At 37.9% G+C, this 72089-nt stretch overlaps 1 protein-coding gene across 1 annotated transcript; it reads right to left on the minus strand.

Moving 5' to 3' along the window:
• Positions 1-24252: 24252 nt before the first annotated feature.
• On the minus strand, positions 24253-51025 carry LOC150075541 (uncharacterized). Its single transcript, XM_090388327.1, has 2 exons — positions 50930-51025; positions 24253-26146 (listed from the first exon to the last, which is right to left on the minus strand). The coding sequence occupies exon 2, from the start codon at positions 25550-25552 to the stop codon at positions 24632-24634; it is 921 nt and encodes a 306-aa protein (XP_090244453.1). The 5' UTR covers positions 25553-26146; positions 50930-51025; the 3' UTR covers positions 24253-24631.
• Between the last annotated feature and the right edge of the window lie 21064 nt (positions 51026-72089).

Here is a 72089-nt window from a genome sequence, read left to right on the forward strand (position 1 = left end):
ATCTGCTCAACCTTTCCAGATCCTGTTGCAGCAGCATAGTGTCAGTAGTGTCCTTGACAACCCTGCCAACCTTTGTATCATCTGCAAACTTGGACATTAAGCTTGATATACCATCATCAATATCATTTATAAATACAGAAAACAATAATGGACCCAACACTGAGCCCTGAGGGACTCCACTAATAACATTAGTCCACGATGAGCAGTGTCCATTGATTACCACTCTCTGTCTTCTCCCCCTCAACCACCCCTTTATCCATAGCAGCAATTTGCCTCCAATGTCACACTGCTCCAATTTGTGTAGCAGTCTTCCATGTGCAACAGTATCAAAAGCCTTTCGAAGATCCAAGTATATAATATCAAAGTTATTCCCTGCATCCAGTTCTTTTGTGACTGCATCATAGTATCCAATCAAGTTGGTCAGCCAAGACTTCCCCTTAACAAAACCATGCTGTGTCTGAGCTATAACTGAAGTCTTGTCTAAATGATCCTGCAGCGCTTTTTTAACCAGTGCCTCCATTAATTTTCCTGGAACAGAAGTTAAGCTCACAGGTCTATAATTACTTGTGTCAGCCTTTGATCCTCCTTTGTGAATTGGGGTCACATTTGCACATTTCCAGTCTATGGGTACCTCCCCTGAGTCCAAGGAAGCTCTCATAATTATGGCTAAGGGTTTGCTTACTTCCTTTGCTGCCTCCTTTAATATAACTGGATAGATCCCATCCACCCCGGGTGCCTTTCTTGTGTTTATCTTCAACAGTTTCTCCTCCACTTTACTCCCAGTTATTTCAAGATTCTGTAGCTTCCTGCTAGAGTTGAATACACCTCTGGCATTCCCCTTGCTGAATAACTCCTCATGTGTGAATGTCGATGCAAAATATTCATTTAGTTTGTTAGCTACCTGGGCAGGATCATCAACAGTTGACCCATCAATATCAAGTGGACCAATCTGATTCATCCCCTTCCTTCTAGAGTTTACATAAGTAAAGAACTCTTTGCTGTTTATCTTTGCATCCCTTGCCAAGGATTTCTCGTAATCTGCCTTCGCCTGCCTAACCTCCTTTGTAACTTGGTTGCATATCAACTTGTATCTATCATAGGCTTCTGTGTCATGTGTTAATTTGTAAGTATCCTGTGCATTTTTCTTCTCTGCCATATGCCTCATTAGTTCATCTGACATCCATTTTGGCCTAAACCTTGAACAATATTTCTTAGTTGGTATGTAAAGCCTAGTAGCTTCCAAGATAAGTTCTTTGAATGCTTCCTATTTTGAATTTGCTGTTGGTAACATCATCAGTTGGTCCCACTGTATAGAATTTAAATACTGTCTCAGTCCATCGTAGTCGCCTTTACGGAAGCAATAACCCTTCCCTTTACCCCTAATGGTAGTTACCTCTTTCAGTAACTCCCACTTCAGCACACTGTGATCACTGCCACCTAGTGGTTCATTTATCTGCAGATTCTTAATGCATGAAGAATCACTGCTGATAATCAAATCAAGAGTATTACTCCCTCTAGTTGCCTCCCGAACATGCTGATGCAGAAAACAATCATCCAATAAATCCACAAAAGCCCTGCTAGTGTGTGAGTAACCAGCCCCCAAATTCCAGTCAATATCTGGGAAATTAAAATCTCCCATTATAAGACTCTCTGATTTACTGGCCCACTCTATTTCCCTGTACAGTTCCTTATTATACTCATCAGAGTCATTAGGCCTATAGCACACTCCTACTCTCAATTTTGATCCCCCAATGCTTATGTCACACCAAACTGACTCAACACTGCACTGTCCAGCGATGTCGACTGGCTTCACTTCCTTGGTTTTTATGTGCTTCTTAACTAATAGCATAACCCCTCCCCCCTTCCTATCCTGTCTATCCTTTCTGTAGAAGTTGTACTCCCCAAATTGCAGTTCTGCATCCCTGATATCTGTGTGACACCACGTCTCTGATATCCCAACAATATCTGCCTTTGATGTTTTGAGCAATACCTCAAATTCATCAAATTTATTTACTAAACTCCTAGCATTGGTGTACACGCAAGTATACCTGCACCTGTTTCTATTCTTAGCTACCCTAACACAGCCCATGTGTTTACTTGTACCGCAATGGCTCCCAGCAGTCTCTGAAATACCATGCATCTTGTTTTTCAGGCTTCTGCTCATTCTAATAGAAGCAGTGCAAGAATCTCTTTCACCTCTGCCAGTGGCTACTGTCAATCTATTTGTCTTTGTCTCCCCCCAAGCTAGCAGTTTTCCGACCCACCTAACACTGCCTCGATAGCATCAGCAAATATTCTTGCACCCTTTCTATTTAAGTGTATCCCATCCCTGTAGAAGCAATCTCTCCTGTTAACAAGTACAGTCCAGGCTGAAAAACATTCTACCCCTTGAGCCTTGCACAATCTTTCCAGGGCCGAATTGATCGACAGGGCTCTCATCATATACTCCCTCCTATCGTGTCTGGGCAGAATTGCAGACACTTTCAAATTCAACCCTAATTCTCGGCTTTTGTTCAACAGTGACCTGTACTTGTTAAGTAATTCTGCCTCATAAGCCTCAGGCTTCCTTGCACCATATGGCTATTAATTATAATAATAAATTATTTATTTTTTTTTACTATAATGCTCATTTACAATATGTTCGTGATAACGAACATTAGGTAAATCTGACGTAAGACAAATGTCAGTAGGATTGTTTTGAATGCTCTGGAATTTTTTTTTTTTTTTTTTTTTTTTTTTTGGCTGGTGCAGCATAAGCCTCAGGTTTCCTTGCACCATACGGTTAATATTAATAATAATAATAATGAAGGAGACGTCCAGCGAAGACACTTCTATTGAGTTTACTTAATCACTGGCGACTGCATTCAAACTGAACAGATTAGTTTAATTAAAACATTAAGCACTACACGAAGTCCAGCGGATATTGGCGTTTTAGTCTACTGGGAACTTCGCTGTTATCCAAAAGATTCATCGCCAGGTAATTTGGATGCACTTCTTGTCGTTGTTGGTATTTCTCACTGTAATTGCGCATTTCTTCTTTTACCCTTGGCATGTATCATTTTATTGGCGACATACTTGGACGAGTTGGTAATGGTTCTCAGCATCTTTGATTGAAAACGTTGTAGTATTTCTATGTTTGAGGTGCTGGCAATACCCCCAAAGCAGGATGCCATAGGTCCACAGGCGTTTCAGAATGACTTTGTATATAAGTAGCTTGTTAGCCAATTTGAACTTGGAATCCCTTCCAAGTAGTCAATACAACTTGCTGGCCTTTAGCCCAAGTTGGTTTCTCTTTGTCCAAATGTGCTTTCTCCAATTTAAGCGTCTGTCTAGATGGATGCCAAGGTACCTAGCAGTGTCTGCTTGCGGTATGACGTGGGCGTTTAATTTAACTGGTGGGCATGTTTCCTGTCTCATTGTAAATGTAACATGAGTAGATTTCGTCTCATTGGCTTTCATGCAGCATTTCTCTGCCAAGTTTGTATCTGTTTAAGCTGTTATTGTAACCTTTGTGTTGCAATTATTGAATTTTCAGCGGTTACAAGTTCTGCTGTGTGATCAGAAAATGTTACTACTAGGGTGTTATCGTTAACTAGGAGATCAGCGGTGTACAGGGTATACAATCCTGGCCCCAAGATACTCCGTACGAAATCTATATACACGATAATATTACGAGCTAATGAACATGCATGATTGACTTTAATTAAATTTTCTTACTTTAAATGCTCCAATTATGTTGTTGTTTGTAGAATTTTAGGAGAATCATAGGGCATCATGTATTTAGAGAATCAAGGTGGATTTTAGGAGAATCGTACTGCACCGTGCATATTATCAGTAAATTACCTGTGTTCTGAGGTGGATTTTCTATTTTCTGGACGAAAAACCCGCGTTTTCGGGAGCAAAAACCATGCTACCTTCGCCCGAAACGGATTAACTCAGCCGTATTGTGAAAAAGGACAAAAATTCCTCCCGTCATCGATAGGACTGGAATTCGGTTCTTTTGCACCCGGTTTGCAGAACGGCGATCTGCAATTACTAATATAATTATTTATGTTTATGGTGCCTATAGTACGTTCACACAGGAAAAGAAAATTCACTGAGAAAAAAACAGTACGCTGTCGTGTTATGGGTAATACACAGGGCCGGTTTTGGGCTGTTAGCCACCCGCGTGCTGAGATATTTGGCCGCTCCTATCAATGGGGATCGCGAGTAGATTCATAACCTAACCCAACTCATGGAAGCCTACTAGTATGTTTTTATGACAGTTCCATACAGTTAACAGAGGTAAAAAAATTTCATAAAAATTTTTGATATATTTATTTTCATTTTATTCAAATCAAAAATCTACAAGATACATAAAACAGAAGTAACAAAATGTACCCTTAAAGTCAGAACTGCACTCTTCTTGTTTTCTTATTTGCCAATTCATCAATAACATCTGATAATTCTAAACTTTCACAATTCCTTTTCTATAGCTAACAGTCCTAGATTTCATTCTGAATGGGCCTTTAAAGAATACAATATTATTTATTAACAATGCCACGTTCGCAATTTCATCGCTGACCACTAAATTAAAATAATATTAAATCACATTTTAATTTTATTCTTTAAAGAGCACTACCGGTCGCCCGCGTGCATGCAAGCGCTGAACACCTACCAGAACCGGCCCTAGTAATACAACTTTGGAATGTAAAACATTAATTTTTATAAAAAAAAATGTTAGCATTAGTTCAGGCTTAGTATACAAGAAAGCAAGCTTTCCACCATCAGGCAAAAAAAAAAAAAAAAAGAAAAGAAAAAACCCCTTCCCATTTCCACCAATACGGTCACTCCAAATCTTTGTCTTGTTCAGCCGTAAATTTATTTAAGCTATCAACTTCCACAAGAAAAGATGGAAGTCTGTTCCAGCAATCAACTACCCGCTGGCTAAAGACAAACTTCCGCACATATATTCTACAACTGTCTTTCCTCAGTTTCAATCTACACCCCCTCAGGTTCTTAGTCTGAGCAGGCGGAAGTATCCCGTTAGCATTGCGCCTGCTCAAACCATCCAAGGCCTTATACACCTCAATGAGATCCCCTCGCAGGTACCGAGTCTCCAGATGCTGCAACTTGCAGAACTTAAGCATTTTTTCGAAAGCGCACCCCTTTGTTCCTCTCACCAATCTCGTTGCCCTTCTCTGTATTCGTTATAGCAACTCTACATCCTTCCTAAATTGAGGCCTCCAAGACCTGTATGCAGCACTCAAGGTTTGATCTGACCATTACCTCATACAAAGGGACATCAGCTCCTTGTCTTTCCAAAATTCCTCTTTGAGATATACAGTGTGCTACCACTTTATTAGGTACACCCCTGATGTGCACACAAATGGTTTGTCACCCAACGTTGCAAGTCACATTACCACAGTTTTGGATATAAATTCAGCAGTACAACCTTTCTAGTATCAGTTAAGCGTACAAACCGTAGCAAGATTGGGGAAAAAGGAGTGATCTAACGGACTTCGAACGTACCATGGTAGTAGGTGTAAGACGTGTTAGAAAAAGCATCTCTGAAACGGCAGTTCTCCTGAACTTTTCACGCACCACAGTTTCAAGGATGTATCGAGAATGGCGCAACGAACACAAAACATCCTCTCAATGGCACTCATATGGAAGAAAATCGCTTGTTGATGAGAGAGGTCAGAGGAGGATGGCTAGAATTGTGCAAGCGAACAAATGGGCCACAAGGTCGCACATCAGGTCACAATACATCATTGGTGTGCAGAACAAAATATCGCAATGTACCACTAGTCGCACTTTGTCGCGAATGGGCTACAACAGCCGACGGGCACATCGTGTACCTTCGTTATCAATGAAGAACAAGACAGCACCCATCCTGTGGGCACAGCAACACCAGCACTGGACTATCGAGAATTGGAAAACAGTTGCTTGGTCTGACGAGTCGAAGTTCCTGGTGCATCATGTTGATGGAAGGTTCAGAATTTGGTGAAAACAACATGGACTCGTCATGTCTGACGACTACCGTATAAGGTGATGGGGCAGTGGGGTGTAGGGAAGGTTTTCTTGGCACACGTTATGTCCAGTGATACCCATAGATTCACGTCTGAATGCCACATCGTTTCTGACCAAGTACATCCGTTCATATTGACAGTTTATCCTCAGTCAGATGGTTACTTCCAGCAGGATTATGCGCCGGTGAACAAAGCCCGAATCACTATGAAATGGTTCCAGGAATATGACAATGACTTTTCTTTGCTGCAGTAGCCCACTCAGTCCCTGGATCTCAATCCTATTGAACATCTTTGGGATGAGCTGGAAAGAGGGCTGTTTGCTGCATACGTATTGAATATAGTTGTCTTAGAGAGCGAGAAAGTATAGAGTTAACAGGCAGAGGAGTCACTAGGCCATGGCCAATGTGGACTTAGGTAGTTAAAGGAAAAAAAAAAAAAAAAAACCATCGAAAATAATTATTGCATTTATAATTTATTTTAAAAATTGGGTTACTGTTATTAGCCACATCTGTGCTATTCACGCAGTGCCAATGTCACCGTCCAGTCGGTCAATAACTCGACCCAAATCAGGTAATTGACGAATTTGAATCCCGGGCCATGAACACACACAGTGCTATAGACGTGTGTGTTTACGGGCAGCTGTGCAAATGGTGGGTTACCGAAATCTGTGTTTGTGTAGATAAACACGGATTTGGGTAATGTCATTGGCTCCCACACGATGACGACCCTCGTGTTAAAATACCTTTGACACTACTGTTTATACTTCACAACCATCCAAAGGTACCACAGACCTACATGTCCCATAGCTCACGTCAATCGTAACGGCTTTATTGTAGCTACAGCTATTCTCATCTACAATTTGCATTCTAATATCACATCCCCAACGAAGGAAAGCAACTACATCTAAGTTCTGATTTCATAAATGAATAATATAGTATTTAAGTGGAGCTAGATTAGTCTACAAGCCAACAGAGTGGACCATGACCATAGTCTTAGCTTCAAAAGGTGATTCTAGAGGTTATGATTGTAAAACGTTATTTAAACAAGAGTTTGAATCTCGTTAATATGGAGCTATGACAATTTCAAGTATTGTGTGTATGTGAAGTGGCATATCATGATCACAGCTTTTTACAGTCATGCAAGATAGCGCACTAGTGAGCTAGCAAACAGTGCAGTCGGCTCGTTCTTTTTTAAGAGAAATAGCCCTTAACATGTCGTTTACATTTATTAATGAAGAATACACAGATATTCATATTCGAATGTTGACATTGAAATTATGGAAATAGCTGCTGAATTCCCGATTACCAGCATTGAGAAGCATTCCCGCATTTCGGTAACAACATCATGCAGTACAGAACAAAAGTTCGTTGGCCAATGTCTCGGACAGGGCGATACACTAAATTGACCACCACATTCATGAATATATATATTTCGTGTCAGGATTACCAGAAACAAACTCATCCGCCCATGTCTATTATGGCCGCGAATTGTGCGTGCGCTCTGGCAGGGTATGCAGGAGAAAAATCCCGAGTTTGCAGAAGAAAAACTTTGCTCTCTCTCTCTCTCCTAGTGTAAAACCGACTAGTCAGTCACAATTAAAAAAAAAAAAGTCAATATGAGTTCTAAGCGGCATTGAAGGGTGCGAATTTGAGCCTTTTAAACTCGTTGTGGGAACGCCGGTGATAATAACCACTAAGCCAACCAATTTCTATGTAATAACAGAAAGTGCGTGCAAGGTGCACAGAGACATCGAATTTGTGATTAGCATTAGTACAGGCATACGATGCAAGAAAGCAAGCTTCTTAGCATTAGTTCAGGCAGGTGCCTCCGTAGCCATGTGGGAAGGAGCAGCAGTGCGTAGCACACGCTTCTTGATTAGACCGGGGTTCGAGCCCGTCACCACCAAATACGGAGGGTGCGGAAAGGTCAGGGAATGACCACCGCATATCCCGGAGCAATATAACCTTAGTTGCTAATGCTCCTAAAAAAAAAAAAAAAAAAAAATTAGTTCAGGCATATGATGTAAGAAAGCATTAGTAGAGGCATACGATGCAAGAAAGTAAGCTTATGCATCATCAGCCAAAAAAAACCCTCCCATTCCACCCCTCCATCGTCTCAAATGCCTGTACATTTGGAACGATGCAGTTATAAACTTCCACAACTAAAGATGGAAGTTTATTCGAACAGTCAACTACCCGCTGGCTAAAGGCGAACTTCTGCACATCTGTTCTACAACTGTCTTTCGTCAATTTGAATCTATGTCCCGTCAAACCTCTGAGCAAAAGGAAGAATCCCATCAGCATTCAGCTTGATCAACCCATTCAAGGCCTTATACACTTCAATCAGATTACGTTGCAGATGCCTACTCTCCAGGCGCTACAATTTGCAGAACTTAAGCCTTTCTTGGTAAGAGCACCCCTTTGTTCCCCGCACCAATCTTGTTGCCCCTTTTTTGTACTGGAGGCTTCCAGTGAAAAAAAAAAGGATTCAACGTTGGTTTCAACATTGAACATTTAGAATTCAACGTTGGTAACATCTTCGGTTGATTACATTGTCGAGAATTTATAAACTGTCTCAGACCCCTGTAGTCACCTTTATGAAAGCAAAAGCCCTTCCCTTTACCCTTGGTGGTAGTTACATCTTTAAGTAATTTCCATATCAGTACATTGTGGTCACTCTCACCCAGTGGTTCCTTTATCTGCAAATTCTTAATGCATGCATAATCACGATCAAGAGTATTACTCCCTCTGGTTGCCTCTCGAACATGCTGCTGTAGAAAATAGTCATCCAATAAATCCAGAGAAGTCTTGATAGTGTGCGAGTGACCAGTCCACAATTTCCAGTCAATATCTGGAAAGTTAAAATCCCACATTATCAGACATTCTGATTTGTTGGCCAACTATTTCTCTGCATAATTGCTCATATAACACACACCCATTCTGATTTTTTTCTTTCCCAGTGTTATTGTCACACCAGACTCAACATTGCATTGTCCACCAATTTCAATTGGATGTACTTCCTTAGATTTCATGTTTCTTAACTAACAGCATAACCCCCCTCCCTTCCTGTCCTGTCTATCTTTCTGTATACATTGTACTCCCCAAATTCCAATTCTCTGGTGAGTATGGGCTTGGCACACCCAGGGTCCTGTGCTGGATATCTTCATTCTTCTCTTTCTTGGTGATTCCTTTCCCTTCTCTCAGGATAACTCGGGATATTTTTTTTTTTTTTTTTTGCAGGCGCAGCATAGGCCTCAGGCTTCCTTGCACCATATAGCTAATAATAATATCTGTGACACCATGTCCCTGAAACCCAACAATATTTGTCTTTAATTTCTTGAATAGCATTTCAAGTTCATCAAATTTATTAACTATACTTCTAGCATTGGTGTACATGCAAGTATACATGCACCTGTTCCTACTCTTAGTTACCCTAACACAGCCCATGGATTTATTTGCTCCACTCTGACTCCTGGAAATATCCATGCCTTGCTTTTCATGCTGCTGCTCATTCCAGTAGAAGTAATGCAAGAATCACTTTTGTCTCGGCCTGCAGCCACTCTTCAACTTTTAATCTGTTTATCCCCCAAGCTAGCAGTTTTCCGACCCACCTAACACTGCCTCGATACTATCAGCAAATATTCTTGCACCCTTTCAAATTAAGTGTACCCTATCCTTCCAGAAGCAGCCACTTTATTAGGTACACCTCTGCTGTGCACACAAATGGTTTGTTCCACAACGTTGCAAGTCACACAACCACAGCTGTGGATATAAGTGCAGCAGAACAACCTTTCTACTATCAGTTAAGTACAAACCGTAGCAAGAATGGGGAAAAGGAGTGATCTAACGGACTTCGAACGTGTCATGGTAATAGGCACAAGACGGGCTGGACAAAGCATCTCTGAAACAGCAGTTCTCCTGAACTTCTCACATATCAGTTTAAGGGTGTATCGAGAATGGTTCAACGAATAGAAAACATCCTCTCAGCGGCACTCCTGTGAAAGACAATCGCTTGTTGATGAGAAAGGTCAGAAGAGTATGGCTAGAATTGTGCAAACAGACGGGCCACAATGTGTCACTCATCATGTCAGAATACAACCTTGGTGCCCAAGACAAAATATCCTAAGGGACCACTAGTCGCACTTTGCTGCGAATGGGATACAACAGCTGATGGCCACATCGTGTACCTTTGTTATCAATGAAGAACAAGCCCACACGCCTCTTACACAGCAACACCAGCACTGGACTTTTGATTGGAAAACAGTTGCCTGGTGTGACGAGTCGAAGTTCCTGGTGCATGTTGATGGACCGCTCAGAATTTGGCGAAAACTACATGAATCCCTGGACCGTCGTGGCTGACAACTGCTGTGCAAGGTGGTGGGGACAGTGTTATGGTGTGGGGATTTTCTTGGCACATGTTGGGCCCATTGAACCCAGAATCACGTCAGAATGGCACATCGTTGCTGACCAAGTGCATCCGTTCACGTTGACAGTTTATCCTGTCAGGTGGTTACTTCCAGCAGGATAATGCGCCGGTGCACAACGCCCAAATCACTACGCAATGGTTCCAGGAACATGACAATGACTTTTCTTTGCTGCAGTGGACCGCTCAGTCCACGGATCTCAATCGTATTGAACATCTTTGGGATGAGCTGGAAAGGGCTGTTTGCTGCAGGCCTACACCTCCGTCAAATCTCAAAGAACTGCGTGATACACTCATGTCTGCATGGTACTCCATTCCTGCACATTTTCAGCATCTTGTTCAATCCATGCCTAGACGAATTCAGGCTGTTTTGAAGGCTAAAGGAGGTTCAACATGCTACTAGGTTGTTGTACCTAATAAAGTTGCAGCATAGTGTATATTCCAATGCAGTTATAACACTATATACACTGAATTATGACCACCCCTATGAAAACTGAATGCGACCCGTTTACGAAAGTTATGAGAATGCGCAGTCAGTCGATGTACATAGCATTAGCATTAGTTGAAGCATATGATGGAAGAAAGCAAGCTTATACAGCATCAGCCAAGAAAAAAAAAAACTTCCCATTTCTCCCATCTTGTCACTAACTCAAAATGTTTGTCTAGTTGAGCCTTAAATTTATTTAAGTTATCAACTTCCATAACAGCTGGAAGTTTGTTCCAGCAATCAACTATTCACTGGCTAAAGGCAAACTTCCACACATCTATTCTACAACTGTCTTTCCTCAATTTGAATCTATGACCCCCTCAGCTTCTTAATCTGAGTAAGTTGAAGAATCCCATCAACATTGAGCCTGCTCAAACCATTTGCAGCCTTATACACCTTAATTAGATCACCTCGCAGGTGCCTAGTCTCCAGATACTGCAACTTGCAGAACTTAAGCCTATCTTGGTAAGAGCACCCCTTTGTTCCTCTCATTAGTCTTGTTTTCCTATCTCTGTACTCGTTCTAGCAACTCTACATCCTTCCTAAAATGAGGCCTCAAGACCTGTATGCAGCACTCAAGGTGTGCCTGACCATTGCCTTATACAAAGAGATAATCACCTTCTTGTCTCTGCTAGCAAAATTCCTATATACCATTGACAAGACTCCATGACTTGCTCTGGAAGCCCATTTGCACTGCTCAGAGAACTTCATATCTGATTGCACAATTACTCCTAGGTCTTTTTCATTCTCCACTTCCCTGAGTGTAATGCCACACAGTTGGTATGTTTCTCTTGGGTTACTGCTACCCGTATGCAGTACTTTGCATTTGTGCGTGTTGTATTTGCATTTGTATAAATAATAAAGCTATGTATTTTTTTCATAGTGTTATTCATTTTTTTTTGTTTTCTCAGTATTGCACCTTTCCACTAAATGAAGTATGTTAGTGGCAGATTTAAGCACAAGTAATGAAAATGATGCCTGGATCACTGCACTAGGTAAAAATGCAGATCATATAAAGACAACTAAATTTATATTAATAAAATTGTGCTTTCCAGTAATAAAAAATTATTAACATCACAGTGATATATTATTGTGCAGTAATACTGCACAGGGCATATATAAATAACATAAGTTAATTCTACTATTTTTCTCTAAAAGCTGAAAAAAAAAAAAAAAGCCTTACATTACTAACCTGTCTAGAGATTTGTGCATGCTAAAGACATTGTTCATTACTATGTAATTGGAAAATTTAAAGCACAGGGCATAGTATAGATAAGGTGTCAGTGGTTTAGTAGGTAGAAAATTCCGAGAATGATGGGTAAAAGGATTTATCAGACTTTGATAAAGGACAGATTTTAGGTGCTCGACGAGCTGATGCCTCAATTTCCCAAATGGCTGAACTGGTGGGGTGTTTGAGAACTGTAATTAAAGTGTACTAGGATTGGTGTCAAAATGGTCAAACGACCCGTCGGCAAAATTGCAAAGGTCAGCGAAAGGTTAATGTTAGACGTGAGCAATGGGTCCAATGACCTGTACAAGCGAACAGGTGCAGCACTGTTGAAGAGATGATTACCCAATACAACATGGGCCAACCCAGAATATCTGTCATGACCATGCGTCGCATGCATCGGCTATACCAGCAGACAATCCCTACGGCACCCTCTCCTAACTAGGGTTCATTGGCATAAGACTTGGCTGGTGCAAAGGGCATGCAAGTTCGGCATTAGAAGACTGGGGGGGTGTGGTTGGATGAGTCACGTTATTTACTCCACACCATGGATGGTTGTGTACGGATTTGCAATTGACACGAGGCTTTTGATTCATCGTGCATGGCATCAAAAGTGCAGGCCAGTGGAGGCGGTTGTTTCTCTGGACCCCTGGTGCATGTGGAACAACGTATCAGTGGTCTGTGCTATAGTGAACTGCGTGCTGACTGTGTACACCCCTTTATGTTACTTTTTTCCGAATGACGATGGTGTCTTTTGATGACAATGCACCAAGCAATTGGGCACTTGTGCAGGAATGGTTTCAGGAACACAGTTCTGACTTCCAGCATATCGATTAGCCTCCGAACTTCACTGATATCAATCCCAAGGAACACTTGTGGTACACTATGGAAAGGCATATCAAGCATCTGGATACACTAATCACCTCCATACCTGCATTGCTGGGTACATTACACACAGCTTGGTTGGCCATACCTCCCGAACGCTTTCGACCATCTTGTAGAATCAATGTCACATCGAATAGCTGCTGTACTGAGGGCAAAAGGAGGACCTACAATGTATTAGGTAAGTGGTCATAATTCAGTGGTCACTAGGTGTATATTTCAGTATCAAATATTATCTCCTATCAAGTTATATGTATTAATTTATAATGTCATGTTTGTAAAATCTAAGTCATTATATATATTTAGTTAAAGAAGTACTTTAATTGACAATGAAATTTAATAAGATTAATAAATTTTACTAAGTAATTGGTACTACGCTAAACTAACAGTTTTCTAATACAGTGCTGCTACGTGTTTTGCTATCTAGTTTTATGTTAAACCTTACAATATCTAGTTCATGTTGTAAACTACCAAGGAGCTTGACTAAAAAAAAGAAACCAAATGATATTAGGGTCTCCTGTAAATGATTACATCTACCCACATTTATTTATTTAGGCGCCTCCGTAGCCAGGTGGGAAGGAGCAGCAGTGCGTAGCACACGCTTCTTGATTAGACCGGGGTTCGAGCCCGTCACCACCAAATACGGAGGATGCGGAAAGGTTAAGGAATGACCACCGCATATCCTGGAGCAATATGGCCTTAGTTGCTAATGCTCCTAAAAAAAAAAAAAAAAAAAAAACCCAACCAAAACCACATTTATTTTGTCTGTAAATTGCATGTGTTCTCTAGTCGATTTGGCTATTTGCTGGAAAAAAACCAAAAAAAAAAAAAAAACCACAAGTTTCTGGGGGGGGGGGGGTACTCGCGTCATCGACGGGATGTAAACTCGGGCCTTTTCCACGTGGTGGGGGGGGGGAGGACGGTGACGATCCACTGTGCTGCATGCCCAGACAGGAGCTTGACTAGGTCTATAAGCTACTTATAGAAAATAAAATTAATATAACAATTAAGTCAATAAAACAGCTAAATATAATTAAAAACTTAGCATTTACCTGAGCTGCACAATCTTGTCCAACCCGTGGACAAGATTGTGCACGGAGCTACTCTCGTTCCCACTCAATATCTACTGAAATCACTTCAAATGGTTGCTTTGGATCAAAGTGCAGCTGCAACAGAGCTTTTATATTAAATGTCTGTCTCTGATATGGCACTCATTACAGGTTTCACAATACTGTTTTAATTCCCTATCCATACCCTTACACAGATAGTGCTCCCTAAATCTTTCGTTTTGTGATTACGTAAGCGGCCGGCTAACTTGTTCGAATGGTTTCCAATACCTGATGCTTAATCTTGGAAGTCACCATAATTCTTTTCATGTAGGTACATCTTCACCTGTTCCATATTTTCCAAACTACGATACCTTTGGAGTTTCATACATAGCTTTCAATCCTTATCCCTGCATTCCTATTCACTCAAGTTCCTTATTCTTTTTAGTGTGGGGTTCTTCTTAGAAAGTGCTGTCATCCCTAGTGGTCAGTACAGAATCTGCTCTCCTCAAATATTGTTACAGTATCATTATCCCTAAGCTCATCCTCTGTATAGTATGTGGGCGAGCTGAAGTAATCAGCTACTTCAGCTGGGCCACAAACCATGGGGTTTGAACAGACGTAATGGCAAAGATGATATCCCGAGCGGGGATATGAAACAACGTAATTGTGGACCAGATGACGTCACACAAAAATTTATTACTAGCCTGTCTTACGTTTCTGTTTGGTGGTGTTTTTATTTTTTTTCTCCCCAGAAGCATTTGCCATTGGTGGCATTTTCAGAAATTTAATTTTATTCTTGTGCTGGTTTCAAACTTGGGTCAGTGTGCTTGGTGGGTGGCAACATATCCCCAGGTATTGGAAGGTTAGTTGTTGGTTAGTTGAATGTATTGAAGATGCTCCCATTCCAAAAATAAGTTTGGAACGGGAGCATCTGGGACAGACAGTTCATGGCTGTTGGTTAGAAAGGTCCACAGCCACAAGATCACATCTGCTTCACAGATGTGACCTTACCATGTCATGCATTTTCCCAAGGATCTTTATGCAGGATGAAAAGACTTGTGCCTTGAAGGCCTGTTAATAGCAGAATGCAAACCAACACCATCATGTTTTTGACATTTCCCAAGGATGAAAAACTGAAAAGATTTGTGAACATAGAATTTCCATGCAAACAATTAGTGTTGGTTTGGGATGAAAAGCAGAAAAAATCTGACTTGTGCAAATCCTTCCCAAAAATAAAGTGTATATCAGCAAAAATAAGTGTTTTCTGAAAACTACTTTTTAATTTCCAATATTGGTGGTTCCATCTGTTGGTAGTAGTTGAAACCTGAAAAATCCAAGTTGGTTAGAAAAAAAATCCTACCAACGAATAAAGTGCATATCAGCAAATAAGATCATTTTCTCAAATAGTTAAAAAGTTACCAGTTTGAAAATTAGACTCTTTAAAACCAGTTAGTTTTGTTAGCATTAACTTCTCAGCATTTAAAGTTTAAAAGTTCTTATCCTTAAAATAAACAAACAATTTAAGGCCACTAAAAATTTCCAATGTGAAAGTTTTGAAAATCAGGCTAAGCTTATTTTTGTCTCCATGTTTAAAACCAATTAAGTTTTGTCAGAAGTTCGTCCTTTGCAGACAAGTCATTTCATTGAATGTTTAACTTTCTCAAAAAAAAAAAAAAAAAAGCTATGTACCCATTAAAGTAATCAAGAAAAACTGATCTAATGAAGAAGACATGGGAAAAACAGTACAGCATATTTATTAATGGGTATGAAGGTCATTCTCTTGTTTGCACCAATTCTTTGAGTAAAAAATGAATTTTCCTTCCTTCATGCACCACCCATGGTTCACAGGTGGGGTCAAACGAAATTCAATAAAAAACAATCAAAAGAAAACAATAAAACAGCTCTCTAACCTTAATTCCGGGCAATTAGGGTCACATAGGGATTGATGTCATGCATGCTTCCTAGCCTTGTAGTTGGAGCACACAGTTCATTCAGCCTTATTGGGCCAATCAGAAATACATAGCCTTTGCAAAGAGCAATCATTTCAAGTTGGAGAAGCTCGTGTACAAGTCTTGGAAATATCTAAGACTATGCAAAGTGCCTGAATTTATGAGTGGTCCTGCCAGCTAATAGGCATGGAACACTGCTAATGATTTGGTAAAGTCTGGGTGCCAACCACAATACCAATGGGCATAGTGTTGGCAAAAGGGAGAATACCAATGGCATTGAGCTTGCTCAAACCACTCAAGGCCCTATACGCCTCAATGAGATCCCTTCTCAGATATTGCAATCTGCAGAGCTTCAGCCTCTTTGTATGAGCAACCTTTTGTTCCATTCACCAAACATGTTGCCCTTCTATGTACTCGTTCCAGCAGCTCTACATCCTTCCTAAAATGAGGCCTCCAGACCTGTATACAGTAATCAAGGTGTTGCCAGACCATTGCCTTATACAAGATGATAATCACCTCCTTATCCCTGTTAGAAAAAATCCTGTATATCATTGACAAGACACCATGAGCTACTCTTCCAGCCTGTCTGCAGTGCTCAGAAAACTTCATATCTGAATGCACAATTACCCCCAGGTCTTTTTCATTCTGCACTACCCTGAATGTAGTACCACACAGTTGATATGCCAATCTGGGGTTACTGCTACCCATATAGAGTATTTCACATTTGTCAATGTTAACATTCAGTCGCCACCTCTCAGTCTATCTGCTCAATTTTTCTAGATCCTGTTGCAGTAGCATACTGTCATTAATAACCTTACCAGCCTTCGTATTGTCTGCAAATTTTCACATTAAACCTGATACAGCTTCATCAATATCATTAAAAAATACAGAAAACAACAATAGGCCCAACACCAAACCTTGGGAACTCCACTAATAATATCATTTCATGAAGAGCAGTGCCCATTGATTACCACTGTGTTCTCCCACTAAACCATCCCTTTATCCATAGCAGCAATTTCTCGCTAATACCACTTTCCAATTTGTACAGTAGTCTTCCATGCGCAACAGTATCAAAAGCTTTCCTAAAATCCAAGTATACATCAATTATTTTTTGCATCTAGTTCCTTTGTGAAGGCATCATAATATTCAATCAAATCGGTCAGCCAAGGCTTTCCCTTAACAAAACCATGCTGCCTGAACTATAACTACAATCTTGTCTAGATGGTCCTGCATTACTTCTTTAACCAGAAACTCCATTAATTTTCCCAGAACAGAAGTTGAACTAACAGGACTGTAATTACTTGTAGTAAATCCCACATCAGCACACAGATCACTGTCACTCAGTGGTTCCTTTATTTGCAGATTCTTAATGCATGAAGAATCACTGCTTAAGTTTTGATCCTCCTTTGCAAACTGGGGACACATTTTCACATCTCCAGTCCATGAGGATGGATTGGAGGTGATGAGTCCTCCATTGAGTCCAAATCTCTCATAATTATGACTAAGTGTCTTCTTACTTCCTTTGCCACCTCCTTTAATATAATTGGAGAGATTTTTTTTTTTTTTTTTTTTTTTGATTTGGTAGTTATTGGCGCATCGGCTTCTGTGGCCATATTGCACCTCCCAAGGTTTTTGCAGTACTTTGATCCAAGCCCGAGGCGGGAATCGAACCCGCGACCTTTGGGTTGCCGGGCAGGTACTTTACCCACTCGGCTAGCCCGGTCGGCTAATTGGAGAGATCCCATCCAACCAGGCGCATTTCTTATGTTTAACTTCAACAATTTCTCCTCCACTTTGCTGTCATTTCAAAATCATTTAGCTCCGTGCCATTGTTTGATAAACCTCCAGCATTCCCTTCCATGAATGTCGATGCAAAATACTCATTGAGTTTGTCAGCTATCTGAGCAGGTCATCAACAGTTGAACCATCAATATCAAGCGGACCAATATGATTCATCCCCTTATTTCTAGAGTTTAGATAAGTAAAGAACTCTGCTGTTTTTCTTTGCACCTTTTGTCCAGGATTTCTCATAATCTGTCATAGGCTTCTGTGTCACTTGTTAGTTTATATGCATCCCATGCATTTTTCTTCTCTGCCATAAGTCTCATTAGTTCATCTGACATCCATTTAGGCCAAAACCTTGAACAATATTTCCTAGTTGGAACAAAAAGCATAGTAGCAGCCAAGATTACATCCTTGAATGCTTCCCAATTAGAATTTGCTGTTGGTAACATCATCAGTTGGTCCCACTGTATAGCATTTAAAAACTGTCTGAGACCACGGTAGTCACCTTTACAAAAGCGGAAGCTCTTCTCTTTGCCCCCGATGGTAGTTCCATCTTTGAGTAAATCCCACATCAGCACACTGATCACAGCCACTTAGTGGTTCCTTTATTTGCAGATTCTTAATGCATGAAGAATCACTGTTTGAGTATTACTTGCTCTGGTTGCCTCTCGAACATGCTGCTGTAGAAAACAATAAATCTGCAAAACCTTTGCAGATGTGCGAGTGACCAACCCACAAGTTCCAGTCAATATCTGGGAAGTTAAAACCCCATTATACAACACTGATTTACTGGCATACTATATTTCTCTCTACAGTTGTACTCAATCATTAGACCTAAAACACACTCCTATTCTCAATTTTGCTTTCCCAGTGCTTATGTCACACCAAACTGAATGAATATTGCACTGTCCACCATATCAACTGGATACACTTCCTTAGATTTTGTTTAACAAAGAGCATAACCCCTCCTCCCTTCCTATCTTTTCTTTACATTTTGTACTCCCCAAATTCCAATTCCACATTCCTTATGTCCATGTGACACCATGTCTCTGATATCCCAACAACTGCCCTTGATGTTTTTGACTGGCACTTCAAATTCATCAAATTTATTCAATGCACTCCTAGCACTGGTGTACATGCAAGTATACATGCACCTGTTCTCACTCTTAGTTATCCTAACACAGCCAATCCATTTACATGTTCCTTGATGACTCCCAGCAGTCCTTGGAGTTCCCAGAAACTTGTTTTGCAGGCTGCTGCTCACTCCAATAGAAGCAGTGCAAGAATCAAATTTCACTCCTGCCTGCTGCTACTGTTAATCTATTAGTCTGTGTTCCTCTCTCTCCCTCTCTAAGCTAGTAGTTTTCCGACCCACCTTGATAGCATCAGCAAATATTCTTGCACCCTTTCTATTCAAGTGTATGTATCCCATTCCTGTAGAAGCAATCTCTCCTGTTAAGCACAGACCACACTGAAAAAAAATTCTACCCGATGATCTTTGCACAACCTCTCCAGAGTTGAGTTGATTTACAAGGCTCTCATCACACACTCCCTCCTCTGGTGTCTGGGTAGAATTTCAGACACTTTCAAATTCAACCCTAACTCATGACTTTTTTCCAACACTGACCTGTCCTTGTTAGGCAAGTCAACAGATCTGGAGATCTGTGGACTTGCCTGAAGTCCACATGAAGTGTGGACACTTCGTGTCATTTAGTACCAACAAGTACAACAATATCACCTTTTGTACCCATAAAAGATATCTGCTCTACAACGTCAACTTTTGCCCCTGGCAGACATATCCCTGTCCTGGTGCTATTCCACCTATCCTTTTTTGCTCAATATATTTCCCTTTTTCCTGACAATAGAGTCACTGGCAATAAGTAGCTTCTGTGGGAGCTGTTCTGCCCTGAAGATTGCAACTGTGTTGCCAGATGCACAAGAGTGAGCTCTGGCTTTGAGTTGGGCAGTGACCCATTTTAATTTGTTTGAGGGCATCTACCCTACACCTCAAACTCTCATAGATACTTATCAGAATGCTGAGTTGGCACAGACCACACTGAAAAACCCGATTTCTTCACTCTCTCTGCACACAGGGACATCCTGCTTGGCTAGATCATGTACTGTTCCAGAGAGGTCTGCAAACATTCCACAACATGCACATTTTTTTAGACTCCTGCATTGGAGAATTGCCCCCTTCGGTTCTCCCCTGAGCCACAGCACTCCCACTAAATTATGCACGTTCTTTTGCTGCTCTAGTCTGAATCATGATTTCCATTTAAATACAGTTTAATTAAAATGAAAATTAATAAGATATATAAATTTAATTGATAATTCACAATACTATACTTAGCTAACAGATTCCTAATACAGTGCTGCACATTACACTATCATATATGTTACACTATTCCTTATCGATCTAATATACAACAATGGTGGCAAGTTTAGAATGATACAAGATTCTATGCATACTAAATAGCAACCTAAAAAATCTATTTAAATTCAAATTAAACTAAGTAGCATGTCTAGAAGTATAAAGATACTTCTACAAAATAAATTAATGACAATTAAGGCAATAAAACAGCTAAATATTTAAAAAACTTAGCACTTGCCAGAGCTGCAAAATCTTTCCCAACAAAGGATAACCTCGTACCTACTATATCTTAGTTTAGATGGGAAATTAAAAAGTACACACTCTTCCAAAAAAAAAATAAAAAATAAAAAATATTGCTTTGTTTGTTAAAGAAATTCAGGTAATTTATCATTCATGAATATTTTCCCTTCCAATTAAAAACCACTTTTAATTTTTATAAAAATATTAATTTCATTTAAAAAAAAATTACACTAATATTGGTTCATTAAAACACACTTTATATTTTCATTTGGGGAAATTAAAAAATACACTTAATTCATCTCATGAACACTTTCTCTAAAAATTCAACAAATAAATTATTAATTTATATAAAATAATTTAAAAAGAATTAAATATTATTTTCTTCATTAAAATTAATTGCACTATTATTTAAAATAGTAAACTAATACTTTGTTCATTAAAATTAATTGCACTATTATTTAAAATAGTAAAGTAATTAGCATTAGTAGAGGCATTTGATGCAAGAAAGCAAGCTTATGCAGCATCACCCAAAAAAAAAAAAGAAACCACTTCCACTTCACCCCTTTGTTCGTTCAAAATACCCGTCCAGCTGAGCCTTAAACTTATTTAGGCTATCAACTTCCACGACAAGGGATGGAAGTCTGTTCCACGAACCAACCACCCGCTGGCTAAAGGCAAATTTCCGCACGTCTATCCTACATCTGTCTTTCCTCAATTTGAATTTATGCCCTCTCAGGTGATTATTCTGAGCAAGGGGAAGAATCCTATCAGCATTGAGCATGCTCAAACCATTCAAGGCTTTATACACCTCTATCAGATCACCTCGCCAGTGCCTAGTCTCCAGACACTGTAATTTGCAAAACTTAAGCCTTTCTTCGTAAGAGCACCCCTTTGTTCCATTCACTAATCTTGTTGCCCTTCTCTGTACTTGTTCCAGCAGCTCTACATCCTTCTTGAAATGAGGCCTCCAGACCTGTATACAGTACTCTAGGTGTGGCCTGACCATTGCCTTATACAAGGGAATAATCACCTCCTTATCACTGCTAGAAAAATTCCTATATATCATTAACAATACACCATGAGCTACACTTGCAGCCCATCTGCACTGCTCAGAGAACTTCATATCTGCCTGCACAACCACCCCCAGTTCCCTTTCATTCTCTACCACTGTCAGTGTAGTACCACAGAGTTGATACGTTGCTCTGGGATTGCTGTTTCCCATGTGTAGTACTTTACATTTGTCAATGTTAAACTTCATTTGCCACCTCTCAGCCCATCTGCTCAACCTTTCCAGATCCTGTTGCAGCAGCATAGTGTCAGTAGTGTCCTTGACAACCCTGCCTACCTTTGTATCGTCTGCAAACTTGGACACTAAGCTTGATATACCATCATCAATATCATTTATGAATACAGAAAACAATAATGGACCCAACACTGAGCCCTGAGGGACTCCACTAATAACATTAGTTCACGACGAGCAGTGTCCATTGATTACCACTCTGTCTTCTCCCCCTCAGCCACCCCTTTATCCACAGCAGCAATTTGCCTCCAATGTCGCACTGCTCCAATTTGTGCAGCAGTCTTCCATGTGCAACAGCGTCAAAAGCCTTTCTAAGATCCAAGTATATAATATCAAAGTTATTCCCTGCATCCAGTTCCTTTGTGACTGCACCATAGTATCTAATCAAATTGGTCAGGCAAGACTTCCCCCTTAACAAAACCATGATGTGTCCGAGCTATAACTGAAGTCTTGTCTAAATGATCCTGCAGTGCTTCTTTAACTAGTGCCTCCATTAATTTTCCTGGAACAGAAGTTAAACTCACAGGTCTATAATTACTTGTGTCAGCCTTTGATCCTCCTTTGTGAATTGGGGTCACATTTGCACATCTCCAGTTTGTGGGTACCTCCCCTGAGTCCAAGGAAGCTCTCATAATTATGGCTAAGGGTTTGCTTACTTTCTCTGCTGCCTCCTTTAATATAACTGGAAATACTTTGTACATTACTGATAATCGCACTATTATTTAAAAAAATATTTATTTTGTTCAAATTATGTTTTAATACACTTTTTCAGTGATGTAATTAAATCTCATTAGCCCAGCAGTTAAGGCACCTGACCTAACTGCTGCCCTAATCCTGTGGCACCATCCAGTAGCACAAAAACTAAATTTAAAAAAAGTTGGCAGTGCAGATGAGTCACGTGATCGCGGAAGTAGTCAACCTGGCAGTGAAGAAACAGCCGAGTATAGGAGGGAGAGATGAGCCACGTGATTGTGCAAAGGATCATAGTTGTAGCCTGCACCCTGGTGAGAAAAATCGGTTCAAAAGCCCAGCTATACTACTGAAATAGGTTTGGCAAAAGTCTATCTAATAAACTAATTGAATTTATAGTAAGAGAAAGCAAGTCAAAAGAGAAATTCCTACAACTAAAAGTGAACAGAGCACTTAAGGCTGTTTCAATCTTTATAATTTATATTGAAAGAAGCTCAAAAGGGATAAACAGAGCATACTAAGATTTACGAGAAGTACCTGAAAATTGGAGGTGTGCAAACATATTTCCTATTCACAAGAGTGTATTAAGTAGTAATTACAGACAATGTAAGCTTAATCTCTGTGCAAAATGAAAATAATGGAATGAATAAAAAAGTAATGCAAGACCACCTCAATAGGTTTGGAGCCATTAAGCAATTACAACAATGATTTGTTAGAGTTCATGCCTCACCAATCTGATTAGTTATAGCTGTGTGGAAATATACATTTGGATGCCCAATTTGTGGAATAAACTACCTAGTGTTATAAAGGTGGACAGTTTGAATAGATTAAAGGAGAGTTTGTACAAATTATTGGAAGGGATGGAGAAATGAAGGTTAGGTTGTTTTTTTTTTTATTTTATTTAGCTGGTTGTGAATAAGCTTTCCTTCCTTGCATCATGTTGCTAATGGAAATACTATGCTGATGATCTGAAGGTGCAAAAAATCTCTCCTTCAATGGGCTTTGTAACTATGCACAAGCAGGTGAATACCTCATTATATAAGGGAATGGTTGAGCTACATCTGAAATACTGCATGCACATTTGGAAACCTCATTTCAAGAGTAGAAAGAAGAGCAAGGTTTTTTGATCTAAGTGAAGTATACAAGACTTAAAAAGGGTTAAGTAAATTAAATAGCACAATCTTTATTTTTAATTTTATTCTTTCCAATTGACATAAATATGATATATATATATAGTGGGTGGAAATGTGTATTCAGCCATGAATGCAAATTTCATAAATAAAATTTGGATTATGTATAAGCTTTGCATCCTTTCATCATATTGATAAATACTAATAACAGTATTAATAGTATTTAACAATACATCAATGAATACTTATAATAAGGTAAACACTAGCATTTCTGTTCCTTTTATTCAGTCATATGTGAATTTTATACCAGTTCTGCACTTAAATAAAATATGTTAAAGTTAAACATTGCAATGGTTGACAAAGTCAAGGTTGGGTAAAATACCATTTACTGCTATAATTCACCACGGACTAATATTCAGAATGTGTTTGATTTTGGAAGAAATTAATCACTTCTTACACTGTACCTTGATTATGAAAATCTCTACTGAAATATTTTAATGTAAAAATGGCTTTTGTGCATATTTCTCACTTCGACTGCATCCTTTAACATACCAACAAACTACTAACATATTTAGATATTTCTGCAACATCTGAGTGAATGTGTAAGAATGATTGCACTATTTCATATAATGCTAAAATAATGACCTATTCAAATGATATTTATTTATTTAAATGAATGTTCAAGGTGCCTTATAAGTTTCACTTGGGATGGATGCAATGTTAGGTTACTGAAGCTAATACATGTATTACCAGATCTCCAAGTTTTCAAATTTACTTTGCCTTATTGTCACATTTTTTTTAAAGTGGTTAATAACAAGTAGAGTAACAGATGACTTTTCAGATTGCTCTACATATTTCATAAATTACTGTTTCGTGACTGTTTTATGAACCAATCAATATCATTTTAGATTAAATTCTTAAAGACACCATGCTGTATTTCACATATGAGAGGTTTTCCCACAAGAGAAAATTAATGTTTTCTTAAGACTGTGAATATGTTTTGCCACATAGCTCAAAATTGAATGTGGTATGAGGTGAAGATGCCATTGCTCCTGGGTGTGAACTAACAGATGGTGTTTCATATGGCCTATTTGTTAAAATGCCTTTCCACATACTTCAAAGGGAAAGACTTTTCCTGAGTGTGAACTGTCGAATGCTTTTTAAGATTACCTGCCTGTGAAAATGCCTTGCCACATATTTCACAGACGAATGGCTTCTCTTGGGTGTGAACTAGCAGATGTTGTTTCAAATTACATGACTGTGAAAATGCTTTCCCACATAATTCACAAGTGAAGGATTTTTCACTGGTGTGTATTAATAAATGCCTTTTAAGTTTACTTAAAACTGAAAATGCCTTGCCACACATTTCACAATTGAAGGGTTTCTCATTGGTGTGTATTAATAAATGCATTTTAAGACTATGTAAATATGAATATGCCTTGCCACAAGTTTCACAAATGAATGATTTTCTCTTGGTGTGGGCTAATAGATGTACTTTCAATGTACCTGACTGTGAAAATGCCTTGCCACATATTTCACAAATGAATGATTCTCCCTTAGAGTGAACTAAGAGATGTGATTTCAAATGACATGACCGTGAAAATGGCTTGCCACATATTTCACAGATGAATCGCTTCTCCCGGGTATGAACTAATAGATGAGAATTCAATTGACCTGACACAGAAAATGCCTTGCCACATACTTCACAAGAGAATGGTTTTTCCTCTGTGTGAACTAACAGATGAGTTTTCAATATTTGTGACCTTGAAAATGCCTTACCACATATATCACAAGAGAATGGTTTTTCCTGTGTGTGAATTAACAGATGACGTTTCAATATATGTGACTGCGAAAATGCCTTACCACATATTTCACAAGAGAATGGTTTTTCTTGTGTGTGAACGGTCTGATGTGCTTTCAAATGACCTGACTGTGAAAATGCCTTACCACATATTTCACAAGCAAAGGCTTTCTCATGAATTAGTAAGTGCTGTTTCAGATAAAACATGTGGGAAAATGACTTGCCACATATTTCACAAGGAAAAATTTCTTTCTTGTCTATGAATTGATAAATGTCTTCTTAGGTATTTTGATCTTGAATATGATTTGCAACATATTTCACAAACAAATGGTTTTTCCTCTTTGTGAATATAAAGATGATGTGTTAAAGCACCTGAGCTTGTAAATGCCTTATCACAAAATCCACAAGAAAAGGATTTCTTCATAGTTTCAACTGCAAAGTTTACTTCTGGCTGACTTGGATTCATCTCAACCTGAATTTCACCTTTGATGTGCATCTGGATACTCTGAATTTCATCTCCTTTTATACAATTAATTTTGGGGAATGGGTTTCTGTGATTCTGTTTTTCATTTTCTTTCAGGATACTGAAGTTTTGCTCGCTTTTAAACTGAGATATTGAATTTTCCTGGCTTTCTGTCATTTTAAGTTCTTGGAAAACATTTTTCTCGCCACTTTCATTTGATGCCATCTTTAGACTGTAGAGCTATGATGAAATTAACAGTTACTGTTGATATAACTTTATACACATCCTCTGCTATCTTAACTGTTAACTGGATATCTAATTTAATTTCCTTGTTGAACCTGAAAAAAAAAAAAAAAAAAAGTTAAGAATATATGAAGACACAAGAATGTACAACAACTCATATAATGAAAACAACTTTTCACCTTAGTTTCACTATCAAATGTGAAACCAAGGAGCTGCACTATATTTGCTAGTTTACATTTATATATTCAAACAATTTTCATACTGTAACAGAGCGAGAAACAATAGAACACTTGTTTAATGGCGCATATGCAATATGAATAACTCCTCCAAACAGAAAAATGGCCAATGGATGAGCCTACAGTAGAAGAAGTGAAAGCAGCCATACAATCCCTGAAGAATGGCAGGGCACCAGGAGTGGACCAAGTCACCACAGAAGCGATCAAAGCCGGGGGAGATGTACTGCTTCGCCGACTACACTCACTCCTCAAAACCATCTGGTGCACTGAACAAATTCCGTTAACATGGAGGAAAGCCATTATCGTACCGATCCACAAGAAAGGTGATAACCGGGACTGCAAGAACTACCATGGCATCAGCCTCCTTTCCATCATCGGAAAGGTCTTTATGAAGATCATCCAGTCAAGACTGCAAAAACATCGCGAGCAAACCAGTCGAGAAGAACAGGCAGGATTTAGACCTGGGCGAGGATGCTGTGATCAAATCTTTGCCATTCGTCAGCTGATGGAGGAGAGGATCCGGTGTGGACAGCGAACCGTCATTGTTTTCATTGACTTTAAGTCTGCTTTCGACTGTGTCCACCGGCCAGCCTTATGGAAACTACTAGAGGTTGAACATGTACCTCGAAAAGTCATCACACTCCTCCAAACTGCATACAACGGTTTAACCAGCCAGGTGCGCATCCAGAACGATTTATCTGAGGAATTTACCATCCAAACTGGAGTCCGCCAAGGGGATGTAGCCTCCCCGTTGCTTTTCAACATCGTGGTCGACGCCATTATGAGGCAAGCATTCAGAAACAGACAGGGCATACAATATGACAAGGATCACTATGTGACTGACCTGATGTTTGCTGATGATAGTGCTATCCTTGCCGGTAACGACGCTGAAGCCACGGACATCCTCTACGACATTGCCCGCATTGCCTGGCCATACGGTTTGAAGATCAATGCTGGTAAGACAAAGGCCCTGACAACAGATGGGTCGCAAGCCACCATCTATCTCGAAGGCGTCCAGATCGAGCAAGTGCAGGACTTTAAATACCTTGGGTCGCTGGTCCAGGAGAAGAAAGTTGCATCCACCATGGAAATCCACAGCAGAATTGGACAGGCGGCCACTGCGTTCGCCTCGCTCAAATGGTGTCTGTGGAAGAGGACCAACATTTCCACAAAGACTAAAATCCGACTCTTCCGGACTTTGATTCTGCCCATTCTTCTTTACGGATCGGAAACATGGATTTGTCTCAAATTAGATTTGAACAAACTTGAGGTATTCCAAATGCGATGCCTGCGGCAGATCTTGGGCATCTCTCTTCGCGACCGCATCACTAATGATACCATCCGTGCCAGATGCCAACAGCAACCAACCATTGCTGACCAAATCCAGAAGCAAAGGCTCAGATGGTTTGGCCACGTATGTAGAATGGGCACGAACAGAATACCATCCACACTCCTTTGGAGACAACGACCCACCCAATGGCGCATCCAACGGACTGCGCCTAGGAAAACGTGGGCCAAGCAAGTGGAAGATGACTTGAAGAGCCGACGTCTCGACCTTAACCAGGCCAGGACTGAAGCCATGGATCGTAAGGTATGGAAGAACATCACAGAGCAAGTCCGAAACCCTGCGGCACCTACAGCAGCATACTGGTTGCGTGGCCAACCGCCTCCCCCAGCTGCCAGCTAAGGACCAAAGAAGAAGAAGAAGAAGGTATATGAAAACCTCTCCCAATGTAGTGAATGATGAAAATAAGGCAGGTAATCTAGGAAGAGGTTTTAATAGTGTATAGGTACACTGACTTATCAGAAACAAGCATAATAAGTTGTGGCAAGGAGCTTAGAAAGAATTTCAAAGTGGCTTAATCATAAGATGCCATATCAGAAATCTCTTTATGCATTTCCAGTATTCAACATGTTCACTACATCAACACATATTAGTATATAATGGCATAGCATCCAACGTGCAGTAACACAAATCATTGTTAAGCAGTAAAAATATAAGTGGTGTGTATGTAAGTGGTGTTATTGTTAAGTTATTGTTAACAAATCATTGTTAAGCAGTAAAAATATAAGTGGTGTGTATGTAACAGCACACAAAATTAACTGCTTGATTCTCTTGGCACTCTGATTGAACGCTGAACTATTAGCATCAACAATTTGTTTTTGTTCATAGCTTGGTACACATTTTTAATATTTTTTGGCTGGTGTTAAGGTTCATTTATGTACATAGAATAAACTTTCAATACAGTTTTGAGATGTCTTCTGATTAGTGTTCACTTTTAACTATGAATTTCAGACTTTTACTTTTTTAGGGTTATTTACAAATCTTTGCAATGTTATCTTCCAACACTGAAAATTATGGCACACTGAATGGGTATTCTCAAATACGGGTGACAGCAAACGTGTTAAACATGCAAAGTCAATAACTAACAATGAAAATGTGATTTCTGGGTAATTTCTTACCCAGACAAAGACAGGTAAGACAAGAAAACTGATGATTAGTAATTATTGGTGCACAAAGGTAGTGTTAAATTGAATGAAACAACATCATTGAAAAATATTATTGTCCAATTCCAGATGACCATGGGAGTATCTACCAATAAATAAAGTCTGTAGGTTAATGCGACTCAACTGCTATTGATAATTCTTGATTTAATTGAGAGTAGGAGTGTGTTATGGGTGTAATGCCTCCGACGAGTACAAAAAAACAACTGTACAGAAATAGTGGGCCAGTAAATCAGATTGTCTTATAATGGGAGATTTTAACTTCCCAGATATAGACTATAAATTGTAGGTCATCATTCACACTAGCAAGAGCTTTTGTGGATTTACTGGATGATTGTTTTCTGCAGAAGCATGTTCAAGAGGGAACCAGAGCAAGTAATACTCGATCTGATTATCAGCAGTGATTATTGATGCATTAAGAACTTACGGATAAAGATCAACTAGGTGGCAGTGATCAGTGTACTGATGTGAATTTACTCAAAGACTACCATCAGGGGTAAAGGGAAAGGTTTTTGCTTTTGTACTACCATCAGGGGTAAAGGGAAAGGTTTTTGCTTTTGTAAAGGTGATTAGTGGTCTCACACAGTTTTTAAATTCTAAAAAGTGGGACCAACTGATGATGTTACCAACAGCAAAATCTAAATGAGATGCATTCAAGGAATTAATCTTGGAAGATACCAGGGTTTTCATACCAACTAAGAAATACTGTTCAATGTTTAGGCTTAATGGATGTCACAAGAACTAATAAGACTTGTGGCAAGGAGGAAAAATGCATGGTATGCATATAAATTATCAGGAGACACAGATGCCTATGGTAGATATCAGAAAGTCAGTAATCAAGTCACAAAAGAGGTTAGGCAAGCAAAGGCAGATTACAAGAAATCTTTGGCCAAATATGCAAAGAAAAACAGTAAAGACTTCTTTACTTATGTAAACTCTAGAAGGAAGGGAATGAATCAGATTGGTCCACTTGTTATAGATGGTTCAATTGTTGATTATTCTGCCCAGCTAGGTGAAAAAACTGAATAAGTATTTTACATCTACATTCACACATGAGGAATTCTGTAGGGAAGTGGAAGCCAGAAGCTTATCAAACTAACAGGGAGTTAAATGATTTTGTAATAACCAAGAGCAAACTGAAGGAGAAATTGTTGAAGCTAAACATTAGAAAGGCACCTGAGGTGGATGGTACCTATCCAGTTATATTAGAGGCAGCAAAGGAAGTAAGCAGGCCCTTAGCCATGATTATGAGGGCATCCTTGGACTCAGGGAGTCCCCGTGCACTGGAGATATGCAAATGTGTCCCCAATTCACAAAGGGGTACAAAAGGTGACACGAGTAATTACATACCTCTTAGTTTATCTTCTTTTCCAGGAAAGATAATGGAGTCACCGGCAGGGTGTCCATAGGTCCCAGTTTATGTGAAACTGTCCCGAAAAATTTTTTCGGGATGCTTAAGTGTCCCGGTTTCTTATCACAAACAATTTTGCAAGCAATTTGAGTTCGGAGAATTGTGTTCAATCATGTCATCAGTTACAGCCTGTTCACCGCCGGTTTGTGGCCACCTCACTATGAACTTTATAATGGTCAAAAAAACAATCCATATAATTGAGGAGGTGGTGTCTATTATTGATTGGCAGGCCTTCATTTCTCGTGTAGGCACATGCAATGTTACGTGTTCAGTTTCATTTCATGCGACTTTCAGTTTAAGTTCAGCGATTTGGATGTTCAGACGTGTGTTTTCTTCCTTTATTTTCAATGTACGTGGCTCGATCAGTTTATCGATAAAAATAAGCGAGTTTTTGTGGAAGTTTTTTAAATTAGTTTTAAGCTGCATAATAAAAAAAAAAAAAAAAAAATGCCTAAACACAAATGTGTTTTCAAAGAGGACTTCCAGAAAGAATGGAGTTTTATAAAAAAAAGGGAAGACACGAAAATGAGGCTGAATGCAGAATGTGCTTATGTTTTATCAACATAAGTCACGGTGGGAGATGTGATATCAAAGATCACGTTAATTTGAAAAAACATGCAATGAAATTTCAAGCAACTGCATTATCATCTAAATTGGAACACTTCTTTGTCAAAGAAAATTCAAATGAACATGATGAGGTAGGCATCGCTGAACTTATGATGGCATACCATTTAATTAAAAAACGAATTTAATTAAAGTCGTCTAGAAGTGCTTGATTGCTCCTCAAGCCTTTTTGGTCAACTTTTTGATGACAAAAATCGCACAAAATTTTTCTAGTGCACAAATTAAAACAATTGCACTATTAAAGAATATACTGGCTCCTTATTCACTTAAATGAAGTTTTAAAAGATATCAGTAGTACTGAATTCTTTGGAATTTCCGTCGATGCAAAGCAACCATAAATCGTAGAAAATATTTCCATTCTTATTGCACTATTTCAACGAGAAAAATGGTATGCAAGTTAAATTTCTTAAGATGAATTTTTTTTACACAATGAGATATCAGAAACTATCGACAACTATATCCTTACTTCTCTGAAGGAAAATAATATCCCCAAAGAAAAGTGTATTGCGTTCGGAGCTGACAATATGAATGTTAATTTTGGAGGATCAACAGAAGAGGCCAATGTAAATTTTCTCAACTCCAAAATTTAGTTAATTCCAATATCAAAGATGTCTGATGTATAGCGTACATATTTCATAATTCTGCTCAATCAGGAGCAAGAAGACTAGCCGTTGACGTGGAATTAGTAGTTATAAAATATTTTCTTACTTTCACGCTTATACTGTTCGAACGGAACGTTTAAAGGAATTTTGTGCTACCGTTGATATAGAGCAGGAGTGGTCTACTTAATTTGTGATGTGATCTACTTTTTTCCTTCAAAACGTGCCGCGATCTACCATCTCAAAAATTACATTGCACAAATCGAGGGATGACTGTATATTTAAAATTCGTCGTGATCGACCGAAACTAAATCCGCGATCGACTCGTTGGCCACCCCTGATAAAGAGTAAAAAATTACTCTCTTACTCTAAAACTTGCTGGTTGTCATTATTTCCTGCCATTGAACGCATTTTAAAAATTTCCGAAGGTTTAAAATTTTTTTTTTTTTAATCAGAGGAAAAGCCTCTTGTTTTTATCAAGAAATTTTTTAATCATCCATTGGGAGAAGCATATTTGTGGACTGCCCAAAGCCTTTTCAGTTTCTTCAATAACCAGATACTAAAAATTTAAAAAACAAACATAACTATTTTAGAGATTAAAATAATTGTTGAAGAAATGATTGAGATGTATATCTCAATAATGATAAAGGAATATCTGATCAATTTCTGCCATTTGAGGCTAGAAAAATTATTCAGTGTGATATAGGAAACCTAAAAGTTCATAAGTTTAAAAACAAAATCAGATTTTTATTCAATGGCAAAAATTATTTAGAAAATTAGTCGAAACCCCTAGAACGATTCCAGTTCTTAAACTGGATGCTAATGAAAAACATTCCGAAATTCTCTGGCATAGCAAATTCTCTGGAATCATTTGAAAAAATTGAAATAAAGTTTGATGAAAATTTATTATATGATCAGTTTAGAGTTTTAAAAAAATTGCCATAAACGAAATCGAAAATAATAAAGAATGGAATACATTGAGTTGTTGAAAAATGGACATTACTTAAAAAAAAATAGAATACCTTGAACAAAAGAGCGAGTTTATTAGATTATGTTCATATTTATTTGCAATTCCGGGTCACAACGCCAGCTGCGAGCGAATATTTTCTTTAATGGAAATACAATGGACTGATGAGCGTAATAGGTTAGACCTAAGTACAGTTAATGCAATTATTACCTGTGTTTTTAATGAGCGACTTAAACTGCACAGATTTTAAGAATAAAATTAAAAATAACAAAGATCTGTTAAATGCCGTGAAGAGTTCTGCTAAATATATTAATAAAAAATAGTTTTCATATTTATTGCATAAATTTTGTTGTTCAAATTTAAGAACTGTATTCTGTTTTTGTTAATTCTACATTTTGAAAATAAAGATGGGTGGGAAAAAAAGTCTTTTATTAAAACAAAATTTCACACATTTTTGTTATGGGGGAATTTTCCTCCCCCCCCATAAGATAAATAAATAAATAAATAAATAAATAAATTCTTTATTGCTAATAAGTACAGGACATGTACTAGAGACAATAATACTCAACACGGCGACATGGCCAGGAGTTTTACATTATAAATGAAATTAATTGGCAAAAAGGAAAAAAAATTACCGTTACATGGAAATTAAGAGTTACAAACATGTAAATTATGAGTTACAAACATGTAAATTATAATAATGAAAAATGAGGACTAAACGTCATATGGAGGAAATTATCCCAGTTCCACAGATGGAATCCACTCGAGGAGCATGTGACGGTATTTGTAGTCGGTAGCTAATTTCTGAAGGTCGACTCCAAGACGGAGCAGTGCCTGAATTTTGGGGAGTGCCTGGGCAAGTAGGAACCGACTACACAGTTTCAACCAGTTGTATTTGAGGATTAGTGTGGGCTCTGACCTCAAGGATGGCGTAGGATTGTGCCACTGACAGAAATCCCAGATGTTTGGGGCGTTTATTACTCCTGTGTACATTTTTACTGAAGTCATTAAACGCCTGCTGTCAATTAACCTCGGGATCCTGGGTACATTTAGCTGCTCAGCCATGTCAGTTGTTCTCAATTGAGGGGGTCGGCAATGTTTATTTGTGGCCCATTTCAGGGTCCAGTATTCACACGAGAACACCGGTTTTTGAAGTGAAGGCGACGCAGATGCCTAAATTTCAGCAGCGTATAAAATAGCCGGATAAACAGTGGCTTGAAGATATCTGGTAGTGGTTGCGGCATCATTGGAATGAAGTAGGTGTTGTTTCGCTCTCCAGCGTAAGGTGTTAAATCGCTTCCGGAGGTATTCTGTGTGGACATTAAATTTCAGCTTCGGATCAAAATAGACACCGAGATCCTTATGGCAGGTAACTACTGGGATGGGAGTACCTAAAACTGAAGGTTGAATTATTGTTGGTTGCTGTTTTAATGAGTAAGTCATTATTGCAGATTTTGACGGGTTAAGGTTTAATCCAAACATCTTCAAGTAAGTTGAAAGAGTGGTCAAGTTCTCTGTGATGGAAGACGTAATTTCCATTGGGTTTGCAGACGGTGGGATTAAGGTAAGAAACTTTATATCATCGGCATATATTAGAGCATCATCACGATGACTCATGAAAGGAATCAGAATCGCTGAGAAGAGAAGGCCAGACAGGACACCACCTTGAGGGACTCCTGCATTAATTTTTCTTGTGAAGTGGGTTTTCTTCAAAGTGAGGTGGACACTTCTATTCTTCAATAAGGCGGTGAGGAAAGCTAGTAGGTCTCCATTAATCCTGAAGAAGAATTGCAGGAGTCTGAGAAGGGCTGTGACGTCTAGGCTGTCAAAAGCAGCTTCAATGTCAGCGTATACTATAGCTAATTCAGATTTAGTTTCGAAGGCTTGAAGAATTGATGTCTGTGCGGCCATGAGGTTTGCTATGGTGGATCTATTTTCAACTGCGAAATGGAACTGTTTCAGCTTCTGTGGCATCAACTGTTTGTTTAATGCCGGAAGGAGTGCCTTTTCTAGAAGTTTGAGGAGGGTGGAAGAAGTTGAGATTGGTCTGAAATCTTTTAGGCTTGTTGGTGCTTTGACCTTAGGCAGTGGCCTCACAGAGTATTCATTCCACTGAGCAGGGAAAACTCGTGTGGAAAGAATAGAGTTGTAGATTGAGAGTAATGCATCTAGAATATAGGGGCTAAGGCATTTAATTATGAAATGAGGTATCTTATCACGGCCTGCGGTACTAGATGGTCGCAGGGAGTTAATAGCATATATCAGTTGCTGTCTTGTGATGGAAATTATGGAAAGGTCATCAGTAGGAGCAAATTGGGAGTTTGGGAGAGGAATTTCAGCAGAGGCGGAATTGGTATTGAATCTTGAAATGTAGTCCATCCAGTTTATCTAGATCAAGATTTGAATTAATGCGACTGTGTCTTGATGAGTATGGCGCTTTTCCTTTAGACAAGGTAGCATCAGTGTATCTCTTTAATGCTGATGCCTTGAGTCTGTTGAACATAGCTCTTGCTCTGGAGTATAGGATTCGATCTTGAGTTGTGCTAGAGATTTTCCACTGCCTGTGAAGATACTGTTTGTTGTGGAAACTGCACGCTAGATCTTTGGTCCACCAAGCTCTAGTTCTTGGAGAAATGTGTACGGTTTTAGCTGACGCATAGAGGGTGACTGTATTTATCCATCTAGTGATTAGATCAACTGCGAGGATTGGGTCACATCCATCAAGCACATAAGTGTCCCGGTTTTGTGTTCTTCCAAAATGGACACCCTAGTCACTGTTAAAGACATATTGCAGGATCGTCTAGACAAGACTAGTTCAGACACAGCACGGGTTTTGTAAAGGGGAAGTCCTGTCTGACCAATATCGTTGCATACTACAATGTGGTCACAAAGGAACTGGAGGCAAAAAAGTAATTTAATATCATATCGCTCACTGGCTTCAATAGTGGCACAACTCAAAATTGTTAATTTTTGAGTTAATACAACTAATGAGATTGGGATAGTAGACTAACATTTATGCAATAGCAGTAAAAAGCTAGTTCAATATTTCTTCGCTAGCACAGGTGTCGTTATGCGATTTTTTTTTTGTTTTAATTGCATCGAGAAGCATCAACAGTGGCACTTCTTCATGTGTCCCCAAACTTGGAAGTGAATGGAGCATGATCAGTATGCAACAGTGATCCTTTTTGAGTTGTGCCAGAATTGGAGTGTAATGCAACCTTCTTATTTATAATATCAGCTGGCATTATTTTAGTTGAGCCACTATTGTAATCAAAATTTATTATAACAACTGATTTGTATGCTGTGGCAAACTTTCGAATCAAAACCATTACACACAAATTTCGTGTTGTGGATCATATGCAAAACGAGGGCAACTGTGCACACATTAATATAAAAAAAAATATTAGTATAATAAGAGGAGTTTACCTCAATATAGTGCGTAGAACACTTCCATATGATACCCTCCAGAAATTAAAACGGAAAAAACAAAAAAAAACCGACAACTTACCGGTACATTAGAGTAAAATATAAATAATTAAATAATCAATTTAACACAATTAAAATCAATTTAAAACAATTAAAAATCAAATTAACGCAATTAAAAGAATCTAACGAAAATATTCAAAACGATTTTTCTTCCTTATTTTCGTTAGTAAGGAAGGAAAATCGTTTTGAATATTTTCATTAGATTGTTTTAATTGCGTTAATTTGATTTTTAACTGTTTATATTTTACTCTAATGTACCGGTAAGTTATCGATTTTTTCGTATTTTCCGTTTTAATTTCTGGAGGGTATAATACGGAAGTGTTCTACGCACTATATTGAGGTAAACTCCTCTTATTATTATACTAATATTATCAACATAGAACATAGAGTAGTACAACTCTGACTCATACTATAAAAAAATATTAAAAGATCGCTAAAGTCTGGTCCTGTATTAGTCCCATCACAATACGTTACATTAGCTAGAACTGCCAGAAGGACAAGAAACCCTTTCAAGGGTTTCTTGCCCCTTTTGTTGCCAGAAGGACAAGAAACCCTTTCAAGGGTTTCTTGTCCTTCTGGCAGTTCAAGCTAATCAAGTTTGGACCCAGAGATAAGACATTACAATTTTTATGACCTGAAAGATTTGGCCCGAAAACTTCTATGAAGTTTAATGAAGTGGAGTTCAACTTCAATGACATAGCTATCTTTAAAGTAGAAAAGCAACATAAAGACTTTCTTTTATAAAGCATCATACAAACAGGGCGATTATAAACCATTTAATGTGAAAGCTAGTAAAACAAGAAACCTTTGGAGTCATTTGTAGATTTCGAATTGAAAAAGCCTACAAGTGTTCGAATCCGATTTCGAAAAAGAACAGTGACCTCTAATGTTTGTTGGACAATAACACAATTCCCAAATGCCATGCCGATTTTTATAACAGTCTAAAAGCTAATTGTGGAAGAATTAAATTTTTCTAAGAATGACAATTCTTCCAAATTTTTGCTTGTTTGTACACCAATAATTTCGTACTAACTTCTTTTTCTAATTTATGCTTTACTGCAATTATGTTCTCAAAGATTAAAATGTAGTTCATACATGTTCCGGAGTTTGTGAATATAAATAAAGTTCTTGTTTAATGGGGTTTTTTTTTTTTTTTTTTGTTCTTCATCCTAATTACCTTTGATCTTTAGGTGAATCGAGTGACAAATTGAGTGTTTGTTGGTGCAATAGTGGCACAACTCAAAAGAGGGGTTAAATTTATGAAATTCTGGCCACTCATAAGGGAATGTTGATCAAGCCAGTCTAATTTTGAGTACCACTGGGCATGATGAGATGAATCACAATATATTTCAACAATCACATAATTTCTTCAATTCAAAAGAAACTAATTTCTAAAGCCAAATTTTTCTCAACGATCATCTAACAATTATGATTTTTGAGTTATGCCACTATTGCAGTCAGTGAGCAATATACTTGGATTTTAGGAAAGATTCTGATACTGTTGCACAGGGAAGACTACTGTACAAGTTGGAGCAGTATGGCATTAAGGGAAAGTTGCTGCTATGCATAAAGGGATAGTTGAAGGGAGAAGACAAAGTGGTAATCAATGGACACTGCTTTTCGTGGATTAATGTTATTAGTGAGGGGGGTCCATGTTGGACCCATTGCTGTTTTCTGTATTTATTAATGATATTGATGAAGGTATATCAGGCTTAATGTCTAAGTTTGCAGATGATACGAAGGTTGTAGGGTTGTTAATGACCACAAGGAAGGCATGCTACTGCAACGGAATCTGGAAAAGTTCAGCAGATGGGCTGAGGTGGCAACTGATGTTTAACATTGATAAATGCAAACTGTTGCATACGGGTAGAAGTAACCCCAGAGTAATGTATCAACTGAGTGGTACTATGCAGTGAGATATGAAGTTTTCTGAGCAGTGCAAACAGGCGGCAAGAGTAGCTCATGAGGTCTTGTCAATGATATATAGGAATTTTGCTAGCAGGGATAAGGAGGTAATTATCCCTTTGTGTAAGGTAATGGTCAGGCCACACTTCGAGTACTGCATACAGGTCTGGAGGCCTCACTTTAGGAAATGATGATGAGCTGCTGGAACAAGTATAGAGAAGGGCAAAGAGATTAGTGAGTGGAACAAAGGATTGCTGTTACCAAGAAAGATTTAAGTTAGTATTAGTATTAGTAATGGCCGCATGGTGCAAGAAAGCCTGTGGCTTATGCTGCACCAGCCAAAAAAAAAAAAAAAAAAAAAATCCGAACAAAACAATGATAAAAACAAAAACATAAATAAATAAATAAAATAAATAACTAAATAATAATAATTAATAAATAAAAAAAATAAAATAAAAAATAAATAAAAAGGAAATTAAACCTATCATCCTATGCGCTTCCCTTACCCGAAAGTACTATCCAGATGACCTTTGAATTTCCCCAAACTGTCGGCCTCTACCACCCATGAAGGCAACTTATTCCAGTAATTTATAACTCGCTGGCTAAAATAAAACTTCCTGCAGTCCAATCTAAACATTTCCCCCCGTAACTTGAATTTATGTCCCCTAGTTCTAGCATCATTTATAATCTTGAAAATTTTGTCCTCATTCATTTTACTGATGCCTCTCAGAGCCTTAAACACCTCAATCAAATCTCCTCTAAGGTATCTAGTTTCCAAACTCTGCAACCCACATATTCGAAGTCTTTCTTCATAAGGACGCCCTTTTGCCGATCTCACCAGGCAAGTTACCCTTCTTTGCACCCTTTCAAGAAGCTCGATGTCTTTCTTTAGGTGCGGTCTCCATACTTGAACACAGTATTCCAAGTGTGGTCTAACATAAGACTTATATAATGGGATTATCACGTCCCTATCTCTACTTGCAAAAGTTCGATAGATCATCGATAGGACACCATGGGCCTTCCTTGCAACCTGTTTACAATGCTCAGAGAATTTCATGTCTGACCGTATCGTAACACCCAAGTGCCTTTCCTCCAGTACTGGGTTTAGTTGAACTCCACCAAGTGAATAAGTTTTTTTGGGATTACTGTTTCCCAGGTGTAATACCTTACACTTTGTTGGATTAAAGCACAGCTGCCATTTTTCTTACCATTCCTGAAGTCTATCTAGATCTCTCTGAAGAAGCTCAGCTTGACAGTGATCATTAACTACTCTACCAATTTTAACATCATCTGCAAATTTAGACATCACGCCCTCTATCCCTTCATCAATGTCGTTTATGAAAATTAAAAACAACAGTGGTCCTAATACTGACCCTTGGGGAACCCCACTTCTTACATCAACCCAATCTGAGGAATAGCCATTTATCACAACCCTCTGCCTCCTGCCCTGAAGCCATCCTTCTATCCATCTAAGGATTTTCCCAGTGATTCCAACCTGTTCCAGCTTATAAAGCAACCGCTCATGTGGGACTGAGTCAAAAGCTTTGCTGAAATCTAAATAAACAAATGTTGAAATTATTCCCTAAATCCAGCTCGTGAGTGACCCTTTCGAAATAGCGAACCAGATTTGTTAAACATGATTTTCCCTTTACAAAACCATGCTGAGTATCCTTGAGAATTTCAATTCGATCCAAATGATCCTGAATTCCACCCTTGATCATTGCCTCCATGATTTTCCCTACTACTGAAGTCAGACTGACAGGTCGATAATTTCCAACTTCATTTTTAGAGCCACCCTTATGTATGGGAGATACATTTGCACTTTTCCAATCCAAGGGAATCTCCCCAGAGTCTAGTGATACTCGCATAAATAGCCTCAATGGTTCAATGCACTCGCTTGCCACCTCTCTTAAGATTATAGGGTATATTCCATCAACTCCAGGAGCCTTACTGGGCTGTAGGCTCGAAAGTTTTTTCATTAAATAATCTTGCAAAATTTCAATTTCATTAATTACATATTTTTTAACTTCGCTCCCACAATTTCCCATTGCCACAAAAGGCTTTTCATTTGTAAATATCGATGCAAAATAACTGTTGAGTTCATCTGCAACGGCAGCTGGTGTATTTATTACTATCCCCTTTCCCTTACGTAAAGGTCTGATCTGGTTTGTCCTGCTCTTCTTGGCATTTATATATGTGAAGAATTCTTTATCCCCCTCTCTTTGCTCTGTTTGCTAGTGATTTCTCATAAACTGCCTTTGCCTGTCGAACCTTTTCTGTGGCTCTATTACACATCACCTTGTAGCTGTTATAGGCTTCAGTACTTTTTATTGCTCTGTAACCTTTCCATCCCACCTTTTTCTGCTCAAGTAATGCGGCAACTTCACTATTCATCCAACTTGGAACCCTTCTCGTGGAGTATTTTTTTAATGGTATATACGCATTCAAGGCATCTGTGATTAATGTTTTAAAAGCGTACCACAGTTCAATTGTATTCATTCTCTGTGCGATATCTACCCAGTTAATAGAGGCCATGCAGTACCTTAAGGCATCGTAATTTCCTTTTCTGAAATTAAAACCCATTCCTTTGCCTTTTACTTCTGCTACCTCTCTCGTCATCACCCACTGTAGAACTCCGTGATCACTTCCTGCTACTGGTTCCTCTACTGTCAGACCTGTTATGTCATCTGATTCATGTGTGATAATGAGGTCTAGGATATTCTTTTCTCTAGTACTTTCCCTGACATGCTGATACAAATAACAGTCATCTAGTTGATTTAAAAATTTTGTTCCCCATGTCGTTTCCTTCCCATTTACTCCAATCAATTAGAGGCAAATTGAAATCACCCATAATAAGGCATTGACGCTTACTTGCCCATTCCATTTGCATATAGAGGCTTTTGTCATAATCTTCACAATCACCTGGTCTGTAGATTACTCCTAAGTACTCCAAATTGCAGAGTCTGGAGACTAGGCACCTGTGTGGTGATCTGAATGAGGTGTACAAGGCCTTGAATGGTTGGAGCAAGTTCATCAATGCTGATGGGATTCTACCTCTTGCTCAGATTCCACACCTGAGAAGGCATAAATTCAAATTGAGGAAAGACAGTTGTAGAATAAATGTGTGGAAATTTGCCTTCAGCCAGCAGGTGGTTGATTGCTGTAACAAACTTCCATCTCTTGTGGAAGTTGATGACTTAAATAAGTCCAAGACTGAACTAACCAAACTTTTGGAGTGAATGGATGGGTGAAACGAGAATGTTTTTTTGGCTGATGCTATATAAGGTAGATTTCTTGCATCATATGCCTCTACTAATGCTCACATAACAGTAGTACACTGATATGAGTAGAGGTCATAAGATGAAAGGAAACTACAGAGTTCTGCTATCAGCCAAAAATGCCCTCTGTGGCAGACTAGCATGATATCACCATCTGCAACTCGCTTGGATTACATTTCTGTTGACAAATAGAGGAATTTCTAAAGTCTGCTTCATTTAAGGCTGTAGTTAGCTGAATGAATGCCAGCACCAGTTAGCATCCTTTTACTCATGGGGAAAACCTACATCTCTTGTAAAGGATGTAGGTTTTCCTCATGAGTTATTCTGGGTTTTTCAGAATGCATATGTAAATCAATAAATGAACACACATTACACTTCTAGAAGCATAATTACAGTTAAGAGTGCATGCTTGGGAGTAGTTTATTACTGGCCAAAAAAAAAAACCTTTCTGTATAATTTGTATCCATTTTAATTATGTCCTTTCAACTGCCAGGAGGTATTTATCCATCTGTCCCTTAACACTTTTCTCCCCCCCTTTTTTTATGAGAACCTCAATACAGAAGATACTAGAATAGCACTATCATCTGGGAGTTGATCAGAGGATGAAAGAAGATAATTGTTGAGAGAGAGAGAGAGAGAGAGAGAGAGAGAGAGAGAGAGAGAGAGAGAGAGAGAGAGAGAGAGAGAGAGAGAGAGAGAATTATAGGGGCAAATTCAGAAGAATAATACCTGTGGAAGTATCTATAGAAAAGGCACGTGAAAGAGAGCATCTATGGGCCAGAGAGTGGAGTAAATCTGGTTTGAAAGTTAGTACCATCGGTTCTAATGCCAATTGCATTTTAAGAAACTCAAAGAAAAGGCTCTGTTACTGTTGGATCACTGCTCATCTCATCCTTCAGTTCATGTGCTGAAATCAAAAGATAGCAAGATCAGAGTCATATTTCTTTTCTTTTTTTTTTTTTTTTGTTAGTTGGCGCATCAGCTTCTGTGGCCATTATGCACCTTCCAAAGTTTTTGCATTTTACTGTGATCCGAGGCGGGATTCGAACCCGCGACCTTTGGGTTGTCAGGCAAGCACTTTACCCACCTGGCTAGCCCGGTCAGCAGTCTTATTTCTGCCAAGGCACACAGCTGCGCTAATTCAGCCCATGTATCAGGGCATTATTTGAGCCTTCAACGCTTTCTATCAAGGTGAGCTACTTGCTGGTATTGTAAACTCGGGACGTCAAGTTTTTCTGACTTTCGCAGTTTACAATTTTAGTGTCTTTCACTGTTAAGTTCAGAATTTCTGAAAACATGAGAAATTCTGTAGGGAAGTGGAGGCCAGAAGCTTATCAAACTAACAGGGAGTTAAATGATTTTGTAATAACTGAGAGCAAAATGGAGGAGAAATTGAAGTTAAACAGAGAAAAGGTACCTGGGGTGGACTGGATCTATCCAGTTATATTAAAAGGATGCAGCAAATAGGGCTCACAATACCGGTCAAAATCTTAATACCGGTATTTCGGTATTTTTAATTTATGAAACCGGTATTACAAGAAAAATATTTTTCACGATAAAATTTGATGACAATTAGGTGCAATAAAGTAAGGAAAAAAATAAGTAATTACTCGAATTCACGTTTTAAATCAAACTTTTATTAAAATAAATATTCTAGCAAAAATTATTAAACGTGCAGTTATTCTAACAATAAGCATCCACACTACTTGTCCGATTAAAGTGAGCTCTTAAGAAACTCAATAATGTTATCGTTTAAACTCGATCTAATTTTGGTACTTATTTAATTAGCGCAAGAAAATGTCCTTTTGCATTCTGTGCTGGTTGGTGCTTTGTACTGAGATAGTCATAGACAAGTTGCAGTTTACCCTCCCCTTATTCCCTCATCTTCAAAAAATCTTATTTCCTTTTTATCAAAAATAAAAAGTATTTCCTTTTTGACTTTTTATGGCATTATATCCGTATTAACGAAAGAAAGGGACTAACGGTTAAGCTTGGTGAGGAAACCAGATCTAAGTTGTGGGGAGAGGGGTTATTTTTTTATTAATTAATTTTTATTTCCCTGTTACCTTAGTATCTCCATCAGTGGCCATTATTATGATTTTTATACAGCAGCTACCCTCAAGCACTAAGCCCCACAAGCTACCTAACTGCGTTAAAAAATGAGAATTTACAAGAGCTAAGGGATATCCTCCCCCACACGAGAGAGAGAGAGAGAGAGAGAGAGAGAGAGAGAGAGAGAGAGAGAGAGAGAGAGAGAGAGAGTGTGTGTGTGTGTGTGTGTTATATGTGAGCTATCAAGAGCAATAACAAATATAAAACAAGAAGTCATTTATCATACAAATCTACTTACAATAAATAAATGGTGTTCATTTACATCTAATCTATTCATTTATGCCTTGGAGATTGCTTCTGTGTTGCCTGCTGCACAGGAGTGAGCCTTGGCATTGAGCTAGGCAGCTGAGAGCTTGATGGGCCCTCAATTTCTTTGATGGCATCTACCCTACACCTGAAATTGTCATAGACACCCATCAGAACAATGAGTTGGTGCCTAATTTGTTGCACTCTAGGCAATTAGCACACATCCTTTCCCAAAATGTCCACGAACATTTCACATTTTGCACATTTTTTGTGACTGATGCATTGGAGAATCGCCCCTTTCGTTTCTCCCCAAACCAGAGCACTCCTGCTACTCTGTGATTTTTGCTTTGCAGCTATAATCTGGGTCATGATTTCCATTTAATTAACAATGAAATTTAATAAGATTAATAAATTTTTTTCATTGATTGATAATACTATACTAAGCCAACAGATTCCTAATACAGTGGTATTACGCTATCTAGTTTTACGTTATGGCTTACGCTATCAGAGATATACGTTACGCTATTCCATATCAATACTTCAATGCAGTACTGTATTCCAAATATGGTCTTACAATTGCTTTAAACAGTGGGATTATGACCTCTCTATCTCTACAGGATAACGCTCAATAAATTGATAGGACACTGAGCTTTTCTTGATCTAGATTACTTGTAACATTTCTTAAGATTACAAAAGTTTCTTGCTTCGGCTTCTCACTGCAGCAAAATCTTTAATAACATCCTCCGAGTCCATGTGACAAGCAATATCATTCTTGATACATAGAAATGCCAACAACGATAAGCAATCTTGGCTCAGCTGAGCATACACTGTTCTTGATCTGCTTAAGTTTTGTAAATGAGAGCTCTCCTTCAGCATTCGATCCAATTATGGATAGATAAATTCTTAAAGCTATGTGTATGTTTGGGAAACTAGTACAGTAAACCCTCGCTATTTGCGGTATCTGTATTCGCGGTTTCGCGATCGCTGATTTAATATAAAATGAAACCTAAAAAAATGTGAATTTTAAAGGGCCGTGAATATTTTCCGCCATAAAAAAACATGGATGTGGCTAAAATTATCTTTCCCTGTCAAAACAGTGCTCAGTGGGTGTGGGGAGAGGAATGACAAAATCGCGAGTGTGGATGTTCTCGCTAATCCTTGTTCAGTATGTGTTATGCGTTTGTCATGGAAGGTTTCCTCGTTTGCTTTTAATTTATACGCTTATAAATTGAATAAATTTATCAATTTACAAATTGATATGCTTACAAAAGTGATAAATCTACCGTTTTGCAGTGTAAAACAGACTTTTTCGAGTGTGTTAACGGAAGAAAGTGACCTTATTGTGGACAAGTTCTTTCTAACCCGTACAAAAATATGGCTACGAATAACAAGGGAAATGTGAAAAGATCAAAGAAGGTGATGACATTAGCGAATAAAATTGAGTTATTAGACAAAATTTCTAATGGTGAAAGTGTCTCCTCAGTGGCAAAACATTATAAAATCAATGAGTCAAAGGTACGGTCAATCAAAAAATCAGAAGGAAAAATCCGCCGTAGTGTCCGTGAAAACGCGCTAATTGCTTCAAAAATTTGCTCTGTAACTCGTGATGTTAAAATAGAAAAAATGGAAAAAGCTTTAAATCTGTGGATAGAAGACCGAACTCAAAATAAAATTCCGTTAAGTTCACTCATCATTCGTGAAAAGGCAAAACTCCTTTATCAACACTTTAGTGAAACTGGTGATAGCACTGGCGGGATAAGTTTTTTTGCTAGCAACGGCGCTGGTTTGAAAGATTTGTTTGAAATTTCTAATAAATATTACATTTAATATTAAATTGTTTCTTATTTTCATTTCGATGCCATATGCTTGCATTTCACTATGTGCTGTCTATGTTCATAGTCGTATTATGAAGGTACATATAATACATACATAGACAAAATTTTAGACTAGTTTTTCTTATATATTTCATACTTTGGAACGGAACCCCTTTATTACTATGGGAGCCATAACTCAGTATTCGCGTTTTCAGTATTCGCGGCATTTCTCAGGAACGTAACCCCCGCGAATAGCGGGGGTTTACTGTAATCAGTTTATCTTTTATTTGTGCCGAAAACAACAGGAATTCATCAACAATGTCTATTTCTAAATCGGACTAGTAGGTTTTGACTAATGCTGTGGCTTTGGATTGAATTTCTTCTTTCGACATAAGATTTATCTACAAGAAAACTGAAGGTAGCATGAAATGTACTGTATGTAGCATGTAGTTTTATCATTTATGTGACTAGTACATCTGTAATACGTTAAACTTGAAATGTTCTGCTGGTACCAATTCCTCTGGTGTTTCATCAAATGGTTTCTTCCCTTTCTGCTTTTGGTCTTCATATTGTCTGTAATCAGAATTTGGAATGAATATTTTTGCCATTTTTTCAAAATCATCATATTTGTCTTCATCTCAAACATCAATCAAATAACCCAGAAGAGCATCATATAATTTCACAATTATGCATAACTAATTCCAAGTTCTTGAATTGCTTTATTCACTGTTTTTTAGAAGATCTTCCCAAATTATAGCCATTAATGCTATTTCTAACCTGTTCAGAGTATTTATCAAAGCTTTTGCTTCATGAACCACTATCGGTTTTTGTTCTTCACATTCAGAGATATCAACGAGTTCTGCATGAATTTTACTGTAATTTTTTTTTAAAAATGATCTTGCAACATCGTAACGTGATGACCATCTTGTGTCTGATAGATTTTTGACCAAGATCGTATTCTGCATCTTACTCAATTTAGACCATCTTTACGGTGAGGCTGCAAAGAATGTGTGGAGTGACTGTAAAACGCAGAAAAAATTAACTGCAGCCAAACAGCTTTTTGCGGATGTGGTCCCTACTAAATTAAGACTGTGTGAAGCACGTGGAACCCATACTGCTAGTTTGTTGACTTCATTGAATCTGGCTTGGACTCCAGAATACATCCCACTCATATTAGCAGCATTGTCATATAACAGATCTGCAATTTGCTATATCTATTCCATGTTTATCAAGAACAGATGCTACCGTGTCAAAAAGATATTTTGCATTATGCTTTTCAACGGGAACAAACATCATGAAACGCTCATCCACTTTGCCACCTTTTGATACATAACGAATAATGACTGACAATTAATCTGTGTGACTTATATCAGGAGTTAAATCTAAGCTTATGCCGTAATATTTGGCTTTTTAATTTCAGATGTGATGTGTACCAACACTTTTGACCCTAATAAATTGATAAATTCTTCCTATGTGGTTGAAGACAGGTACAAAACATTTCCACTTCCTGGATTTCCGTATGCTCTTTTATAAAATGATCAAACTCAGGTTGAAGATCAACACCCAAGTAAGTTGCCGTTAGTAGGATTATTGGGTTGCTCATTATCACCATGAAAAGCTATACCTCTTTCTGCCAAAAATTTTACTACCACAACTACTCTTCTTAAAACTTCAGTCCAGTATTTAATTGCTTTTTTCTTCTTGATTTGCAATTTTGTGTCAATCCGGGTAGACTTTTGGAACTGCAACATATTAGATATAGAAGCGAAATGCTCTTTTGATTTTTCATGCATTGTGATTCTTGCATGTGCATTTTTACAGTCATTGAATTCAGTTTGAAACTGATTACATATCTCATTAAGTCCATCTTTAAATGACACACACACACACATAACAATACACTTTTACAGTAGATTCTGAGAATATTAGCTAGTCTCTTTTAAAGACCTCGCCTTTTCCCTATAAAACAATTATTTTCTTGCATATCTTACTTTTTTGCCAAAATTTTTATATGTTGATTGCACCTAAATTCTGAGACGGCACATTTTGGGCAACATGAATGAGATCAGCATTTATTTTCCATTTAGCTGGATTAGTACTGAAATCTGATTGTGAAACAGTAATAGATGTTTTTTTGGGTACTTGTCATTCACAGGTTCTGATTCATTGTTATTTGCAATTACATCAGTTGTCTATGGAATCTACCTGGTCTGGTTCTAATTCTATATCAACTTGACCTTTATTTGTTCCTTCGTCGGTAGATCCAGAAACCTACGAATGCTATCGCTGAAATCTTGAGATTGAGAAAGAGTAGGCTTATTGCAGGAGTGGTTTGGAACATTTATATACTTCAGCACTGAATTTTTCATTTTACCCAAAGCCTTTTCTTTTTTCATAACCAGATTCGTGTTTTTGCATATATCTGTCAGACATTTTAAATCACATCGAACACAGTTAACACAATAAATTATTCTAGGATCAGAATATGAAAAATTGAAAATGCAGCTCACCAGTCTTCTTTTAAAATTCACACTATTTTCTTAAAATGTCATACCACAAATGTATTCCACTATCTACTACCAATCTCTTTACATATAACTCACATGTACATATTTGTGGGTACAACTGTTTTTAACAGGAGAATGTCCATTAAACTCTAAAACAAGTCAGTTTAACAAGATAAGCATGAGAATACAGTCATACATGTTTATACATGTTCATATGTGCATGCACTGCTCGATTGCTCATACTTGCATTACATCAAAAGATGATTCGCAGTCAGTGTGTTAATACAGTATAATTTATTATAAGAAATATTTACTCCTCTTTCCCCACTTTTCAGAATGAAAAGTGCCTAGGGCCTACAAACATTAAAGTCTGGTTGTGAGGAGGGAATAAAAAAAAAAAAAACACATTGATGGTAATGTTGAACACATGCATGCACGCACAACAGGACACAGATTGATTACATTACCGGCAAGCAGAGTGGACAGCGTCGAATTAAAAAAAAAAAAAAAAAAGACTTGGAAGTTCTGATCCCTGCAAATAAATGATTCCTGAAATTTAATATCTATCATCTCTTTCTCAAAATGAAAATGAAGAGGAAGGCAGTGTTATATTCAAACTTATTCATTCTTAAGATGAAAAAATGTGATATAAGAATGGAGTTTTAAATTAAATGGTATAGATGTCAAAATATACATAGCACTTCATAGAATTGACTACTAGATCAGAAGAAAAGAGCATTAAAATAGAGATTGCTATAAGCAGAAGTGCTATAATAGGAGAACACTGCATGCACAAATCTTTATTTTTGCATGCAGTGTTAATAGTTTTTATCATAATTTTGAGAAATTAAGATCACTCATCCCTTGGATTGAAACAAATGCTCATGTGGCACCTGGAAGACAACATGAACATCTGGAATTACATATTTTTGTCAGCAGTTAATATTTAGTTAGAGAAATCAAACTCTACAAAAAGAGGTTGACACTTGTTTTTTATGTCTCACAAATGCCATGTGGGAATGGGGGTTGCCTAAAAGAAAGATAGCTTACCTGGCATTTGTTCGATTCCACACATAAATTTAGTCTTGTAATTTATAGTATATGGAAATGAGAGCAGAAAATACACTCTAACCAGTTAGAAAATATTGGTGGCAAAAGTATTACAGGAGGATTTGATTTTCATTTAAAAATTTTAAAAAAATAACAGAAACATTTAAAAATATAACATCTGTCAGATGCCTTACTAGCAGTGAAATGGTAAGAATTTCTCGAGTTTCTGATGTCATTCATACCCGGGCCTATCCAAATAAGTGAGAATTCCATTATTTTGCCACCAAGGAGCAAACAGTTAAGAATCACTGCTCTGGTTAGCCTACTGGATGAAGTAATGAAATCCTTGCATTGTTTTTTATCGTTATAAAATAAAATGAATTTTCAGTTATGAAGTAATCTACAAAATGTGTGCTTTACTTGAAAAATTTCAAGATCACATTCTGTTCAACCAAACCAATGCACGCCATTTTTGGGTCAGAGATTTTGAATGGATGGCCTGGTGGGAATGATGGCTAGTTTTTTTATTAGTTGTTAAAAATCATCTGGGGTTGTTAACCAAGCTAGCACGGCTGGTAGAATTTACAGTTTTACTCGTCATCTCACAGCAGAATGGGCAGCACAGTTCTAATTCTAATAATCACGGTCCTTCCTCACAATCGGCGAATTAGGCCCAATTTCAAATCTTGTTAATCTTGGGGGACTTTCATTGGCTTTCTTTCATAGCTGTAAAGTTCTCAGACGTGGACAGCAAGGTTTTTTTCTCCGAAAAACTCTGGTTTTTTTGTACAAGAAAACAGCCAAATCGAACAGAGAGCACATTACACTGGGGCAGATGAGTTAGTTCTAGGCTGGCCTGATATGACACTTCACTTTTTTTCTACATCTTAGACTTATTGGAAACAGATTATGGCTCACAGATGGTACTGTTAATAACCACCAACATATGGCACCATGTGGATAAAACTCAGTTCAGTTCTAATCAGTGAATTATTGATCGTTATTAGACAAGTTTTGCATAACTTTTTGTACCAAAAGTGCAGGTTTTCCGTCCAGTGATGTTATTGTTGTTATTTGGTGTTTTAAGAAGCAATATGGTCTTAGTTGCATTAGCAACTAAGGCCATATTGCTCCAGGGATATGCGGTGGTCATTCCCTGACCTTTCTGCATCCTCCGTATTTGGTGGTCACGGGCTTGAACCCCAGTCTAATCAAGAAGCGTGTGCTACGCACTGCTGTTCCTGTCCACCCGGCTACTGAGGCACCCCCATCCAGCAATGAGCAAACCAAATGAAGAATGCATGAAATTGCATACTGCATAGCCTTAGTTACTTTGCCATTAACACACATATAACCAAATTTTATGAAAAATAATGAAAAGAAAGTGCCCGCCTTTTAGCCGTGAGCTAAGTGATTATTATTACTAGCCAGTGGTACCCTAGCCGTGAATTCTTTTTTCCTTTCCCTGGGCTTGGGTGGGCTCCTCAATCGAGAAACATCCAAACTCTTTGCTCCTTCCTACCTCACTCACTGGAGGATGCCTTCTTTCTTCATCCTCCCTTCTTTTCACCTACCTTTCTCTACACTCTCAAACTATCTCCTGCACTCACACTTAAATTTACTTTTTTTTTTTTTTTTTTTTTAGGAGCCACCCTAGAAAGCTTAATAGACTCTGGGGGTTGCCTAGCTAGAGTTCTTTCCGTCTATTACACTGCCTGACCTAACACCACGAAGTTAGTGACAGGCAACGTGCGATCCCACAAGGGACCCCCACGGCTAAACGACCAGAAGAACAACACAACTCAACACTATACTGCACAACCCTACACTTACATATTCTGACCTTTACAGTGAACTGTAGGCAATACAGAATACTACGCGCAGTTGGGGGAAACACCAGTACTGCCAGACAATAAACACAATAAGCAAATATAATTTCAACGTTTTATTATCAAGCAATGGATATTTATTGTCCAGTATCAATATTGTGCAATGGCTTTGCATAACACTGAGTCGCTGAACTTTATGGGCAGTAGATATCCAAGATATCTGCTGGGCAACGTGGCATTTCCAAGACAATTATAAGAAATATTGCTCTAAATGTATTTAGCGTAAAGCTAACAGAAAAACATACTTACCAGATTCAAGTTCGGATCTAATTTCTCATACATAACGACAAATGAAACTGAAAAACAAAACCACATATAAACTTACTACTCTGCGAACAAAACAACACGCAGCGCTCGTGAAGTAAACATTTATAACCAAAAAACTGGGTGCCAACTCGTAATAATGAACTGGAACAAAACTATGGTAAAAAAAAAAAAAATTATAATATTACATGTATCTTTTTTCTCTCAGTTTATACACCGAGTAATTACCGAATTATGACCACACCTATGAAAACTGAATGCGACCCGTTGACCACGTGACGTACGAGAGTGCGGAGTTAGTCGACTTCGTAGCATAGGTAAGGTGCCGGTGGTTCAAAAGGTAGTAAAATTCCGAGCGTGATGGATAAAAAGAATTTATTGAACTTCGATAAAGGGCAAATTGTGGGTGCTCGACGAGCTGGTGCCTCGGTTTCCCAAACGGCTGAACTGGTAGGGTGTTCGAGAGCCACCGTAGTTAAAGTCTACCAGAACTGGCGTAAAAATGGTCAAACAACGACCCGACGGCAAAACTGCAAAGGTCAGCGAAATGTTGATGTTAGAGGTGAGTCCGACGACACTTACAGGCGCAGCATTGTTGAAGAGTTGACTACCCAATACAACATGGACCAACCCGGAATAATATCTGGCATGACCATGCGTCGCACGCTCGACGATGGGCTGTACCAGCAGACGACCCCCGGCATCCTCTCCTAACCAAGGTTCATCGGAGTAAAAGACTCGCATGGTGCAAAGAGCATGCAAGTTGGATGTTAGAAGACTGGAAGGTGTGCTGGTCAGATGAGTCACGTTATTTACTCCACACCGTGGATGGTCGTGTACGGATTTGGCGTCAACAACATGAGGCTCTTGATCGATCATGCATAGTATCAAAAGTGGAGGCTGAAGGAGGCGGTTGTATGATGTGGGGCATGTTTCACTGGCAGGAACTTGGACCCCTGGTACATGTGGAACAACGTATCAGTGGTCTGCGCTATCGTCAACTGCTTGCTGACTGTGTACACCCCGCTATGTTACACTTTTTCCCGAATGGCTATGGTGTCTTTCAAGATGGCAATGTGCCGAGCAATCAGACACTTGTTGTGCAGGAATGATTTGAGAAACACAGTTCTGACTTCCAGCATATCGATTGGCCTCCGAACTCCCCTGATATCAATCCAATAGATCACATGTGGGACACTATGGAAAGGCACATTAGGCGTCTGTATACACCAATCACCTCCAATACCTACACTGCTGGGCAAATTACACACAGCTTGGTTGGCCATACCTCCCTAACGCTTCTGACATCTTGTTGAATCAATGCCACGTCCGATAGTTGCTGTACTGAGTGCAAAAGGAGGACCTATGCAGTATTAGGCAAGTGGTCATAATTCAGTGATCACTCAGTGTATATTAAATAAGTAAATTAAATAGATTAAATAAGTAAACCATGGCTGAAAATCACTGTCCTAAAAATTTTGCAATAGTTCTGTACTGAACATGACAAGATAGCCCCAGTCACATAGTAGTAACATATCTTTAGCATTAGCATTGGTAGAGGCATATGATGCAAGAAAGCAAGCTTATGCAGCATCAGCCAAAGAAAAAAAAAAAAAAAAAAAAAAAACTTCCACTTCACCACTCCGTTCGTTCGAAATACCTGTCCAGCTGACCCTTAAATTTATTTAGGCTATCAACTTCCACAACAAGGATGGAAGTCTGTTCCACCAACCAACTACCGCTGGCTAAAGGCAAATTTCCGCACATCTATCCTACATCTGTCTTTCCTCAATTTGAATTTATGTCCTCTCAGGTGATTATTCTGATCAAGAGGAAGAATCCCATTAACATTGAGCATGCTCAAACCATTCAAGACTTTATACACCTCTATCAGATCACCTCGCCAGTGCCTAGTCTCCAGACACTGTAATTTCAAAACTTAAGCCTTTCTTCGTAAGAGCAACCCTTTGTTCCATTCACTAATCTTGTTGCCCTTCTCTGTACTCGTGTCTTACTTCTCTGTGGCCCCAGCTAGGGTGTCAGTTTGCCCAAACAATCCAGGAAACATCATTGTGCGATTCATATATTTACAGTAGTACAGTGCTGGTGTAATTAGGAGAGTAGCTTTCTACATTTGATGTAGAAAACATTAATTGCATTACTCGTTTCTGTTCCATAGGCCTTCCTGTTATAGCGTACTTGCTAGAAAACCTTCATCACATTACGATTAAGACCATCAACTCAAACTATTACTCAACATTCAATGTGTATAATAAGATTTCCGGGCAAGTTCTATTGCTAATATTGGCATTCCAGGAAACCTGGGTTTTATGTGATCGACTAGTGGTTTAGTTAGGACAAAATCTCGTGTTCTCAATATCTATTCAGAGGTGTAGAGAATAGACTCGCAACATCAAGATTGCGCTGTGATTTTCATTCTGGACTCGTTCCAGATGGTTAGACTCCAGAGCGCTGCAGATGATGGTTCTTTCCCTGTTCTTTGTGCTATGGATAGTGTATAGCAAGAGAATGGTCACTAGGCAAGGATGAACAAACAAAACATAATTTATTGTATATATATATATATATATATATATATATATAGAAAATTATTTTAATGTTATGTGCAAATCTTTAATTTAACTTATGCTAATAATGAAAATACCGTGTACCCTGGGAGCGATGTATGTTGAATAAAGGGGGGGAAGAACGGAAAAGAGTAACGTTATAAACAAAGTGCGAATTTTGAAAAATGTAAAATTTGAAAAGAACGAAAATAGAAATAGCAGATTATTGAAAAGAACGACCAAAGTAGAAATAGCATTGCAGTATCTTTCATAATTTCTGTGTCATCTTCAGAGGTCATCCACCTAAATTATGAAAAAGAACAGCAATACTCTTACTTCTGTTTCTGACATGTTCTGAATGTCAAAAAAAAAAAAAAAAAAAAAAAACACGTGTACGCGGACACGTTGTAAAAAATAATTTAGAATATAAATTTTGAAAAAATAAAATACAAGTTAAGCAAAAATATTATTCCAAAGTATAACATACAGAACATGGATGACCTTACAGAAGTAAGTAACCCGCCAAAAAGAGAAGACAAAGGAAGCGAGTGTCCGATTGACAAGAATGACAAGAATGTCAATAACTTACCGCTACGTGACCGGTCGACAAAAAAGAAAGAGCCGGAGGCTAAACAGTGTATATATGTGAAGAAACGCTAGCGGCACCTAGCGTTAGACGAATTTTGGTGTATGTATATTTTGTAATTTACGTAAGCGGTGGAGCTACGCTAGGTTCAAGTTAAGTACATGATACTCAAACTTTCGGGATAGCAAAGAAATATAATTGCTTACAAAGTAGCAGTAGAGTAGCTAAACTTTGTTAAGGCGAAAAATTATGATTTGGTATAGTGAGAAAAATAGTACTCTGATATTGCTTTCGTTACACTAATCGCTCACAGAGTATAAAATGTAGAATTTAGTAAAGCAAAAAGATGATGAAATTAGGGATATAAAGTTGGGCTAGGGTAGTTCGGGGTTGCAAACCCGTTCCTATAGTTAGGACCCTGAACGACTGTCCGAGAGTAGGTGCACCATGTACTTAAGTCAGTTGTGTTAAAGTGTAAGATATATATAAGTTACAATTAACAAATAAATAGATAAATAAATCAAGATATAATCAAAATTAATTACAAGATAATTACAAGGTAATACACTATGTTAGACCAATCGGTGGGTACAAGTTTTCCAGACCGTAAGACACCAAAGAGGCCTAGTGTATTGTATTTACACTATTTACAAACTTGATGCGTATGGGAGTAATTATTAGTTATAAACTAATAATGCTGTTTATATTGATATCTATTAAGTTTTTGTGCCTTAATATGTTAAGGGCTTTATTGATATGATGACGCAGGTATTTAATAGGAAAAAGATTTCTGGTCAGTTTACTGTACAATGATCTGATGTTATCAATAACTGTTGTTTTGTCGCTGCATATCGTTGCAATTCTGATGCATTGTGCTAAGATAACGTTAGCATGTACCTGTTTGGAAATATTGGAATTCCATTGTGTATAGTTTACTATGCTAAAGTTGAAAGCTTCACGTTTGTTGTACAAATTGATGGAGGCTATACCATTTTTTATATTGATGTCTAGATCCAAAAATTGGGCTGCTGTGTCAGAATTGTTAGTTCTTTCTAGTACAAGTTCGCTAGGGTATAGATGTGCATAATCCTGGATGAAATTCGGGCAGTTAATTACTATGAGGTCATCTATATATCTAAATAGTATTAGTTCCTGTGGAAATGAGGTTTCTGACCAGTATAGATATAGGTTGGCTATTATGCATGAGGCTGGGCTGCCCATAGGTGTTCCATTGGTTTGGTGATATACTGTATCGCCATCATATATGAAATTATTGGAAATACATAAATTAAGTATGTTGTTCCAGTAATAGGTGTTGCAGGAAATAAAATTCTTATGTTTATCATATATATCTTTGAGTACCAATTTGAGATTGGTTTGATTGATACTGGTAAATAGGCTATGGAAATCAAAGGTTTGAATATTATTGACTGTATTACTTTGCAAAAATTTTAATACAGGTTGGTTGTTGCCTATGATTTTGCTGTTATGTATCTTATTCATCAGTGGTTGCAGTAGTCGTTCAAGTGTTTTTCCTGATTTGTGTACATAACTATTTTTGCATGAGGTTATGAATCTGAAGCCTGTTGGTTTTTTATGAAATTTAGGAATGAAGTAGATGTAAGGTAAGCTGTAATTATTTAAGTTGAGCTTTAGTTTTTTGTTGAAGGCCATTAGTTTTTTTGTAATGATATTACATGTACTGGAAATAGGTTTGTAGGTATTGCTTGAGTTAAGTTCATTAGTTAAAGTATATGTATAAAAATATTTGCAAATGAATGCAAAATTATTGGCTGCTTTATCTACCGGTGTGATTACGAAGTTTTTGTGAAAATCTAGCAGTTTTTGTTTTAATGCAGTCAAGTTATAGTATGTGCCCTGATAATATAAATTTGAACTCTGTAATGCATATTTATGTTTGAATAGGGCGAATGTATGGCTAATCCACATATGGTATGCTTCTATAGGCGTGTTATTTTTGTAGGCTAGATGGAAGCAGTAGTTTAACAGGTCTTGATATAGCTGCTTATTGAAGTTGGTTATGTTTATTTTGGTGGGCGGCCTGAATTTGAATCCTTGTGATAGTACATGTCTTAGCATTGGGTCCGTAACTATGTTTAGATTTCCTGTAATGATGTGTCCATAGTCTGGATCAATATATTGCTGCATGTTGGTTTGTTGACAAACGCAGTTATTGGTGTCTGTTATATGTGATGTTAAACTGGTAGCTATAGATTTGTAGTTGCAAGCTAATAATCCAAAGGGTTTATTATACTTATATCTTACTTTAATATGACTGGGACTAGTATTTGGAAGTAGATGATTATGCTGATTTACAATTTTACTGATATTTATGTTATCCATGATATGGTTGTTGAAGTTCAAAATAATAATAGAATCTTTATCATGTGTTGTCGAGCTTATGTTTTTAAGATTAAATTTACAAATATCATTTATTATATGAAAGAGATGTTTGGATTCGAATTTGAAAGTGCGTATGAATTTGTGCAATGCTTTCAGTATACTGTGTTTAGTACTGAAAAGTAAATTATGTATATCATAATTTACTTTTCAGTACTACCCTGCATACACCCGCAACATATTACATCATTTGTAATATGTTGCGGGTGTATGCAGGGACAGGTTAAACAAAGTTTATTATTGCAGGTGTTAAATTTAAGTATTAAGTATTTTTAGATTTATGAGTACGTTTGCGAGGGTTCCTATGGAACTTTATTATATTAAATTTGTCATATATACAACAATCTGCTAAGTTATTGGTAATAATTTTATGGTTGAATTTATTATTTAGACCATATGGGTATAATGTTTTTAATTTTAACATAAATATTTCCTCTTGTTTAGTTCTAATATTAGCGTTATTAATCTGTGCTAATATGGATATGTATATATTGTTGAAGTTGTGAGATTGAAAATGCATATATTCTATTTCTTGTTCTATATTGTTAATATTTCTTTTTAAGTAGTTATTGATGTCAGATCTATGCTGATTAATTCTTACGTGTAGCTTATTGCTGGTTTGTCCGACGTATTTTATATTACATGTTTTGCAGGTTATGAGGTATATAACATTACTAGTTTTACAAAAAGTAGGTTTTGATGCATCATTTGTAATATGTTGCGGGTGTATGCAGGGACAGGTTAAACAAAGTTTATTATTGCAGGTGTTAAATTTAAGTATTAAGTATATTTAATTATTATATTTAAGTATTAAGTATATTTAAGTATATATATTTAAGTATACTTAAATTTAACACCTGCAATAATAAACTTTGTTTAACCTGTCCCTGCATACACCCGCAACATATTACAAATGATGCATCAAAACCTACTTTTTGTAAAACTAGTAATGTTATATACCTCATAACCTGCAAAACATGTAATATAAAATACGTCGGACAAACCAGCAATAAGCTACACGTAAGAATTAATCAGCATAGATCTGACATCAATAACTACTTAAAAAGAAATATTAACAATATAGAACAAGAAATAGAATATATGCATTTTCAATCTCACAACTTCAACAATATATACATATCCATATTAGCACAGATTAATAACGCTAATATTAGAACTAAACAAGAGGAAATATTTATGTTAAAATTAAAAACATTATACCCATATGGTCTAAATAATAAATTCAACCATAAAATTATTACCAATAACTTAGCAGATTGTTGTATATATGACAAATTTAATATAATAAAGTTCCATAGGAACCCTCGCAAACGTACTCATAAATCTAAAAATACTAGCAACAAACACAGTAATATTTTAGGTGATTTCGAAGTCACACTTAAAAACTGGGATAAGAACATTATAAATGTAAATGATATACATAATTTACTTTTCAGTACTAAACACAGTATACTGAAAGCATTGCACAAATTCATACGCACTTTCAAATTCGAATCCAAACATCTCTTTCATATAATAAATGATATTTGTAAATTTAATCTTAAAAACATAAGCTCGACAACACATGATAAAGATTCTATTATTATTTTGAACTTCAACAACCATATCATGGATAACATAAATATCAGTAAAATTGTAAATCAGCATAATCATCTACTTCCAAATACTAGTCCCAGTCATATTAAAGTAAGATATAAGTATAATAAACCCTTTGGATTATTAGCTTGCAACTACAAATCTATAGCTACCAGTTTAACATCACATATAACAGACACCAATAACTGCGTTTGTCAACAAACCAACATGCAGCAATATATTGATCCAGACTATGGACACATCATTACAGGAAATCTAAACATAGTTACGGACCCAATGCTAAGACATGTACTATCACAAGGATTCAAATTCAGGCCGCCCACCAAAATAAACATAACCAACTTCAATAAGCAGCTATATCAAGACCTGTTAAACTACTGCTTCCATCTAGCCTACAAAAATAACACGCCTATAGAAGCATACCATATGTGGATTAGCCATACATTCGCCCTATTCAAACATAAATATGCATTACAGAGTTCAAATTTATATTATCAGGGCACATACTATAACTTGACTGCATTAAAACAAAAACTGCTAGATTTTCACAAAAACTTCGTAATCACACCGGTAGATAAAGCAGCCAATAATTTTGCATTCATTTGCAAATATTTTTATACATATACTTTAACTAATGAACTTAACTCAAGCAATACCTACAAACCTATTTCCAGTACATGTAATATCATTACAAAAAAACTAATGGCCTTCAACAAAAAACTAAAGCTCAACTTAAATAATTACAGCTTACCTTACATCTACTTCATTCCTAAATTTCATAAAAAACCAACAGGCTTCAGATTCATAACCTCATGCAAAAATAGTTATGTACACAAATCAGGAAAAACACTTGAACGACTACTGCAACCACTGATGAATAAGATACATAACAGCAAAATCATAGGCAACAACCAACCTGTATTAAAATTTTTGCAAAGTAATACAGTCAATAATATTCAAACCTTTGATTTCCATAGCCTATTTACCAGTATCAATCAAACCAATCTCAAATTGGTACTCAAAGATATATATGATAAACATAAGAATTTTATTTCCTGCAACACCTATTACTGGAACAACATACTTAATTTATGTATTTCCAATAATTTCATATATGATGGCGATACAGTATATCACCAAACCAATGGAACACCTATGGGCAGCCCAGCCTCATGCATAATAGCCAACCTATATCTATACTGGTCAGAAACCTCATTTCCACAGGAACTAATACTATTTAGATATATAGATGACCTCATAGTAATTAACTGCCCGAATTTCATCCAGGATTATGCACATCTATACCCTAGCGAACTTGTACTAGAAAGAACTAACAATTCTGACACAGCAGCCCAATTTTTGGATCTAGACATCAATATAAAAAATGGTATAGCCTCCATCAATTTGTACAACAAACGTGAAGCTTTCAACTTTAGCATAGTAAACTATACACAATGGAATTCCAATATTTCCAAACAGGTACATGCTAACGTTATCTTAGCACAATGCATCAGAATTGCAACGATATGCAGCGACAAAACAACAGTTATTGATAACATCAGATCATTGTACAGTAAACTGACCAGAAATCTTTTTCCTATTAAATACCTGCGTCATCATATCAATAAAGCCCTTAACATATTAAGGCACAAAAACTTAATAGATATCAATATAAACAGCATTATTAGTTTATAACTAATAATTACTCCCATACGCATCAAGTTTGTAAATAGTGTAAATACAATACACTAGGCCTCTTTGGTGTCTTACGGTCTGGAAAACTTGTACCCACCGATTGGTCTAACATAGTGTATTACCTTGTAATTATCTTGTAATTAATTTTGATTATATCTTGATTTATTTATCTATTTATTTGTTAATTGTAACTTATATATATCTTACACTTTAACACAACTGACTTAAGTACATGGTGCACCTACTCTCGGACAGTCGTTCAGGGTCCTAACTATAGGAACGGGTTTGCAACCCCGAACTACCCTAGCCCAACTTTATATCCCTAATTTCATCATCTTTTTGCTTTACTAAATTCTACATTTTATACTCTGTGAGCGATTAGTGTAACGAAAGCAATATCAGAGTACTATTTTTCTCACTATACCAAATCATAATTTTTCGCCTTAACAAAGTTTAGCTACTCTACTGCTACTTTGTAAGCAATTATATTTCTTTGCTATCCCGAAAGTTTGAGTATCATGTACTTAACTTGAACCTAGCGTAGCTCCACCGCTTACGTAAATTACAAAATATACATACACCAAAATTCGTCTAACGCTAGGTGCCGCTAGCGTTTCTTCACATATATACACTGTTTAGCCTCCGGCTCTTTCTTTTTTGTCGACCGGTCACGTAGCGGTAAGTTATTGACATTCTTGTCATTCTTGTCAATCGGACACTCGCTTCCTTTGTCTTCTCTTTTTGGCGGGTTACTTACTTCTGTAAGGTCATCCATGTTCTGTATGTTATACTTTGGAATAATATTTTTGCTTAACTTGTATTTTATTTTTTCAAAATTTATATTCTAAATTATTTTTTACAACGTGTCCGCGTACACGTGTTTTTTTTTTTTTTTTTTTTTTTTTTTTTTTTGACATACAGAACATGTCAGAAACAGAAGTAAGAGTATTGCTGTTCTTTTTCATAATTTAGGTGGATGACCTCTGAAGATGACACAGAAATTATGAAAGATACTGCAATGCTATTTCTACTTTGGTCGTTCTTTTCAATAATCTGCTATTTCTATTTTCGTTCTTTTCAAATTTTACATTTTTCAAAATTCGCACTTTGTTTATAACGTTACTCTTTTCCGTTCTTCCCCCCCTTTATTCAACATACATCGCTCCCAGGGTACACGGTATTTTCATTATTAGCATAAGTTAAATTAAAGATTTGCACATAACATTAAAATAATTTTCTATATATACATTATGGTTGTAGGGTACCTTTGCTCTTGCAGTGTCCCTGATCCATAATTCATATTATTGATATTCCATTTTATCTCTATTCAAATTCAAATCCATTTTCTTTCTTTACTTAATTTTAATTTTTATTCATAATTATATATATATATATATATATGTCTTACAAGGTAATTCGGATTGATCACTTCGTTAATCAATAAAATAAAAATAAAGAAGGGAGGGATTCATTACTCTTCTGCCATGTGGCTATCGATTACACTATTCATGTTACATATATGCTATTAGGTTTATATTCTTCGTGTAGCCTTCGGAGGATAGCAATTGCTCGTATTCAGAGGAACCGACAGGCGTCTCTCTGTCCGAGTATTTAAGTACCTGTGTAAAGTTGACATGTAAGTTTGGCAATAACTGATAGTACTATGTTTAATGGTGAGTAGTATTGACAATACATTCTAGAGTCTAAACACAGTAAAATGGACACTTATCAGCATGTGTATCTAGGATGAGAGATGTAAATGACAAAAATGCAGAGGAAGGGGTAGGTCTAATTGTCGGATAGTTCCAATCAATTCGCTATCAAAAACACGTGGCCGACTTACCAAGGGAAACTCTTGGGTAGTTCTCAGGTTTAAGACTTGGAGTAGAAGTCCGTCGGGAACGGTTTCTATGCGTCTGTTTTCTCTACCTTCTTGTTTTTTCTCCGTTTTTAGCCACGACCCTCTAACATCAGCAACCACAACCGCAACGAATAACCCCCCCCCTCTCTCTCTCTCTCTCTCTCTCTCTATCTCTCTTCTCCCCACTCAAAATATATATATCCCCCCCTTTTAAGTTTAGAATCTTCGCATTGGTCAAAAGGCGAATTTTGTGGGGAAAAGAAAATCCCAGGGTCTATTGTCCTCGAAACCTGACACAATTGGAATGGAGTTTAAAAGGAGAAAGAGGAACTTCGAATCTGCAGGGCGTAGCATCTCCAGACTGTCTATCGGTAATCATTAGATCTAAAGTCTGTTCATCCCTACCAATTTCCAGACAACAATCACCCAGTAGCTATCACGTTCAGATTTCAGCCCAAAAGTAGGTTCCTTAACTCACCTTATTCTGATTTCACCGCCGAGAATCCCAGACTTTCCCATCGTTTTCATTAAATTTATATCCATGAAGTTTCTCAGATCAGATCGAATGACGATCTCTTGCTGTGAACCAGCCCAACTCATAACGGTGGGATAGTGCCTCGATTGCTGCTTTCCCGAGAGTGGCGTCAAAGGGACACAGGTTTGTGCGGATAAAAATAGCTTTCTGCAAGGAGTGGTTATTAGTCTTTAAATTCAGTAGTGGCAAAAATACAGGATGACTCGTTGCGGAAACTGCCTCTCAAAGGCAAGCCAAGAGGTAAAAATGAAAGCATTTTTGTATTTCATATGGAACTGAATTTCAGTTACTGAAACAAGGGATGATTTCTAAATGTTGCCTGTATCACATTTCTTCCGAACTTCCAAAAAAAAAAAAAAAAAAACAGCATTTATTGCCACTGTAAACTCATAAATTTTTTTACGCTTCCCATCCTATTCCCAGATTAAAAATGTTTTCAAGAAATTTGTATACACGACAGTATTATGAGCTAATGAACATGCACAATAGACGTTAATTAAAATTTTATAATTTAAAAGCTTAACTGCTGCAATTACGTTGTTGTCATAGGGTTTTAAGAGCATCGGCGACTAAGGCCATACTGATTCGTGTATACTGCCGGTAAATTGTGTGTGTTCTGATGTGGAGTTTCTGTTTGCAGGACAAAAAACCAGAGTTTCTGAGAGAAAAAACCATTACACCCTAGCCTGAGACCAACTAACTCAGCTACGTTCCGAAAAAAATCCCTTAATAATTCCTACTGTCATCGATGGGACTCGAACTCAAGTCTTTTTCACCCAGTGTGGAGAAGATGGCGGAAAAGGAAAAGAAATATTCACTAAAAAAAAGTGAAATGCTTTCGCGTCTGCGCTATATCACAGTGATATGGTCACCGTCCTCCCCATACCAAGTGGAAAAGGCCCGGGTTCGAATCCCATCGATGGCGGGAGGAACTTTAATGGCCTTTTTCCATTCCGTGGCTGTGTTAGTCAGCCTCAGACGTAGCTAGTAAGATTTTTACCCAGAAATTGGGGTTTTCGTCCAGCAAAACAGGCAAATCGACCATAGAACACACGTAATGAACAGATATAAGACACCCGGCAAGGCAGATGAATTTAATTATTCGGGTGGCCTGAAAGCTGTAGTTTTTTTTTTTTTGTAGTATATGCTAGTAGCATAGCTACCCTTTTTCGGGCCCGGAGGCAAAGAATATGTTCGGGCCCCTACTTAATTAATGAAAATTGCAAAAACAAGAGACAGCCAAAGACGCCGGGCCCCTAAAGGGCCATGCCCGGAGGCAATTGCCTTGCCTGTCTACATGGTAGCTACGCCACTGATATATGCTGTCACCTTGTGGGCAATCAAATTGTGGGATGAAACAAAAAATTCTCATTTTTGTATAAAGTAATTTGAGATATATTCTGATACACAGCTACAGTGTATCAAAAAATAAAAATAAAAAAATAACGTCGGCAGCCGTTTTAAGCACTACTCTCTGTTTAATTTATTTTTCTTTTGGGGAGCACAGTTGGTAGGATCGCCATCCTTCCCACACCGGGCAGAAAAGACCTCAGTTCGGGTCCGTCAATGAGGGGAGAAATTTTTTAACAATGTGGCTGAGTTAGTCGGTCTCAGGAATTAGCTATTTTGAGTATGAATTTCAAATTAGGAAGTCCTACTTTCTCGGTATACGCTATTTAATGACAGAAGAGACAAAAGTGCCTGGACAGATTTGCAGGTATTTCATTCAAAAGTTCAAAGTATTCAAAGTATTTTATTATATTTTTTTTGGCGGGCTCCAGGGTTTCCCCTATTCACCGCTGAAAGTAATCTATACATTGGGTACAATTTATAGTGATTAATTGTACATACAAGTACAATGATTAGTTATACATAAAGAGTACAATGGTTAATTATACATAAAAAGACTATATACAATGGTGGTACATAAAAATTCTATATACAATGGTGGTACATAAAAAGACTATATACAATGGTGGTACATAAAAAGACTATATACAATGATGATACATAAATAAATACTGGGCTTCGGAGTCCAGCAGACTGATCAATACATCAGGTAAGAGTAATTCAAAGAGACAGTCTAGCATTTTACTGAACCTCAGGAGCAAGAATTCTTTTCCTCCGTTTAAACAATTTCTCTGCATAGGTGGAGAAGGCAGTATAATATTCGGAACAGTTAACCAATCTTGGCAGTTCGGAGCAGTCAAATACATTTGTGAGAATTTGAAAGTCCAGTCTTAAATCATCGTACAGAGGACAATGAAACACGAGGTGCTCGACAGTTTCTTGAGCACCACAACTACAGAGAGGAGTGTTACTTATTCCTAGTGAGAACAATTTAAAGTTGAGACTTCCATGACCGGTATATAAAAACGTGACATATAAACCAGGATTGAACCAGTCCATTTTCTTGTCGTAATCAACAACCTCGGGAAAAAACTTAAAGGTCTCCCTACCCAAAGTAGAGGTAGACCAGGTATTTTGCCATGCTCTACAACATTCATTTCTCATTCTTTTAATGTCTACCTTTTCTTGCAAGTCAGTATTATACGTTATACCATTTACAATCGCAGGAACATTTTTTCTTCTACAATATAAAAGATAGTGTAACGTTACTTCATATTGGATTGGCAGTCGATGACTGAGGACCTGGAGAGAAGCTGTAGAGACAGTTCGACAAGCTCTACTTACAGCGAGAAGAAAGAATCTTTGTGCTTGTGTAAGATATTTTTGAACAAGGGAGTTACCGATTCTGTATCCCCAGGCCCCAGCAGCATAACACACAATTGGTATAAATATACAAGAGTAGTATAATTTAATGGAAGATTTCTTTACACCAAAAGTACTCCTGGTAATCTTAATAATTTTATAGGTCATAGCTTTTATTTTCTGAAGTACATATTTTGCGTGGTAATTAAAATTAAGACGGTCGTCAAGATAAATTCCTAAGTATTTATGCTGCCGAGTACTCCTAATCATTACTCCATTCAACTTAATAACAGGTGGTCTATTCACATCAAGAGAGCCCTTTAGCAGCATTTGTTTTGTTTTATTAGTCGAGATTTGAAGTTTATGTGTTTGACACCAGATATCCAAGTCCTCTAGAACTTCATTTGCTCTGCACTCTAGCTCCCGGCGGGAATTACCAAAAATCAGAATAGCAAGGTCGTCTGCGTAAGCTATCTGAAGGATGTTGTCTCGATCAACCGCGAGCCACCCATCAAGGACCATGTTCCAGCACACAGGGCCAAGAACAGAGCCCTGAGGGCAGCCCCTAGAAACAGATCTGGAGACAGAGCAGAATCCTGAGGAAACTGTGATGCTACGAGAATCAAAGTAATTCGAAAGGAGGCGGTAAATAGGAGCAGATACCCCAGCCTCTCTGGACCTCGCCAGGACACTTGGCCACCAAATAGTGTCAAATGCCCCTTGGAAATCAACAAAGAGACCGAGGACATATTTAGAATTGGAATTTTGAACAGAACTCAAGATCTGACAAATAGCATCAACAGAAGACCTTCCACGTGTAAAGCCAAACTGAAGTGGGGAACTTAGGTTTCTGTCTAAATAATAATTTAGAAGACGAGAAACAATTAATTTTTCCAAGACTTTGCCAAGGATGGGCAGTAGTGCAATGGGCCTGTAAGAGGCCGGATCATTGGAGGGTTTGTCAAAGGACTTAAGCAGGAGTTTAAGTCTAGCCTGTTTCCAAGCCAGCGGGAATAATCCTGAAGACAGACAAGCATTCAAAAGATTTAATATAATTAATGGACAATTTTTCCAAAATCTTTTAAGTACAGAAACCTCAAGGAGATCCTGTCCAGGACATTTACCATCCCTTAAGGTTGAGATAGCAGATTCCAACTCCGTATCCGTAAATGGAGCTTCGATTCGGGGCCCTTGGTAAGATAAATGATCTAATCTCATTGTAGTTTGGATGGTGTTTTCACAAGAAGCAGTGTCCTCATGGAGCAAGCCGTCCAAGATAGCATTTATGGACAAACTCCAGTCCAGGGTTTCGTTACCATTTACAATAATAGAAGAAAGAACATCGCCGGGATGAACTTTGTTAGTAACAAGTTTGTAGGGTAATCCCCACGGATCTTCATTTATGTTATGCTGAACAAACCTTGCCCAGGCAAGTTTCTTCTCTTGGAAAATGGTATTGAAATAACTCCTTCTATTGGATTTATACAACTCGCCAAGTCTGTCAATCTCATCTCTGGGCCTGTTAGCTCTCTTTGCTCTCTGAAAATTACGACGAGCATTTTGTAAGTTTCTTCTGAGAATTGTGAGATTTGGGGTCCACCATGAAACACTATTCATTTTTCGTTTTTTCTTTTTTAGAGTGGACTCACAGACGGTGGTTAGAATCTCTTGAACTCTAGAAACCTGCATATCAGCAGGAAGCGAACCAAGTTGGACGATTATTTCTTCTGAAGTAAGCTCTTGAGCCTTTACATCAAAGATATTCCAATCGATGTGTTTTGTCTTAAACCGCGGGAAGTCAAAACAGCACCTAACAACCCTAGGATTGTTGTTTGGACTGATCATAAACGTGATGACATTGTGGTCGCTCGAGCACCACGAAGTATGGCTAAGCCAGTTGGAAATGCTATAACCAAGAGTAGAGTTTGAAAGGGTAATGTCAATATAAGATTGACCCAGAGAAGAAACAAAAGTAGGCGGATGGCCCGGGGTATTCCACAGAGTGAGGTTATTAGACTGAATAAGCTCCTCCAAAAGCTCACCTTTAGAGTCTGTAGTAGGACTATTCCAAAGCTGGGAGTGAGCATTAGCATCCATCATAAAAATGATGGGAAAACCAGTTAAACGGATCAAAACGTCTTCCATGTAATTTAGAAATGGCTCTATGGCCTGCCCAACCTGACTACATTGAGCATACAGAGAAACCACATAAATTTTTCCAAAACGGCCTTCCAAGCATGCGCATGCGGCATGTGTGGTGCAAAGACTAGAAATTTTTGTTACAGTAATGAAGGGGTCGGCAACAACCAGAGCCGCCCAAACCCTGGTGGCGTTACCACGGTCACCGACCGTAACAGGGTTTGAAGTAATAATACGACAGCTGAGAGGGAGGCCCTTGACCACACCCTTATAAGAATACAGTTCTTGTAACCCTAAAAGTTGAAATTTGTGTTGGACCATTAACTTAGAAAGATCACTTAAAACCGATAAAGATCGCTGACAATTTAACTGTAAAGTATATATACAAGACATTTCAGAGTTAGGTAAAGTCGGTCCGAATTTTTGTTACCTCTTGGGCTTTCACAAATTCAGGGCACTTAACGTCCTTGAAGGAATGGTCCGCATTCTTCTTCTTAAGCCGACAATTTGGGCAAACAACAGGTTCCTCCATTTTAGGACAGTCTTGAATTTGATGACCCAGGTCACCGCAATGTCCGCAGGTAAACTCGGACTGGTGGCAGTTTTTAGCCGAGTGTCCGTAGCCAAGACATTTAAAACAGCGTGATGCTGTGAAAAAATCCTTCATACCATGGACGGACCATCCGACAAAAACCTTGCAATTTGAAGCCAAAAACGCTTTCCTAATTTTATTTGGGATCTCAAGAACCCAATGTTGATTGTTTTTGTTCCGAGACCTGATTTTAAAGCGAACCTTAACAGACTCGAAATCTTCCTGGGAAATCCCATGATCCACAAGGTTTTTATTGAATACGTCCTCCAGAAAATCAGAGTCATTGACATCTTTAGGTATGTCATATATTATGACAGTGGGATTTAATTTTTTAGGGGAATCCACAGAGAATTTTAACTCCTTGAACTTAGGGCAGGATTTAAGTTTATTTAGATCCTTGCTGTTGTCAGTTTCGATTAGAACTCCCTTTTCTCTTATTTTTCTTATTGATTTAATCTTTAATTTTTTAAATTCAGGTTTAAGACTTTTAGAAATTTCAGCTTTAACTTCCTCGCTAGTTTTACAATTACTATCTGCATTTGCTTTAACTATGAGTACGTGCTTTGTTTGGACGTCCGATAAGTTAACAATACTCTGAGATTGTTTGCCAGCGCCTAAGGCAACCACACCCGAATAGGTGGGAGCCGGAACGGTTGGCAAGACATTTTGTTGTTTCCTCTGAATTTTAAAATCATTTAATTTTGTTCTTAACTTTTCATTCTCTATAGTTAGATCTATCACTAACCTTTCCATATTGTTCCAATTTTTGGACATCTCGACAAACATAAGAGGTGTCACAGTAGAGCTCTCGATAAAAACATCAAGCATATTTGCTTTCAATCCAAAAAGATAGTCCAGAATAGCTGAGCTACCAGTTTGTTCACAATCTTGAAAATCATTAAACGTATTAGTAGAGTTTAAAGGTCCTTTTATAGGGGGAAATTTGTCTTCCAGTGTTTTTTCCATCATAGCTGGAGGTTCCTTGAAACTGGTGTCTGCAACTTCAGAGAAAGTCAATTCACCAGACAACTCGGCTATTGAAACACTATAATCCGACATTTTGGACGACAGAAATTTGTATGGGGGAGGATCGTAAAGCTTTCCAGGAACACGAAGCCACCTTTTCCATTTGGCACTTTGCAAGGGCTTTGTGACTGACGCTGTATGTCGTTTCGCCCTACGGCGAGACGTCACTTTAAGAAACTTCACCTGAGGGGGGAATTATCACTCCCCTCTGACCTTGATTCGGGCTGCAATCCAGTAGGCAGAAATCCAAACTGCTGAAAACGACGAACTTCTACTGCAGAACGTGCTTGGTTCGATTAAACTTACACACAATTTGAAAGCGTTAGAATAAACGGATCCGGGATATACTCACCTCGGGAGAGGTAGAACCATTTGGCCGTTGCACTGTAACATGTGAGAACCTTTTAACATTCACTTATAACATAAAAATCGAGTGACAATCAGGAGCACTTAAAACAACCGCTTCACCGTGTCCGCGCCACCTAGCGTCCTCCCGTTAGAAAGAATAGAACAAAATCCCGGTATTTCATTCAGTGTCATTTTACGATTCAAACGCCTCATCTGTTGTAAACATATAATCAGAGCCGAGCCAACCCGGTGGTGCAAGTGGTGTACCGCGCCAAGGGGGCAATGACTAAGGGGCAGCAGAGACTAAGAGGCGGTAAAGACAATTGTTCCCAGGTGCGGGCCGTCTCGAAGGTGAAAGGAGGGCACTGCACTCGGGCGCCAACGTTCAAGGGGCGCCTGAAAACCTGAAACTTACATACACATATGAAGAAATTTTAAAGGGGTACCAAATTTCAATTGGCACCTGGGCGCCAAATTGCTATTCGCGCCCGAGCGTCACATACCCTGGGAACAGAGCAGGATTTAAATTTGTTAAGACCCTAAGCTATAACCACTGAGGCCCTTCACTTTTTCACTGTGACAATATTAAAAAAGAATTTTTAAGGTGGAGTGAGGCCCCTTGTAATATGAGGCCCTAAGCTGTAGCTTGTTTAGCTTATGTGTAAACCCGGCACAGCCAAGGAACGCCCTAATTGTTCTGCAAACACTAAAAGATACGGCAAAGACTAAGGAGACTAAAAAGTTCAATGTATGGCAGAATGTGTTTTGTCATATTTTATATTAACAAATAATGAATTTTAAAATTTAACAGTTTTTTGATGTGTATACATCTTTGGCGGCACCTACTAAATTTCGAACGGTAGTAAAATCAATTTGTCACGATTTTGCGACGCGTAAATGACGTAATTTCAGTTTCATAACAAAGAAAAACGGAGTCGGGAGAGGAGATCGCGCAGAGGATCATAGGAGGTGATCATGGATGTGATAAGAGCTGGCATAAACCAGCTGCTGACGGAAAAACGTTTATGATTTGGGGCATACCACTTAGATAGCTTTGGGCTGACCATTGCCATCCGTGGCAGAAACCTTTTGGTAATTGGAGAAATGGATACTTGCCAAATTTAAAGTAAAGTAAAGCATTTAAAGCAAAGGATCATGGTGATCTTGGATGTGCTCAGAGCTGGCATGAACCAGCTAGTTGTGGAAAAAACTTGGGAAAGGCAAAAAGAACGGGGTTAGGAAAAGAGATCGCGCAAAGGATCACAGGAAGTGATCTTGGATGTGCTCGGAGCTGACATAAATCACCTGGTTGCGGAATAACGCTTATGATTCCGGGCATACCACTTAGGTAGCTTTAGGTTACCCATTGCCACCCGCGGCAGAAACCTTTTTATAACCAGAGAAATGGTTTTCTTGAGGGCATGTGCTCAGAGCTGGTTTATGCCAGCTTTCAGCACATCCAAGATCGTTACATTACACGCACTTCAGCCTTACTGGTTAAAGTGCATGTAATGTAGGCGTTACAGTACCCGTCTGTATTACTGAAGCGGTTGTCTATCACTATCAAGAGGCGAATCATAAACGCTTTTCCTGTAACCAGCTGGGCCAGTCACGAATATTTGAATCGGTTCGCGATTAGGAGATAACAGACTCCAAATTACATTCACCAGTAGAATCTTTTGCTTGTCATTGGTCATTCTCATTTAGTTGCAGAAGTTCTCGTTGGTCATCAGATTTTCGAGTTTCTTTGCAATTGCTTGTAAAAGTTTCGAAAGGGGTCTTCTTCTCGCAGTCACGTTACAAGGCTATGCAGGTCATTACCGCATGCTTCGTCAGGGTCGTGGTTGTCTTGACACATCCTTTTACATATTTCAATAGTTTTGCGAATGTTCAAGTCCGATTCATATAATTTACGATCTAGTATGAGCTCTTCGTTGTCGTCGAAGATCTTGATATATTTCATCTGTGACAGTATCTCTGTTTCCTCATTGCGAAATGGAATGTGCAGCGTTACCATCTCGCCCTTGTACTCGTTGCGATCCTGAGCCAAATCATAGTTTTGACAGCGTATTTTGCGTGGATACTGTCGTTTCTTGCAGATCTCGTAGCGCTTAATGTGTCATTTGCAATAAAGCATGACAGAGTAACACGATAATAAGAGTATAACAATACAAAGTACAAATACTTGTATTGTTGCAATCATAGTATTCATCAAATGGCTACAATCAAATGGGTAATTAGACTGTTGGCTTAACCTCTTCCATACATTTATTAGGTAAAGCAGCGGGCGTGTGTATCCTATTATCATTAACATTGATTCGGTAGAGTAAGTAGCGGGCGTGAGCATAAATTACATCGTTCATGATTTCAGTTCTAGCTGTTGGAAATTTAGTAGGTGTCGTCAAAGACTTTTAAATATAAAACATCTTTCGTGCGTACAGGGTACACAAGCGATTTTTTTTTATTAATATTTCTCAGATGTCTGATGGAAGGAAACGACTGTGTGTGACTGTCTGATTATGAATGGAACAAGAAAGGGAGGAAAAAAACGAAAAGCGACCAAATAAAAGAAGCAACAAGTTCGATTACCAGGTTTCTGGACATCTAGCCACAGCCAGGTCCATCGACTTCGATTTCCTCTAGCTTTACTAATACTAATGAAGAAACTGAAACATGTGAATTGTCACCTGTCCAAGATGTTGACATTCCAATTCAGAAAGAAACACTAGGTGCAAGTGAAGCAAATTCTGATGAAGAGTAAAGTGAAGATTATAATAGTGGTATAAAAGATCAACTAATTTCACTTAGTGATTCTGGTAAATGGCCACAAATTTTAAATAATAAAATAAGAATGATGTTAGTTGAAAACAAACAAGAACAATAAAAAAAAAAATTGCTTTTCCAAAAGATAAAGATAATAATAAAATAAACTATTCTATTGAATGTTAGACTAAAAAATTACAAAACGGTGAATCACTTTCACGTAATTGGTTATTGTACTCGACCCCAGTGGCTCACATCTGGTGAGTATGGGCTTGGCACACAC

Source organism: Mastigoproctus giganteus, chromosome 14 (assembly GCF_048544385.1).
Source record: "Mastigoproctus giganteus isolate SK-2022 chromosome 14, ASM4854438v1, whole genome shotgun sequence".
NCBI classification, from domain to species: Eukaryota; Metazoa; Arthropoda; class Arachnida; order Uropygi; family Thelyphonidae; genus Mastigoproctus; species Mastigoproctus giganteus.

Excerpts from the sequence above, each read along its gene's own strand:
- LOC150075541 (XM_090388327.1), bottom strand. The coding sequence starts at position 25,552 with ATGTTTTATCTGAAACAGCACTTACTAATTCATGAGAAAGCCTTTGCT.